Source organism: Oncorhynchus nerka, linkage group LG20, assembly GCF_034236695.1.
Source record: "Oncorhynchus nerka isolate Pitt River linkage group LG20, Oner_Uvic_2.0, whole genome shotgun sequence".
Taxonomy (NCBI): domain Eukaryota; kingdom Metazoa; phylum Chordata; class Actinopteri; order Salmoniformes; family Salmonidae; genus Oncorhynchus; species Oncorhynchus nerka.
The window spans coordinates 32,789,249-32,861,185 of NC_088415.1; the positions used below are offsets into that span (position 1 = coordinate 32,789,249).

Here is a 71,937-nt window from a genome sequence, read left to right on the forward strand (position 1 = left end):
CAGGCTACAACTAGTTTTCCTGTGCCCACAAAACAGTTCCATCATCAATTTCCTCAGCATGATTTAGGCTTCCAGCTGCATGCGCGTGAGTCATTATGCCAGAGCCTTGTTTGCCAGGTAGATCTGTGACGTCAGAGGCATCAGGAAGAGAGAACCAATAAACAGACAGACTTGTCTAGACCGACTAGCCTAGCCAGCACTGACTGTTGCTGTGGAAACCGCTATCCGTATTGACAGACAATTCCATGGCAGGAGAATACGGCCATCATTCATCAGAGCTTTAGGATCCCCTGTCTCCTGTCTCAGAGAGATGATGTGACAACAGCCAAACAGCAGAGAGAGAGGATCCATCAGCTCTGCTTTACACTAATCCCTGATTCCCTGAGCGCTCTACTATCACCTCTGTCTATGGTCAGGTTACGACAGCCAGGAGAGATGACTGAGGTCAGGATACAGAATATCACATCTGCTCCTCAGTTCGTCCCCATTTAAGACACTGTAATAGCTTTGAAGTACTTCAATGGGGTGACAACCTGTGTCTGCCTTACGTCGGTGTTTGTTCTATTCCCCATGTTAACCTCTGTGAGTCTCTGATTCTACTTGTAGTTCACCTTAAATTAGTACAAGGTGATTGTGGCAGCAGAGGCCTATGCACCAAACCCAGTACATCTGGGTAGACAGCCTACATAGTGGAATACAGGGTTGCACTCTCTGCAGTAAAATGCACAGTTTATATTTGCATTGCTAAATAACCTTAATAAAATCATAAGTTAATAGCCTTTAAAGTTCAGTCAGACAGTCCTTTGGTGCTTTAATATGCAGTGACCTTTAAAAGACATACAAGATTAAGCACAGATGGTCAATTTACATTTCTCACTTCATTTAGTCATATAAAGAGAATCATGTAATTTTGATGAGCAGAGCATATACCAGTGTGTACTAAATAATTCTACACCCTGAGCTCAGTTGGGAAGCACTGATGCTTTCAAATCTCTGGCCTAGCCTGTATGCCATTGGTCTGTTCTGTAGCTCTCCCTGGTGGTTAGTTGGAAAACCGTGCGGACATGGTGATGTGGGTTACAGGAGAAGATCAGTTATGGTCCCCTTCATCTGCTGGTAGAGGGCAACTCCTCTGTCTTTTGCAGTGCAGTTTGGTTTAGCTATATCAATAACATTGCTGTAGAAGTGCTGTGTGACAATGTATTTTTAGTTAGTGCTTCACAACAGTACTTAAAAGATCTAAGGACACATTGGAAATACTTGATGAGCTCCAACTCTGTGTTCATTTGCTTACAGTGCCTTCAGAAGGTATTCACACTCCTAGACTTTTTCCACATTTTGTTGTGTTACAAGGTAGAATTAAGATGGATTTAACTGTTGTTGTTTTTTTGTCACCGATCTACACAAAAACTCTGTACTGTGAAAGTGGAAGAAATATTCTAACATTTGTAAAAAATATATTGAAAAATAAAGCACTAATATATCTTTATTAGATAAGTATTCATTCCCCTGAGTCAATACCAGTAGCGGTCGGTGCCAGATGAGGGAGGACAAGAAAATGTTTTAATAGCATGGCCTTATTTCCATTACAGGATATTGGATGACTGTCATTCATATTCCATTCACCCAGCTCAATGTAACAATGGTTTAGGCTACTTACTACATGATACTCAAAATTTCCCTATACCCAACATGAGGTTGCTGCAACCTAGCCTCTGAATGAAAGTTTACAACGTAGGTGCACAGGTCGAGATACATTTCAGTAATCAAGGTGACAGACATTGACACGTTCAATACCACCTTGCACAATCTTGCCTGCATCTAGCTCATCTAGGGTGTAATCATTAGTCCAACAGTTGCAAAGGAGAGTTTCTATTGGACAAATTCAGGCATGTTTATGTTTTTCAACAGAATCAGCGGAATGAATACACCCCTATCACATGCAAACAGTTCACTTTCATAGCAGCCAGATCGTTGTATAATTCCTTCTTGCATCTACGTGCATCTTACCTTTTTCCCTTCGCTTGTGGACTTCAGTGCACAACACATCAGCAGTCAGTGACCAGGCGAAATAACCTTTCCAAGCCAAACCTTCATATCATTACACACAGCCTACATCATTGTCACCATATTAGCTAATGTCAAGTCAACAACATAGATAATAGAACTAACGCGTTAGTAAACCCACTACAATCATGCAGTACAGTTAGCAAGCAGTTTAGCAGTTACGGTGGCAATAAATTAATCAAATCAAATGCTTACCTTGACTTGGAAGAGTTCCAGTGTTGAATAGCCATAGCCAGCTAGGTAACATAGCATCCCTCTCTGTTTGAGCCGGGTGTTTGAGTAATCTAAACTAGCTAGCTAGCTGCATTTGCTAGCTAAGTAAGTGAAACAAACCATTTTTTAAAACTAAATATAGCTAGCATTCTCTCTCTCGCGTCTCCTTCATTTTTGAAGAAATTAATTTGTTCAAAACGGTTCAACTATTGTCTCTCTCTCTTTGAGTTAACTACACACCTCATTTTATGCACTGCAGTGCTAGCTAGCTGTAGCTTATGCTTTCAGTACTAGATTCATTTTCTTATCCTTTGATTGGGTGGACAACATATTAGTTCATGCTGCAATAGCTCTGATTGGTTGGAGGATGTTCTCCAGAACTTGCCATAATTACTATGTAAGTCTATGGAAGGGAGTGAGATCCACGAGTCAATGTGCCCAGAGGAAGATGTAAACAAGCTGCTGATGCTACTGTAGACCTTCATTGCAAAACAACGTGTTTTAATCAATTATTTGGTGACGTGAATATATTTAATATAGTTTTATCTAAAAATAGACACAATTAATGTTTCACTATTTTTATGAAATTCACCAAGGAGGATGGTCCTCGCCTGCCTCCTCTGGGGAACCTCCACTGGTCAATACAAGTTAGAATCACCTTCGGCAGCGATTACAGCTGTGAGTATTGCCACACCTGGAGCTTTCCACACCTGGATTGTGCAACATTTGCCCATTATTCTTTTCAGAATTCTTAAAGCTTTGTCAAATTGGTTGTTGATCACTGCTTGACAACCATTTTGGGGTTTTTCCATATATTTTAAAGCAGATTTAAGTCAAAATTGTAACTCGGCCACTCAGGAACATTCACTGTCTTCTTGGTAACCAACTCCAGTGTAGATTTGGCCGTGTGTTATTGTTTGGTGAAAAGCAGACTGAACCCGTTTTTCTTACCTTATAGATAATTGTATTTTATGGAGGTACAGAGATGAGGTAGTCATTTAAAAATCATGTTAAACACTATTATTGCACACAGACTGAGTCCATGCAACATATGTGACTTGTTAAGCACAGTTCTACTCCTGAGGCTTGCCATAAAAACGGGGTTGAATACTTATTGACTTAACACATTTCAACTTTTCATTTTGTATTAATTTGTAAATAAAAAATAAAAAATACATAATTCCACTTTGACATTATGGGGGTTTTGTGTGTAGGCCAGTGACAAAACATCTCAATTTAATCAATTTTAAAGAGAAGCAATAAAACTCTTATAAAACTCTTATCAGACTCTTACGTTAACTATCGCCTCCTCTTTCTCATACTGTATATTCTAAAAGATATCATATTCTCTGTTCCAGGATGAGCCCTCCAGGGCTGTAGACGCGCCCTAGCTGGAGACATGTTCTAAGGGCAGCAGGAGACCTGCGCTGTGACAACCATGAAAGGGTTAGGAGTCAATCGCAGCCGTCACCTGTCGGACTCCTGTGAGCCATCGGGGGCCCCAAAGAAGCCCCTGTACCCCTTGACCTCTGACGCCCACGGCCCCTTCCTTCTGAGCCCCACCATGAACCACTACGGCACCCTGGACCCCCACCAACTCTACCAGGGCCCCAACCCCCAATCCCTGCCTTCGGAGTGCCTGCTGCCCCTCAACCAGATGTCCAACAGCAGCACATTCCCCCGCCTCCACTTCACCTCCCAACAAGAGCAGGCTGACTACTCCCCGGACTACTCCCAGGGCTACATGGTCCCTGCTGGGGGTGGGCCTGTGGGCAGCCGGGCGGGCACCCTGTCCACCTCCATGTCCATGGGCCTGGGTCTTAGAGGGGCTCCCATGATCACCAGTGGATCAGTTACCATCTCCTCTGCAGCAGCAGCCAAGATGAACCGGCTGCCATCTAACCTGTTGGACCAGCTGGAGAAGCACCTACCTCTGCAAAGGGATGGCTTCAGTACCCTCCAGTTCCACCAGGGCAGGGTGGCCAAGCAGCGCAGCGAGAGTCCCGGACGCATCCGTCACATCATGCACTCTGTCCAGAAGCTCTTCAACAAGTCCCAGTCGCTGGAGGGCTCGGTGGTCAAGGGCAACATGAACAGCACTACAGGGGGAGGTGAGGAGGGGACCAGGCAGACCCGCAGGAGTAAGAGTAAAGACAGGGCTAAGACTGAAACACTGAAGCAGCAACCTAGCAGGCAGAATGCACTGGGGCTCTGGCGCTCAGACAATGCCCTGGACAGTGACACAACCGCCAAAGCTGGCACTATCGCTGTGGGCTACCGTAACCCACTTAGCATGATGACGCTGGGCAGGGCGGTGTCGGACAGCCAGGCTCCTCCCAGGCACCTCCCACAGGGCTACAACACCATCTCTGCTCACACACTCAAGGCCTCCAAGAGCAGCAGCGACCTCAAGTACCTGGCCTGCCCGCAAGCGCTGTTAGGGACCAGGGGAGGGGAGCTGGTGGGAGGAGGAGGCAGGGAGAGCACCCTGGTGAAGAGAGGCTCCTGGTCCACACTGACCCTCAGCCAGGCCAGGCAGGTGCTCCAGAAGGGCTCAGCCACAGTCAACAGGAAGCTGCTCAAAACCAAGTCGTGTCACCAGGACCTGACCTGTCAGTACCTCCAGGTAGGAGGCCCAGTGAGTATTATTCAGGCACTAGCATCCACTGCACCCCCTAATTCCCCTCACAGCTTTACTGTTCCCTGAAATGAGGAGATTTGTTTTCAAACCTAATTCATTTGAATCATTTTTTAATTCACATTTACAGTCTATAATCCCATCATTTCAAATACACACAGTACATTCACATGAAATGACCCATTCAAGGTCTCTCTCATTAAGCTAGTTAAAAGATTGTCTGATTTAGTGGAGTTGAAGGTTTGGTGACTCATTGTGGCCCAATGCTGTCTGTAGATTCCCCTAGGGGACTGGAGCGCTACGCTGGGGGGCCGGGGCCGGCCCGGGGGTCTGGAGATCCCCTGCCGGAGGATGCGTAGTGGCAGCTACGTCAAGGCCATGGGGGACGTGGATCAGGACAGCGAGGAGTCGGAGGGAAGCCCCAAACCCTCACCCAAAACAGCTGCCCGCCGCCAGAGCTACCTGAAGGCCACCCATCAGTCCCTGAGCGAGCAGCAGCCTCCACCACCACTGCACAAGTGAGTGAAACAGCCTCAAGAGGAAATATGCATGTAGATCATACTGTAGTTAATACTGTTTAGATATGTCTCAGAAGAGGGGCATGTTTCTCATTATCAATCTATGTCATGACAGAACAGATAACATGGGATGTCCGAGGGAACATATTATTTTATAGAGAAGTAGCTACAGACACCCTGCATGGAAACCTGCCTGCTCTAAAAGAGAGTTGTATATAGCAATGCAATTCAATTAAAGTGGCCACCACAAATGGACAGCAGGGGGCAGAATCCTGACACTGATGTGGAACAGTTTCTACAGTATATGCAAGGTAAAACCTGCAGGCTGCAACAGACCCTTGTTCATTAGGAGTACATATCAGCTTAACATGTTCTTAGGGGATGTTCATTTATAGGAAAAGGAAATCACCTACCAGCAACAGGTAACCAAAAGTTTCCATTTGAAGTCAAAAAGGTGAAATGTTTTGTCATGTTCCCCACCACCCAAACCGGCAGGCCTCGCTGCTACTCTCTCATGCTGAAGGATAATGGGGTACTGTGGTCTCCGCTACAGAGTGCATGCTCAATGCAGCATTTGGCCAGGTCAGTGTCTTATGGAGGGGGGCAGCACGGCCCTCCATTCACACATGCCCACCACTGCTGCCGCTTCTCTCTAACCACCCCAGTGCTTTGTGCCGTGCTCCTTCCCACACCTCATCTATTACCAAGTGCTCCGAGTGGTGTGTTAGTATCCCAGCTACAGCCAATCCAGTCATGTCTCTCATTATACACCACTGATTCCCCATACAAACCCCTTCCACCCTCACCCCGGCACACACATTCCCACTAACAGGTGCCTTCTTGACAGACAAGTCAGAACAGAGGAAACAATCTATCCGTCTCAGCAGATTCCATTAATGATTACAAAGCAAAAAAATAACTCAAATTTCCTCCCTTTTGTTTTGATGTTTACTGATGACTCAATGTTTCCTCTGTGCTGTCATTTTGATACCCAGCTACACCCCAATATCCTCTCATGTCACTGGTATTTAATCTCACAAAATCACAAGAGGTTTGGGGAAGGTTCAAGCATCCACTGAAAATGGATGCTCCAGCACCAGCGGTTCTCATCAACCCAAGACGTCACGTTTCCTCCCCACCCTTCATCCAAGTATTTTCCTTACTGTTGAGGGGTAATTCCAGCAGCTAATTCTCCCCCCTTTCCCTGTAGCTGTCTCCCCTCCCTGAGAGAGCTTTCCACCAATCGGAGCCTGGACAACCTGGACTGCTTGGTGAGCCCAGGAGAGCCCCCGATGGCCATGCGGCACTGGAATGATGGCAAAGACTTCCACCAGAGCTACTCTACCCTGGGCAGGGGCATGATGAGCAGTGGGCAGGTATGGAAGTCCACTCTCTCTATTACTCAGGACACTCTTCATCAGGGTCTAAAACAGGCCTATCAGTTTGTGTGGGAATAATACCCCCATACAACAAATACAACAGAAGTGTGACAGATGTAGGTACTACTGAATAAAATGAATTATTCATAAGGAATGCCCTCAGTCAGTGCAAAGACCTTCAGTGTGGACAAGCCTCAAGCCTGAAACAACAACCAGAAATTAATAGGATGTTGACAGCATGGTCAGCTTGCGTGCTACAAATATAGACTGTAAAGATGGTTTCAAGATGGTAATAATCATTCCAAAACCATGGCTAAAAGTATTGCAAGATTCTAATGGATCAAATAACAGATAAGCAGCAACCAAGGAAAAAGCTCTTATTTGTAAATATCATGAAATGGTGTGAAGTTTCATCATTTGATTTGAATGAAGTTTTAAAATGTATTTTGAATACTGAGCATCCCTGTTACATCTCCTTTCTTTCTTGGGGGATACAATGATGACCATGAGCCAACTCTGGCACCAGCATCCTCCTCACACTGAAATGAAAAGCAGGACGAACAAGCAGAGACTCCACCTGCTACCAACATCATTAAAACCTTGAACATCACAGCAGCCTGGTATAGAAGACTGGGCGTAATAGGCTATCATTGTTCCTCCTCCTCTACTCTGGCACTGTTTGAACAGTAAAACGAGCCCTTATCGCAGGGTGGACAGATGAAGTTGACTCAGCTGGCCGGTCTCTCTACAATACCTACTTCCTGTCCATCCTATACAGTTGTATTATGATATATTTCTGCTGGTGAATCTGCTGTTGTGGAAAAGTGTCATGTTGTCAACACCAGAGCCTGTAAATGTGCTACACCAATAAAAAAGTCCTGTAGATCAATAGAGTCGCTGAGCTGAGCAAAATCAGACACCACCACAACCACTACGACTATGATGTGGAGAGAGTGGACAGCTTGTAGTGGGAGGCTGTTGATGCGTCAGTCACACTGATTGCATTAGCTCCAGGGATGAGGAAAGGGAAATCTGACACCACCACAACCACTATGACTATGATGTGGAGTGAGTGGACAGCTTATAGTGGGAGGCTGTTGATGCCTCAGTCACAGTGATTGCATTAGCTCCAGGGATGAGGAAAGGGAAATCTGACACCACTGGCTTGTCATCACTGATTAAACATTCTATGTGGTATTTCACAGATAGAATCTGTGTACAAACTGTATTGTATCAGTGAACACAAAGCTCAAACAGAATATTGATATAATGAGATATCTTCAACATGGTTATTGAAGTAGCTTACTTTTAATCAATCCGTTTCATTAAGTACAATTTGAACTGTGCATGATAACTCCTGTACCTATTTCCTCAGTGCATGAGATTCTTTGGTAAATCTAACAGTCCTTTTGATTGGGCTCTTGTGAGCTGAGGGAAACAGGATCCTTCCCACACTCTCACCATACACCACTACCTTACTCCAGAAGCATGCCCTGCCACCCGAGACTTGCACTGCTTTCGCCTCACAGGCGATGGCGGGCTAGCTGTCACCTAAGTCCCCGCCCCCAACGTGTCAACCTGCACGTGTCCTTTCAGGTGTGTGGGCAGGGCTGCGGGCGCTCGCTGTACTGCGAGGGGGAGTCCCAGGCAGTGGAGGCTCTGAACCTGCCCACACCGACGTGCTTTCGCTCCCGCAGCCACAGCTACCTGCGGGCCATCCAGGCCGGCTGCTCCCAGGATGAGGACACCGCCTCAGTGGACTCTGATTCACCTCCACCCACCACCACCGGCTGCACCTACACCTCCAGCCCCAGTGAGTGTACTGTAATGCTTATAGGATGGAGGGGGGGGGGGGCTGGGCCCTGGGCTCAGGAAAGAGGTGGGCTGGGCCCTGGGCGTATGGGCCCTGGGCTCAATTCATTAATAATTGAGTATCTGCAAGATAAGGACTATTATGTAAGATTCCCACATGCATTGATGTATATTTTCAAATCCAGCAGAAGGGAAATTAATATGAAGGGTGTGAGGGACTGTACTTCTTCCGTTGTAAAGTGTAGTGACGCATGCACTTACACACAAACAGGGTGAGACAGATTCGGTCTCTGGCTGGTGGCACTGAATGGCCTACCAGCACAGTGTGGAACTAGACGGGGGGGGGTGCAGCAAGACTGAACTGGTGCCAACTAACTCATCCATACCCATTACACAACAGTGAGCAGGGGAGATATGATGTCTGGTGATCATGGTGGGTTTGATGACCTGGGTCACATACACATATAGTACACACGACACACGCACTGGCGCTGCTGCTGTCTTCCATGCATGAGCACAACATTTCTCCTCTCTAGCCATCCTTATCAGATGATCACTCCATATCAAGCCATTTCAAAGTTTTAGAGGAATTACTTACATGACATGAAGCAATTCATCCATTGCAGCTGTGGATGGTCTCAGATAGGGGTCTGTCGACTGCTGGAGCCTGTGAACATAAGAACAGATCAAAACATTATTTGATCCCTCAAAAACATGAAGCCCAAAGCACGACAATCATGTGTTGAGTATGAATAAAAACACATCAAGGTCTACTTTTCATTGCAATTGTTTCCTCCAAACAATTTCTGTTTACATTCCTGAATCTGATGTATTTCTGCAGCTCAGCTCAGGGCCTTTGATGTCTGTTACCACATCAAGGCCTATGAAAAGGGCACTCAGACAGAGCTTACAGGGGGTGAAAAGTTTATCGGGGTAGAGTCTGAGCAGCATGGAAATCAATGTGCCATGTGAATGCAGTCTCTTTGCAGCACAACAGCGATGCTTGCCCAGATGAACTTTGCCTCAGGGCAGACTGTAGTGGGCTTAGAGCAGGGACAGTAAAGTCGGTCTAGCTAGGCCTGCTTTGTGCTCTCTTGCTGAATCATCTTGGGTATTTGAAACAGATGCTGAAGCAAGGCCTTTACAAGGGCAAGGCACCCCATAAATTGACATGTTAGAGACTATTGCTGTTTCCGTTACATTTTTTGGGTAGACTTAGCTATAGCCCAATATGAAAATTCAAAAGTGTCAATCTGAACATTAGACCATAGTGTATAATTTGACTCATAGTTTTCAGCCAATCGAAGTAACATGTTCCATCAAACATACTGTATCTTGCACTCTTGACACATTTGTATTTTCTTACAAGCACTGATTTGACTGATTTATTGAGGAAAGTTTTACTTGCAATGACTGTGTGAAATGTGGTTGTCTTACCTAAATTGAATGCAACACTGAGGCTGCATTCACACACCCAATTCTGATCTTTTTTCCACTAGTTGGTCTTTTGACCAGTCACATCTTTTTCACAGAGACAATTGGTCAAAAGACCAATTAGTGAAAAAAAGATCAGAATTGGTCTACCTGTCTATGGCTGCACAGGCAGACAAATTCTGATATTTTTACACAGGCAGCCAAAATATCTGATGTGATTATTCAAAAGACCAATTAGTGGGGAAAAGATCAGAGTTGTGCAGCCTAAATGGAGCCTGACTGCCCTGGATATTGCTGCATTCATAACCAAGTGTGAAGGTGGCAATTATCAGTTGTGAAGTTGTAAATATCAGTTGAATGCATGCATTCATTCACATGCTTTGAACTCATTGAGAAACCCCGATTGGCCAATGGCCCACAATCTGCTTCAACCATAAGCTAAAAGTACAGATATTCTGCCTGTAAACAAATTATAGTAATAAAAAAACATATTAATATATAGATTGCTTTTAATAAATAATGTTTTGTTACATTTAACTGCTTAAAATGCTGTTGTTGAGGTCATTTCCTTAGTAGGTGACATCAGAGGTCAGCATGTGGGAGAAGTCAGAGCTCAGGGATTATAGATGAGTTGAGTTTTCCACTACTAATTACCAGTTGCAAATACCATTTCCGTAAATAACAAGTGTAGACTAAGAGTGAAATGCTTACTTAGAGTTTTTCCCCCCCAACAAAGCAATGTCAAGGATAAAGATAAAAAATAAACATACAAAAAATAAACATAGAAATAGTGACACAAGGAATAAATACACAAAGAATAACGAATAACAATAAAGAGTAAAAAATCATATGGCTACATACTGGGAGTACTAGTATGTGTGTATGGACGTATTGTGTACGTGTGTTTGGGTGACTGTGAATGTGTGGGTAGAGTCCAGTGTGTGTGCATAGGGACTTTCAAGTCGATTTTTCCCAGTCATATGTGGTAAATATAACATCTTCCCAATTGGTTATGAATGCAGGGCAGTTTTTCATTCACCTGATGATAAGACAAGAAAATTCGTTTTTTGTTGTTGTTAAAGAATGATTGGGGTCCATGGGAGGGGGTCCATGGGCAAGAAAAGCTTGCCTATGCGAAAAAATGATAAAAATGTACATTTTAGAGGCGGGAACCTACGCTACCAGGGCGGAGAAAAAACGTACCCACAAAAATAGACAGAGATATTATCTAATGGGCGTTTAGAAATAATCTGTCGTATACCAAAACGTTGGAAAAACGTGACGCACTTACTGAACCAATCCTGTTCGTCTACGCTAAGATTGATGACCATCGACATCCAATGGTGTTGTATAGTGTGTTTGTCTTAAAAAGTGGACTCCAAACCCCATCTTCAAGGGCGTGTCCTATTCGATTCCCTTCTTTAAGGAAAGTACGTTGTGAACAATCAAATGCTACCGTAGCGTATGCCTCTCTCACTATTAAAACAACTATGAATGAATGAACAGAAAATACGGATTTATTGACTCACCTTTATCAAAGTAAGAATCAGTATTTTATAACGTACTCCTGCATGCACAGAGTTTTGAACCGATTGGTAATAAACGTCGTTAGCTAGTTTTAAGCCTAGCTAGCTAACGTTACCTTGCTGGTTAACGTGGATGAATCGCCCTGATTCTGGTAACCACGTAGCTAGCTAGTAATGGTAGCTAGGCAGCTACATCGCACGAGTCGTACAGATGCTTGTTTCATTCCACTGCTAACGTAACTGGCAGTCATTTGTCACGCTAATACTCGAGCTGTTATTATTAACATGTGACAGTTTGTGGCGAATATTGTCTAGCTAGCAGCAATGCATTTGTATTGTTCTTTAGCTCGTGTAGCTAGCCAATGTTAGCGATGCCTGCGAAAGCAACCGTATTGTTAACCAGCTAGCTGCCAGCACGCCATCGTGATAGAGCGGGTAACTAGCTAACGTTAGCTACCAAAGCTGACAACCACTGGTTGAATTATCAAATTAGCAAACCAGTTAACTAGATTCCTATTTTGGTGAGTTTGAAGTGAGACTGGTAAAATTCAATGACTAGTTCCATGTCATACATTTTCCCACCATGACATTGACCATATGATCCAGCTAACGTTAGATCCCGTTGCTAGATCAGCCAAGTTAGCTAAAAAGCTTGTTTGACATTCTTGTGTTAGTGTATTCTGCTTAGTCTTAGTTGCACATTAAAAGGTGTGAGTGTGGTAAGTAGTAAGGCTACTTCCTTGCCAAATGCTTTAATAATGCATTCATTTGTTGGGTTTTACTGCTATGATTGCTGACTATACTTTACTATTTCAAAACATACTGCTATGAATGTATCACTCCGGTCAACTGATGTTCGTAGGAGTTTATCTTGCTTAGAAGTCAGTTGAAGGCCAATAACTATTTCAGTAGCAATCCCCTGTCGCTTGCCTTTTTATTGCCTTATAGCCAAAGGCCTTTAATAGTCTGATTCGAGAGTACTGCATATACAATCAATAATTGAGCAGCTTCTGGCACCGTGCTCACTGAAGTGCTTTGCAGTTAGACAGCTGGGCCTTTTCAGAGGGGATTTGATCAGTGCTCTGTGTACCGGGGACCAGCGTAGAATCCTTGACTCAAAGTTTTAGCCTGAAAGTTGTTGTAGGGCTGGGATCAGATGGCCATTCATTCATAGGCTTCGGATAACACGAATACACAGACATTGAGTTGCATGCTCTTGGCTATACACCCACACGGACTACAGACATACTCATTGGTGAGTCAGTGGGTGGTGTGAGGAGTCACTTTTGTTGCCTGAAATATGGTACATTTCAGATCAACCCAATGGGTAGAGTAGTAAAATTACTCATTGGTGGGTTGTGCTAGAGAAATGACTCAAAGTAGCACAATGATGCAATCCCGGCCAGGGAGTCTGCAAGCCTCTCCTATTAGGTTTGTCTGAATCCCTGTCCAATTGAAGTGACCAATCTGTCAGAATTGGGTCACAAGGAGGATTTCCTGCATCCATGGTGTCATTCAATCTCAAAGGCTCAGTCTGAGGAAGTGGGACGGTGTACTGCTTGTGTAGCTGGTCACTACACACACTGCTCTAAAAAGAGGGTCGCCCAATCCTACGTCCCTGTCCAACTTGTCTGCCGTTTTCTCTCATCAGCCCTTTCTGTCCCCTCTGGGTTTGGGCAACCAGCCTAGTTCTCCAGCAGACAGCCAGTCTGCATGTCCCCCTGCCACTATAATGCCGTTAATCTGGGGCTAATCCAACCTCCGGCCGTGTCTTGTGCAGATAGGGAACACTCACAGGAGCACCAATTAAAGGTTTCCCAGGCAGCACTAGTCCAGCACACAGTGGGGGGCATGGATGTTTAGTGTTGCAGACAGGAAGGAATGCAGGGATCCGCTCTGGAGTCACCAGACCACCAAGGTCCCATTCAATGAGTTGCAATGGCAGACATGTTGTAGAATGTTCAGAGAGAACATAAATGCTGCTTTTTCTATCTGCAGCGTTTAGAACCGTGTTCCCTCAAGGTTGGGAAAACAACTAAATCAGCACTGTCTCATCTCTCCCAGCTGAGGCTAGTTTGAGTAATTAACACACATCTCAATTGGCAGGATGAGGAGTGCACAAAAATAAGCCCAACAGTAATTAAACCGTCAAAATCCCACAGCAATCTCCAGACACTTGACACCCTAAGAGAGCAGAGAACTAGGGCTGTCCCCGACAATAATTATTGGTTGACTAGGAGTCAGTCGTCCTTAGTTCTTTCGACTAATCTATTGGTATAAATGTTCAATGTGTATTTTTCCATATAGACATGCTATGCGTCCCACCTCGCCAACAGCCAGTGAAAGTGCAGGGCGCCAAATTTATAACAGAAATCTCATAATTCAAATTCCTCAACCATAGAAGTATTTTACACCATTTTAAAGATGCACTTCTAGTTAATCCAACCACAGTGTCCGATTTCAAAAAGGCTTTTCGGCGAAAGCAGAACATATTATGTTAGGTCAGCAACTAGTCACACAAAGCATTCAGCCATTTTCCAACCAAAGAGAGGTGTCACAAAAAGCAGAAATATAGATCAATTAATCACTAACCTTTGACTATCTTCATCAGATGACACTCCCAGGACTCAATGTTACACAATACATGTAGGTTTTGTTCGATCAAGTTCATATTTATATCCAAAAACCTCAGTTTACATTGGCGCCATGTTCAGAAATGCCTCCAAAACATCCAGAGAAATTGCAGAGAGCCACATCAAATAACAGAAATAACTCATAAACTTTGATGTAAGATACATGTTTTACATAGAATTAAAGATAAACTTGTTCTTAATGCAACCACTGTGTCAGATAGCGTATTCATTACAGAGGAAAAAGAAGGCAAGGCGTGACCACGCAGTAAACAACTGATTGGCCACAGCCAAGTCCACTTGTTGAAACAGCTCTTATTCGATCCCCTTCCACAATAGAGCCTCAAACAACTTTCTAAAGACTGTTGACATCTGCTGGAAGCCTTGGGAAGTGCAATCTGGCCCCATAGACACAGCATATTGGATAGGCAATCACTTAAATGAAATACACACAGACATCATTCAAACTGTTTTAGAAACTTCAGAGTGTTTTCTATCCAATACTACTAATAATATGCAAATATTAGCATCTGGGACATAGTAGTAGGCAATTTACTCTGGTGACATGAATAAATGATTGACTGACACAGTAGCCTTTATAAGTATTGAAATATAGTTATGGTATTAAGAGTAAACAGCATGCGCTCTTAGGCCTACACGGCTGCTATACGAAGCCTACTACTGATAAAGACATTACTTATTAATGAGATCAAGAAAAAAGAGGGGTTATGATTTTTTGGACAATTTGGAACAGTGTAAACAACAGTAAATTAATAATATATAATACGAGAGACCTAATTAAGTTGGTTTCCTCTCACTTTTCTTAGACAAGGCAAGGGCTGTTTTTTCATCTCATTCTGCTGCTGCCTCCGCCGCATTGTTCTCAACACCATTATGCTGATTAACTTTGCTATTATGCACATAGCAACATGGTCTAGGGAAAGGCGCCAATTCAACACCGCACTGATGTGTTTCAGAACTGCGGATAGCGACCACTATCCAATGAGGAAGAAAGTACATTTTTATTAATGTTGCATCATTGTTCTTACATTATAGAATTTCAGTAGCACGTCTCAGAGTGATGGACTGTGCCATTCCCACGGCTTCCACAATGGATTAGTCCACTCAGACAGGCGTGAATCAGACAGTTGTCTTATGGTGTCTTGCTACTGCTCGACTAAAGAAATCTTGGTCGACCAAAAGCCTATCGACCAACAATCGATCGGTCGACTAAATGGGGTCAGCCCTACAGAGAACAGAACGGATTTTAAATCTACGATGAGTACAGAGGGCGAAATGACTGGGTCATGTCAGTGTCATTTATCTGGTCTTATTTGAACTGTCTGCCGGTCCGTTACTGGATATCAGATACGTCTCTCACACGTGCTGGTAGAGAGAGTATTTCCTGGAGCCTTAACTGCAGTGCTTTTAACAAGCAATCCAATTTCGGTTAACTAAAATCACCAACTTGTGATGATCACCAACATGTTGACAGTGCTGTTATGGATGTTAAGTGCTTTCCGAGCAGGAGAAACCCCATGAGCCCCACAGAGAAACAGCCTTTTGCCTACTCTCCTAACACCTTTCCTTTTGATCAGTGCATGATAGACCGCTCCCCATCAGATCAAATTCCAGTTCTGTAATCAACTCATGCCTTGTGTATGAACATACAGTAGCTTGGGCAAGACAGGTTTAGCCTTGAATGCAAAGTAAAGGTGTGATTCGCCGACACATTCGCTACTCATGTTATCAGATATCTAAGTGCTCCGTGTTTTTGGAGGTGAACAGGGTACATGTTTTTCCCTACTAGTATCAGATACTTAGGGCTGGCATTATCTGTGGAACCAGTGGTTGAGTAGTAGCTTAGCTGGTTGGCACTGCCCCCACAGGAGCAGAGGTTCAAGGCAGCTTAGTTTATCTACCCCATAATCACCTCTGGGCGGACAGCCCATGATCATGGAGTAGAAGAGGGCAGGGCAAGTGTTGTACAAATCACAGCAGGACTGGACAGAGAGCATTTCTGTCATCAGTAATATGTTGTACTACAGCTTTAGTGAGTGCTTATTTCTGTCATTAGTGTTACTGATGTCATAGGAAAAAAGTAATATTCCTTTTGTTTGAGGGTGTAGGTTCTCTGTCAGTCTGGACATTGTACTGTGTATGGTCCACACTAGCCTCATAGACATGGGTATCAAGAGGCTTGTGGTACTTAGAATGTGACAACACGGAACACGTTACATTAATTCACCCGTTTAGTCTTGTGGGTCTATGCTGGGCATTTGAGGAATGTGTCTCGTTCTCAGGGAGTAAATGTCCCTTTGTCCTCGGCTGGCGCTGGGCCCAGAGCCGAGGCTGTTGCTGCTATTACAGCAATGTGTGAGACAGCGTTTCTCTCTGTGGCCACTGGATTCCACAGCCCTGTTTGTGTGCATTGGTGACATTTTAATGAGGGATTAAATGGAGCAGGCTGGCGTTTGTTGATGACAGATCTCATGTCTACAGGATATTGAAGGAAGTTTGGTCACACCAACATTAGCCTATATAGGACAGGCGTTTCCCTTTGTAACAGTGAATCGACTGTGAAACAGGCCTAGGCAAACCCATGTAATTACCCTGCCCTTGTTTAATTATTTTTTTAACCTTTATTTAACTAGGCAAGTCAGTTCAGTACCCCGGCCAACCCCTAATCCGGACAACACTGGGCGCCTCCCTATGGCACTCCCAATCACGACTGGTTGTGATACAGCCTGGAATCGAACCTGGGTCTGTAGTGATGCCTCTAGCACTGAGATGCAGTGCCTTAGACCGCTGTACCACTCGGGAGCCCTTGTAGTAGTCAAGTATGTATGTTATTCCCTACAGTTACCGGTAATAGTGCTACCAACTTTGTTTTCATTCAGCCTGCGACTGTGTATGTGTAGTCATGTGTGGGAGTATGACTTGGTGAATGTGGTAATTGGACTAGAGGTCAACCGATTACGATTTTTCAACACCGATAGCGATTTATTGCAGGACCAATTTGACTCAATTGGAGGTGTACCTGTGGATGTATTTCAAGGCCTACCTTCAAACTCAGTGCCTCTTTGCTTAACATCAAAGGAAATCTGACAAGACCTCTGAAAATAAATTGTAGGCTTCCACAAGTCTGGTTCATCCAATTTCCAAACGCCTGAAGGTTCCACGTTCATCTGTACAAACAATAGTACGCAAGTATAACACCATGGGACCATGCATCTGTCATACCGCTCAGGAAGGAGACGTGTTCTGTCTCATAGAGATGAACGTACTTTGGTGCAAAAGTGCAAATCAATCCCAGAACAACAGCAAAGGACCTTGTGAAGATGTTGCACGAAACAGGTACAAAAGTATCTATATCCACAGTAAAACGAGTCCTATATCGACATAACCTGAAAGGCCGCTCAGCAAGGAAGAAGTCACTGCTCCAAAACCGCCATAATAAGCCAGACTACTGTTTGCAACTGCACATGGGGACAAAGATCGTACTTTTTGGAGAAATGTCCTCTGGTCTCATGAAACAAATATATAACTGTTTGGCCATAATGACCATCGTTATGTTTGGAGGAAAAAGGGGGATGTTTGCAAGCCGAAGAACACCATCCCAACCGTGAAGCACGGGGGTGACAGCATCATGTTGTGGAGGTGCTTTGCTGCAGGAGGGACTGGTGCATTTCACAAAATAGATTGCATCATGAAGGAGGAAAATGATGTGGATATATTGAAGCAACATCTCAAGACATCAGTCATGAATTTAAAGCTTGGTTGCAAATGGGTCTTCCAAATGGACAATGACCCCAAGCATACTTCCAAAGTTGTGGCAAAGTGGCTTAAGGACAACAAAGTCAAGGTATTGAAGTGGCCATCACAAAGTCCTGACATCAAGCCTATAGAACATTTGTGGGCAGAACTGAAAAGGCGTGTGTGAGCAAGGAGGCCTACAAACCTGACTCGGGAACACCAACTCTGTCAGGATGAATGGGCCAAAATTCACCCAACTTATCGCGGGAAGCTTGTGGAAGGCTACCCGACGCGTTTGACCCAAGTTAAACAATTTTAAGACAATGCTACCAAATACTAATTGAGTGTATGTGAACTTCTGACCCACTAGGAATGAATGAAATAATTCTCTCTACTATTATTCTGACATTTCACATTCTTAAAATAAAGTGGTGATCCTAACTGACCTAAAACAGGGAGTTTTTACTCGGATTAAATGTCAGGAATTGTGAAACTAAGTTTAAATGTCTTTTGCCAAGGTGTATGTAAACTTCTGACTTCAAATGTATATTTATTTGTAATAATGACAATTAACACAATACTGAATGAACACTTATTTTAACTTAATATAATATCTATTTAGTCTCAAATAAATAATGAAATGTGCTCAATTTGGTTTAAATAATGCGAAACACAGTGTTGGAGAAAAAAGTTCAAGTGCAATATGTGCCATGTTAAAAAGCTAACGTTTAATTTCCTTGCTCAGAACATATGAAAGCTGGTGGTTCAATATTCCCAGTTAAGATGTTCTTGTTTGTAGTTATTTTAGGAATTATGACATGTCTCTATACCATTTGTATTTCATATACCTTTGACGATTGGCTGTTCTAATAGGCACTTTAGTATTGCCAGCTTAATCTCAGGAGTTGATAGGCTTGAAGTCAAAAACAGCGTTGTGATCAAGCATTGCTAAGAGCTGCTGGCAAACGCAGGAAAGTACTGTTTGAATGAATGCTTATGAGCCTGCTGCTGCCTACCACCGCTCAGTCTGCTTTATCAAATATCAAATCATAGACTTAATTATAATATAATAAACACAGAAATACGAGCCTTTGGTCGTTAATATGGTCAAATCCGGAAACTAATTTAGAAAATAAAATGTTTAGTCTTTCAGTGAAATACGGAAACGTTCCGTATTTTATCGAATGGGTGGCATCCCTAAGTCTAAATATTGCTGTTACATTGCACATCCTGTTATGTCATAAATATGTAAAAATTTGGCAAATTATTTCGCAACGAGCCAGGCAGCCCAAACTGTTGCATATACCCTGACTCTGCTTGCACTGAACGCAAGAGAAGTGACACAATTTTCCTAGTTAAGGAGAAGTGTATCTAAAGTTCCATGTATAACACTTGTATCTTCATCGACATTTATGATGAGTATTTCTGTAAATTGACGTGGCTCTCTGCAAAATCACCGGATGTTTTTGGAACTAGTGAACGTAACGCGCCAATGTATACTGAGATTATTTTATATAAATATGAACTTTATCGAACAAAACACATGTATTGTGTAACATGAAGTCCTATGAGTGTCATCTGATGAAGATCAAAGGTTAGTGATAAATTCTCTCTCTTTCTGATTTTTGTGACTCCACTCTTTGGCTGGAAACATGGCTGTGTTTTTCTGTGACTTGGCTCAGACCTAACATAATCGTTTGTGGTGCTTTCGCCGTAAAGCCTATTTGAAATCTAACACTGTGGTGGGATTAACAAGAAGTGTATCTTTAAAATGGTGTGAAATACTTGTATGTTTGAGGAATTTTAATTATGGGATTTCCTGTTGTTTTGAATTTGGCGCACTGCACTTTCACTGGTTGTTGTCATATCGATCCCGTTAGCGGGATCTCAGCCCTAAGAATTTAATGCAACCGCTGTGTCAGATTTCAAAAAAGCTTTATGGAAAAAGCATACCATGCAATAATCTGAGTATGGCGCTCAGAGCCCAAACAAGCCAAAAAGATATCCTCCATATTGTGCAGTCAACAGAAGTCAGAAATGACATTAAATATTCACTTATCTTTGATGATATTCATCAGAATGGAGAATCCCAGTTCCACAATCAATGTTTGTTTAGTTAGCGCATTTGGTAAACAAATCCAAACTCAAGAAGCGCGTTCACTAGGAGCAGATGAAATGTCAAAAAGTTCCGCTACAGTCCGTAGAAACATGTCAAACGAAGTATACAATCAATCTTTAGGATGTTTTTAACATAAATCAAACATAAATCTTCAATAATGTTCCAACCGGAGAATTCCTTTGTCTGTAGAAAAGCAATGGAACAGAGCTCGCTCTCACGTGAACGAGCGTCACGAGCTCAAGGCATTCTGCCAGACCTCTTGACTCATTCCCCTCTCATTCACCCCCACTTCACAGTAGAAGCATCAAACAAGGATCTAAAGACTGTTGACATCTAGTGGAAGTCGTAGGAAGTGCAACATGACCGATTTCCCACTTCCTGGTTGGATTTTTTTCTCAGGTTTTTGCCTGCCATATGAGTTCTGTTATACACAGACATCATTCAAACAGTTTTAGAAACGTCAGTGTTTTCTATCCGAATATACTAATCATGTGCATATATTAGCAACTGGGACTAAGTAGCAGGCAGTTTACTCTGGGCACCTTATTCATCCAACTACTCAATACTGCCCCCAGCCATAAGAAGTTAATATTGCCTGCTAACATGAATTTCTTAACTAAATATGCAGGTTTAAAAAATATATACTTCTGTGTATGGATTTTAAGAAAGGCATTGATGTTTATGGTTAGGTACATTTGTGCAAAGATTGTGCTTTTTTTCAGCAATGTGCTTTTGTTAAATCATCACCCATCTGGCGAAGTTGACGTAGGCTGTGATTCGATGATAAATTAACAGCCACCGCATTGATTATATGTAATGCAGGACAAGCTAGTTAAATTAACCTAGTAATATCATAAACCATGTGTAGTTAACTAGTGATTATGTGAAGATTGCTTTTTTATAAGATACGTTTAATGCTAGCTAGCAACTTACCTTGGCTCCTTGCTGCACTCGCGTAACAGGTGGTCAGCCTGCCACGCAGTTTCCTCGTGGATTGCAATGTACTCGGCCATAATCGGTGTCCAAAAATACTGATTATGAAAACTTGAAATCGGCCCTATTTAATCAGATCCCACTCAAACAGCTGTTTAAATAGCTGTTGGTGAACATTTTATTATGATTTTTTTAACAGCATGATCATTACACAGGTGCACCTTTTGCTGGGGACAACAAAAGGCCACTCTAAAATGTGCAGGTTTGTCACGCAACACGATGCCATAGATGTCTCAGTTTTTTGAGGGAGTGTGCAATTGGCATGCTGACTGTAGGAATACCAACCAGCACTGTTTCCAGATAATCAAATGTTCAATTCAGTACCAAAAGCCACCTCCAATGTCATTTTAGAGAATTTGGCTTTTTGTCCAACTGGCTTCACAACAGCAGACCACGTGTAACCATGTCATCCCAGGACCTCCACATCCAGCTTCTTCACCTGTGGGATCATCAGAAGGGGGAGGGTGGGGTGGGGTGCTAAGAAGTATGTCTGTAATAAAGGCCTTTTGTGGGGAAAAACTCATTCTGATTGGCTGGGCCTGGCTCCCCAGTGGGTGGGCTTTGCTCCCAAGTGAATGGGCCTATGCCCTCAAAGACCCATCTATGGCTGCGCTCCTGCACAGTAATGTGAAATCCATATATTTAGGGCCAACTGAATTTATTTCGATTGACTGATTTTTCAGTAAAATCTTAGAAATTGTTACATGTTGCGTTCTACTTTTTGTTCAGTGTAGTAAAATACAGTTTTACCGCCTAGCCCTAAATGCTCATTGTTCATATGTATTTATTTTCAAAAAACATTTTGATAAAAAAAATATGGTTTACATGTAAGCCAACCCCGTCTGTTTTTTCCTATAGTTGCGCACGTGTCGGTTTTGTTGCTAAACAACCACCCCGTCTATAGTCCCATGAGAATTAACATTATTTGGTAACTAGGCAGGTAAGGGACTCCCATAGGTATAGACTGACGTCAATGGAACTGAACCCGCAGGATGACCGGAAACATGGGTGTGTGTTAGGCATAGGAAAATATGTTTAGGAAAATTGGGAATGTTTTGTTTTTTAAAAACTTTTGAGCGTGCTGCTCTTTTTGCAGTGGTTTGATTTCAGTGATAATCCTCTACTCAGGATGTCTTTTCTTTTTCAGCTCCATTTAGCTGGTGTGGTGGCTCAGTTGGCGCTACTGGAATTTCCTGCTTTGTCCTGGTTCAGGTTTCACAGAATGGTCCTTCTGTCCCTTCTCTTCCCAGCACTGCCGACGTGTGTAAACAGCTCCTGTAAGAAGGCTCCCCCGCCGGTCCCTCCGCGCACTACCTCCACGCCCTACATCTCTGTGACGGTGCAGAGCAGCACTGAGTCGGCCCAGGACACATACCTGGACCAACAGGACCACCGTGGCGAGGCCAACAGCCAATCAGGACACAGCAGCAACTCTTCCGACAGCCTCTGCAACCTGCGTACAGGCAGCCTGGCCAAGGGCTCAAAGCCCCCAGTCCCCGTCGCTGCCCCTGTCCCTGCCCCGAGGGACTCCCACCCACCACCCTCCTCCACCACCACCCAGTCTTCGCCCCAGATCCAGCCCCAGAATGATACCCTAAACCCAGGCCCCAGCCTCACCCCAGACCAGGCCCTGACCCTACCAGAGCCTGTTCCCACCAAAAGGAAGCTCTCGTCTATCGGCATCCAGGTGAGCCCAGGAATCAATTTTCTAAATTGGCAAGACCGGGGTGTTCGAGTTGAATGTCTGACTTACTGTAATGTGCTGCTACACAGAGGGTGTGTAGAATGACTCATTCATTGTAGTGGTTGACCTGTAGGTGGATTGCGTTCAGCCAATCCAGAGAGAGGATCAACCGCCTCCCTCGACCAAGTTCCAGTCTATTGGAGTGCAGGTGGAGAACGGCAGGCCGTAAGTCAAATCCTTTTATCAACACAAGATTGTTGCTGTTTAGCTATTATCTCAATCTGCTGTTCAGAGCCACTTGTGTAATAGTCATCTTAATCTTCTCACATGCTCTGCGTTTACTGGAAAGGCAAAGAGACTGGCAATGTGCTTTCAGCTCCTCTCATTTTTATTTAGTTTATTTAACTAGGCAAGTCAGTTAAGAACAAATTCATATTTACAATGACAACCCACTGTTCCCCGGTAGGCCAACTGCCTTGTTCAGGGGCAGAACAACAGATTTTGACCTTGTCAGCTCGGGGATTCGATCCAGCAACCTTTCGGCCCAACTGGCCAAACGCTCTAACCACTAGACTACCTGCTGCCCCTCATGTCCTATACCTGTCAGTCAAACTCCCCTTCATAATGATGGCTTACTGTGTATGCCTGTCATTGGGAGAGGAAGTCTGACCTAGGTATTGGCTTCATAACTGCCCTTGGTCTATTTATTTGGGATACAGAGTAGAGGTCGACCGAATATGATTTTTCAACGCCGATACCGATTATTGGAGGACCATAAAAGCCAATGTCGATTAATCGGCCGATTTTTATTTATTTATTTATTTGTATTAATGACAATTACAACAATACTGAATGAACACTTATTTTAACTTAATATAATACATCAATAAAATCAATTTAGCCTCAAGTAAATAATGAAACATGTTTAATTTGGTTTAAATCATGCAAAAACAAAGTGTTGGAGAAGAAAGTAAGTGCAATATGTTCCATGTAAAATATGTGCCATGTAAGAAAGCTAACGTTTCAGTTCCTTGCTCAGAACATGAGAACATATGAAAGCTGGTGGTTCCTTTTAACATTTAACATCTTCAATATTCCCAGGTAAGAAGTTTTAGGTTGTGGTTATTATAGGAATTATAGGACTATTTCCCTCTATACCATTTGTATTTCATTAACCTTTGACTATTGGATGTTCTTATAGGCACTTTAGTATTGCCAGTGTAACAGTATAGCTTCCATCCCTCTCCTCGCTCCTCCCTGGGCTCGAACCAGGAACACATCGACAATTAGCGCGCACTAACTAGCTAGCCATTTCACTTCGGTTACACGAGCCTCATCTCGGGAGTTGATAGGCTTGAAGTCCTAAACAGCGCAATGCTTGACGCACAACGAAGAGCTGCTGGCAAAACGCACAAAAGTGCTGTTTGAATGAATGTTTACGCGCCTGCTTCTGCCTACCACCGTTCAGTCAGATACTTGTATGTTCAGTCAGATTATATGCAACGCAGAACACGCTAGATAATATCTAGTAATATCATCAACCATGTGATTATGATTGTTTTTTATAAGATAAGTTTAATGCTAGCTAGCAACTTACCTTGGCTTACTGTATTCGCGTAACTCCTTGTGGAGTGCAACGAGAGAGAGGCAGGTCGTTATTGCGTTGGACTAGTTAAGGTTGCAAGATTGGATCCCCCGAGCTGACAAGGTGAAAATATGTTGTTCTGCCCCTGAACAAGGCAGTTAACCCACTGTTCCTAAGCCGTCATTGAAAATAAGAATGTGTTAACTGACTTGCCTAGTTAAATAAAGGTGTAAAAATAAAACGGCAAATCGGCGCCCAAAAATACCGATTTCCGATTGTTATGAAAACTTGAAATCGGCCCTAATTAATCGGCCATTCCGATTAATCGGTCGACCTCTAATACAGAGGAACAGCCTGTTAAATTGTGTGCGTGTGTGACTGAGACCTAGATTCAATGACATCAAGCATTAACAGGCGATAGCCGGCAACCGCATGGCTGATGTTTTGGTGTTGTCGGAGGTGTAACTGCATTGGAGCTGTCAAATTGACGAGCAAGCTGCTCTTGTGATCATTGTCACGACGCCACGCCCAGTAAGAAGTTCAGAAGCAGAAAGTGTAGGCTACATAGAAATATAGTTCCACCTCAGACACCGGCAAAACAACCACTATGCCAATGTCTGCTAGTGCGGATCTAGTAGAATCAAGCCCTCCGTGCTCCTGTATTCTCTGGAACACCGTGTGGTCAGAGGTGCCGCAGTGATGTGTTGGTCGTCAGTCCCCAAGGTGGACCTTTTCTACATCCACAGTAAATGATCTCCGACCTGCACCAATACTAATCCGTGTGTGTCCGTCCAGACTCAGCCGGGCCAGCAGCATGGCCTCCAGACAGGAGACAGAGACAGAGCCTCAAGACTCTAAAGATGTCCCTACCTCAGAAAACAACAGTACAGTCCACTGCAACAGCCAGCCACTAGACTCCGACCCCACTGCTTCCAACGGTAAGGAGTGCGCGGTGGTGCGGCAGCCCCCTAAACATCCCTCTTTCCCGGCTAGAGCATCCGCCTCCCTCCCAGAGAGCCTGGACCCGACCTTGGATCCCTCCTTCCTGCCTCCTCCGGACCCCAGCTTGGTGGGTGGAAACGGCAGTGCCCAGGGAGATGCAGCTGCACCCAGCACCTGCCTCCGGGACGGCAACTGGTTTCTCAAACTTCTACAGGCTGAGACGGCACGCATGGAAGGCTGGTGTCAACAGATGGAGCAGGAGACCAAAGACAAGGACATCTCAGAGGAGGGTACGAGACACACAGTACACCATACTCTTAACTAGCTAAATGTATAAGACACATACGATACTCACTCTGATAGGAATACAGGGGCTTTCAGAGAGTAAGAGACAGTCAATCATACACACTGTATACAGTAGACCAAATCAGTTCAATAGTAGTATTTGACTAAACAAAATTAGAGAATCTATCAGTTCTCTAACATGGATTTGGCATTGAAAATATGTCCTCCTCGTCTCTGAAACCCTAAGACAACAGACTGTCCTTATCAGCTCCTGTCTGCTGTTAGCGATTGGAGATGGCAGGGCATGCTAATGGTTAGCAGCTAACGCTGCTCATTATCTAGTGGATCGGAGCTTCCCTTCAGTCTTCTAGAGCTACTGTAGACATTAATTGAATCTGTTTGATCTTCCTATGATCTGTCTCAGGCAGGCAGATAATATTCCTCCACCTGTATTGCGGGTATTTAATGATTGTGTAATGAACACGATTGACTCCCACATCAGATTGTTCATCAGCTATTTTCTCACTGGACCTGTACTGTATAGTCGTGGCCAAAAGTTTTGAGAATGACGCATATTAATTTTCACAAAGTCTGCTGCCTCAGTGTCTTTAGATATTTTTGTCAGATGTTACAATGGAATACTGAAGTATAATTACAAGCATTTCATAAGTGTCAAAGGCTTTTATTGACAATTATGTGAAGTTGATGCAGAGTCAATATTTGCAGTGTTGACCCTTCTTTTTCAAGATCTCTGCAATCCGCCCTGGCATGCTGTCAATTAACTTCTGGGCCACATCCTGACTTATGGCAGCCCATTCTTGCATAATCAATGCTTGGAGTTTGTCAGAATTTGTGGGTTTTTGTTTGTCCACACGCCTCTTGAGGATTGACCACGAGTTCTCAATGGGATTAAGGTCTGGGGAGTTTCCTGACCATGTACCAAAAATATTTATGTTTTGTTTCCCGAGCCACTTAGTTATCACTTTTGCCTCATGGCAAGGTGCTCCATCATGCTGGAAAAGGCATTGTTCGTCACCAAACTGTTCCTGGATGGTTGGGAGAAGTTGCTCTCAGAGGATGTGTTGGTACCATTCTTTATTCATGGCTGTGTTCTTAGGCAACATTGTGAGTGAGCCCACTCCCTTGGCTGAGAAGCAACCCCACACATGAATGGTCTCAGGACGCTTTACTGTTGGCATGACACAGGACTGATGGTAGCGCTCACCTTGTCTTCTCCGGACAAGCTTTTTTCCGGATGCCCCAAACAATCGGAAAGGGGATTCATCAGAGAAAATTACTTTACCCCAGTCCTCAGCAGTCCAATCCCTGTACCTTTTGCAGAATATCATTCTGTCCCTGATGTTTTTCCTGGAGAGAAGTGGCTTCTTTGCTGCCCTTCTTGACACCAGGCTATCCTCCAAAAGTCTTCTCACTGTGCGTGCAGCTGCACTCACACCTGCCTGCTGCCGTTCCTGAGCAAGCTCTGTACTGGTGGTGCCCCGACCCCGCAGCTGAATCAATTTTAGGAGACGGTCCTGGCGCTTGCTGGACTTTATTGGGCGTCCTAAAGCATTTTCCACAACAATTGAACCGCTCTCCTTGAAGTTCTTGATGATCCGATAAATGGTTGATTTCGGTGCTATCCTACTGGCAGCAATATCTGTGCCTTTTTGTGCAAAGCAATGATGACGGCACGTGTTTCCTTGCAGGTAACCATGATTGACAGAGGAAGAACAATGATTCCAAGCACCACCCTCCTCTTCAAGCTTCCAGTTTGTTATTTGAACTCAATCAGCTTAACAGAGTGATCTCCAGCCTTGTCCTCGTCAACACTCACACCTGTGTTAACGAGAGAATCACTGACATGATGTCAGCTGGTCCTTTTGTGGCAGGGCTGAAATGCAGTGGAAATGTTTTTGGGGGATTCAGTTCATTTGCATGGCAAACAGGGACTTTGCAATTTAATTGCAATTCATCTAATCACTCTTCATAACATTCTGGAGTATATGCAAATTGCCATCATACAAACTGAGGCAGCAGACTTTGTGAAAATTAATATTTGTGTCATTCTCAAAACTTTTGGCCACGACTGTATAGACTTACTTTATTATGCAAATGTTAAGACTGAAGTTTAACAGTGTATAAGGTCCTTTAAAAAAGGATAATGTCCCCAGCAATGTAAATTCCACACTGAATTGAAAACGGTAGCTGAGGACCAGTATTCATGTTAAATGAAGGTCACATAACCATACCATTTTCCTTATCCTCATAAACTAGATGAATTCACTAAATATTGGTGTCTGTGCCCATTTGAATAATGTTTAACTACCTGCATGTTGTTGAGGTTGTGATTGCTGACTGGCTGTTATCTGTGTAGTGATGGGCACGGTCCGCAGTGCAGTGGGCAGTGCCCAACTCCTCATAGCCCAGAAGTTCCAGCAGTTCAGAGGACTCTGTGACGAGAACCTTGTGAGTGGCACTAACCCTTTCAAAATCCCTGTTAATCTGGTATATTTCAATATGCTGTTTTGAGTCTCGGCATGCAGAGGTTGAGTTTAATAGCTCCCCCTGGCAATGAGGCAACACACCCATCTCTGTAACAAATTACTCATTGGTGCTAAATCTTCCAGAAAGTGAATAATGTTATAATTCATTTTATATGATTTATTTAAGTGTCATACACCTACTGGTGCCGAGCCCACATGTGCTTGCAAGACACTACTAAACACCATACCATTTTCCTTGTACTCAAAATATATATTTTTGCAAATGATAAGCACATACAATAATTATGGAAAGTACAGGTACCATCTAGCCACACTACACCAGCTGTACATTTCTCCTGTTATGTAATGTTATGTAATGTCACTGTGTCTAGACAAGCCAATCAGCCCCACATTTTAAACCTGTGCTGTTCTTCTTCCTGTCGGTTAGAATGTGAATGCCAACCCTCAGCCCACAGCTCAGGACCTGGCAGGGTTCTGGGACCTCCTGCAGCTCTCTGTAGAGGACATTAGTGTCAAGTTTGATGAGCTCTGGCAACTCAAGGCCAACAACTGGCAGCTGCCGGAGAAGGTATTGGAATCACACAACATATCACCTCAATAGATACTGTTTACATCCTAACAGATATTCTTAATGGGTTTGCTTTGCAACATCTCTTCATCCTAATCTCTCTCTCGTCGTCAGGAAGAGAAGAAGCCTGCACCCCCCGTTGTGCCAAAGAAGACATCCAAGCCCAAGCTGAGCCCTGGGAAGGACCGGAGCATAGATTCGGCAGTGGACAAGCAGCGGCATGAGGCCAGGAAACGCCTGATGGCGGCCAAACGTGCGGCGTCCGTACGACAGAACTCTGCCACGGAAAGCTCAGACAGCATTGAGATCTACGTCCCCGAGGCCCAGACACGCCTCTGAGAACGGACCACCATTGGCACCCTGCTCCCCCCACATTTAAGGAACAGCCACAAACACACACACACTAGTGAACACACACACACCATGCTCCCCATGAAGGAACAGCCTCAAACACAGTAGAGAAACACCCAGAGGCGCAGAGGTTGGTCCCCTAATTGCAGCGCAGCGTCTGATAGGACGAGAGCACAGGACCGCAAAAAATGCAGAACAATGCAAAACTTTTTCCTTCCTGGCTGCCATGGAGACAGAGACCTGAACAGACATTTAGTACTATTGTTATTAATATTATATTAAATATTGTTTTCTCCTAAACTATATCAAGAAGAATCTTGGATAAAAGGACATTCTTATTCCTTGTGAGCTTAAGAATCTTGGTATCCCAGAAGTTTACTCTCTTCTCACCCCCTCACTGCTTCTGAGTCTGCGAGCTGGGCTGGGCTCTCTCGTTTACGAGCTACGGACCACCACACTCAGGATACACACAGGTGTACTCACTCACGGTCCACACACACAGTCTTCCTCTTCTCACTTTGTATTAGGCTGCCACTGCATTGGTTGTGGACGGCAAGCTTTACTGTGTATGGAATCAAATCTATATGAGATGATGGGGTTGTCGTGTACAGAGGTAGGACACAGTCAGAAGACCAGAGGAAGACCGTAGCATTAGATCTATCTCACACTCTGGCTATTAGTAGGATGGGTCTTTTTTTAAATGTTCTTTACCAGATTGTTTGTTAGACAAGGTCCAGTGTTCAGTACTAAGTTATTTTTTTTATAGAACAGGTACATGTACTGTCATGATGATATTTGCACATGATGCAATCATTAACTCTCGCTCATAAACACACACTGTGCTGTCTGTCAGCGTCTGTGCAGACTCATGTTTTGTCTTATATGCCCTTTTTAGGGAAGAAGAGAGATTACTATGGCCAGTTGATGTGTGCTACAGTAGGAATGTAAAATGCATTGAAAATAACTTGTTGACTGCACCTTCCACTCCAACTGTTTACCCCAGATCAAGTCAGCGCCCTTCTGTTTCCCTGTTTATTCTGGCTACTTATTTGGTGCAGGGGACCATGTGTATCTCTATTTATTACATTCCCAGTTTCACACTCAACCTCCTTTACAGGGACTCCCAAGCAGCATTGCTTCAATTTGAATCAGAAAGGGGAATTGACTATAAGCTCCCTGTCTTCCCTGATTACAAAGACTGATTTATTTTCACCTACATAGGCCAGAGCTCTGCAAGTGGTTTCGGGAGACAACTAGTATAAGTAAAATTGAACATTTGAGATGGCAACGTAAAAATGATTCTGATGTCCAGTCCAAAAAAACAACCCCTAGCCTCTAAACGTTCCATTTATTTCCACATCTGAAGCGATAGGTAATAGCCAAACGATATGTAATGAGTGTACCTAGTCATGCAATCCACGATACTGCTTCCTCCAGTCTAATTCTTAGACTAGGGGTTGTTTTCTGACTGGGCTGAGTTTTCTCAGGGTGAGCACTCAGTCACTTAACACACCAACAGTCAAACCAACAGCACTTTGGTCATACCCCATTAATAACCACCACTTGATTGGTCAAAGCCTTAACTCAAACTGTCTGAAATGAATAATGATCCAAAAGAATGAATACATACCATACATTATAAAGAAATCTATTTGCGTAAGTATCACCCATCTGTGCATTCAAAAGGTCCGAATCAAAGTATTGGTGTCTGGTCAAGTACTATTCCTGTTTTGTAGACGTGTTTCAGACTATGCTCCAGCTGAATTATTGTAGTCATATTGGTGTCTGGCAGCTTGACCTTTCATTCCTTTATACAGAAAAATGCACATTGAGGAGATTCAGGGACTAGGGTACATTATTTTTAAGCATTTTATTTTGTATGAGACATTTCATGTGACCTGTTTTGAATTTGTTTGACCTGTGCTACAATGGTTATTGGTATTTTTCTGGGTTTGTAGAGTTGATGGTGCTGCACAGGATTGACCATTGTACTGAGATGGTGTGGAATTAAATGCCTTTTCAAGAGAAACATTTCACCATCACTGAAACAGGCTTATTCCCACTATCGCAGGACTATAACATGCATGTAAATGAGCTTTCAGCTTTGCATTTCTCGTAACATGAAAGTTAATTTTCGCAAATGAATCTTAACGTTCCACTCATTCTCTGAATTCCAAATCAAACCCCTAGCCAAGGCACTTCTGTAGATCTGAAACTATAGGACAGGTTGTAGGCCGTCATTGTAAATAAGAATTTGTTCTTAGCTGACTTGCCTAGTTAAATAAAGCACTATGGTGCAAGAAATTCCACCCAGTCTAACCGAAGCAAATAACCTCTGATCAAAGGTAATGTGATGTTATGCATACACCTATGTGAGGGATTGATTTGGAATTTAGAAATGGATCATCTGCAATTTCAGGATCTCAGTGCTACTTGTCCCCTTGAAGAGCTGGCTCTCCCCCCCTAAATGGTCAACACCTTTGTCACATGGCTGCTCCCAATGTGCTGATCTGATCCACAGTCAGTTTTGTATTTTTATCTCATAATGTCAAAAAATAGAGAGAATTAGAAGAACTGGGAAAGCAGCTGATGCAGTACCAGGATGTTAGTTATTTTGTTTATTTGTAATACATCAACTACAGACATGTACATTTCATTGTCCAAAGAAATCATTAAACATCCCTTTGTTACAGTACATTTCCTTGTCACCATCATTATACTGTTCTATTATACTAATTTATATATGTAATATTAGCTCAGATGCTAATATTACAGATGATCGCTGTCGTCAACAATAGTTAGCTATATGTTATACCCTAAACGCATGAACCATATCTCTTTGAATGGCCATCCTCATAGCTCAGAGTCATGTAAACCTATTGAGATCATTTTACCAATCACAAGCTGTTTTCTGTCAGGGGATGGAGATGGCTATATTATGTCTCGTGTCATTCAGGGTTGGTGAATTGGTCTTAGTCAATTGCAAAGATCCTTTTAACACATTTCACTATATTGATTGAAGATATAAGTGGAAGGGAAATCAGACTTAAGATTTCATTTTATCATCTATCTTTAATCATTACAGTGAAATGTGTTAAAGACAAATCTTTGCAATGCACTGGCACAGCATAGGCTCCAGAATTTAGATCTTGTTTCTAGATTAGATTCCTTCAGAATCAGGAGCCTGGAAGGATCGAACCCTTTAGTCCCACACTACTTCAAGAGAACATGGCCTGATTAGGGATCGTCAGGCAGTTTGTATACTACTTGAGATAAAGGGCTATAATGGACACAGGAAGGGCCAACCCCTGATGGCATATATCCTGTTGAGAATGGATGATGCAAAACTCTTCAGTCATCTGGCTTGGATTGTTAGAACTGATGATCTTGATTGTATCCTTAACGTCAATAACATTTTCCCTTGAATCTCTTTCAGGGTAATGTGGGACACTAACAAAATCCCCTACTATACCATCTATTCTACATAGATGAACTTTTCTATGGACAGATGCACTTTATAATCTCATTTACCTGACTGTAGCTATACCTCCTTAGACTTGTCACTGGTGATTACACTATTCCCATTAACCAACTCCTCTTTGAGAGATGCAAATAGTGAAACATACATAAATAAATTAGACAAAGAGGACCATTTAGATACTACTGGTCATTATTTACAAATCAAGCACATTCTATTCTATTGATAAGGGATTGTTCATATGGTATACTAGTTAGACACTGTGAGGTTTGTTTCTTTTGAAAGAATAAAGAATTGTGATTACTATTCAAATATGTGGATATTTATTTTCAGTGTGTAAATGCAGAGTAGCAAAATGTATCATAGAGCACCCCCTACTGGCATCTAGATGGTAGGCCTATTGACCTCAGACAAACAAACCAATGCTGCGTTCAAGTCATGTCGGAAATTCAGGACCTCCAAGATAAAGTGAGAATATAAATTGCATTCTCCAGGAGTCCTTTCTCCTTGCTACCTTCTCAAAACCCATTGGATGCGAAAGCCAGAGGTATCTCCCTGCTGACCTTCTCCGATAGGTGTTGAGAAGGAGACAAGGAGAGAGGACGCGAGCAGTGTGCTAATTGTGATTCTCCCAAAATGAACGTAAGTTATTTGGTAGAGCTTCCTATTGGTTGATTCTGATACGGATTCACATACTCGTGGGAAATAGGAAACTGGGAAGTGGTAAGTCCCACATGATTGTGTTCAAGTGCTTTTGAAGTAGGAACAATTCTTCAACCAATAAACCTGAAGAATATGGTCGGAATAGCTACATTATCCATATTGTTAAGGGTGTAATTATTTAAAAAACTATTTGTTGAAAAGGCAAATGGTCAGTGTTGAAATGACAACTAGGGTAACAACATTTTCTTTGAGTTTGTCATTTGTAATTCTAATTTGAAGGGTCAATCAAATTAAATTTCCCCCTGGGAACTAGGGGCTTCCATTAACTCAGATAGCACTTGAAGGTGGCATCATCTTTCTACAACAAGTAAGTAAGTAGAACATTTTCCAACATGACGTTAGCGCACAACACCAATTTTAGATACACGAATAAATGAATGTGTGACATAAAACAGGGCGTTAAGCCTCATTTCGAAATAGAGACCATAACTCTCTCTCTCCCTCTCTCCATTATTGTGATCCTCATCTCTCGCCCGCTCTCTCTCACACAGAACACATATACACATTCACACACACAGCTAGCATGACAACGTTGACATGACAATGTTTTCTAAAGTTATTGTGATCATATCTCTCTCTCACACACACACACACACTTATTGTCATTAACTAAATAGATATCAAAATGTTAGCAGATAGCTACAACTAACGGCTACAACAGGTAAAAATTAGGATTAGCCAGAGAGCTAACATTAGCTATCTTAAATTAGCCAGCTAAGTTTGCTAACGTTAGCTAGCAAGCAAATCTTTTCTTGAAGTTCTTCTCCCCAACAAACACCGTTTTACTTACAAAAGTAGAACAAGAATGCAAAGGAACAGGGACTACCACTAAAACGGTAGTGGTTTTCCAGCTGTGTTGTTGTGTAGCCTACTGGGCACTCTGTCCCAACTGCCATATGGAATGTTGATCGATGTGCTTCAGCAAGCAGGCTGCCTGCTGGCAGAGACATATTGCTACGCATGAAGCACAGATTCAAATCAAAGTTTTAGCTGTAACTGATATGCCTACCTCCTTATTTAGCTACTGAAATTAAAATACAATTACTGCATGCATTATGTGAATTGCTTTAAAGTGGCAATCAGCAGTAGAAACAATAACAAAGCGGTCGGTAAAAAGCTGAGGAATGGGGCTGGAGAAATGTAACCTCTTTCAAATTCATAGACAGAGCTATGAATTAAATATTTACAGTTTTACCCACGTTTTGAGGCTATATAGTGTTTGTTTACATTTTATGTTTACGAACATTAGAGTAAAACAAGCTTATATTTTGTGTTCTGATGTGGAAAGACATTTATAAGTTATATTTTTCAAGAATCAATGGGTACATATTCATTTATAAGTCCAAAAATGGATGTAGCAACTGCTGATTGCCACTTTTTAAGGGAAAATATAATTTTGTACAAATTATTGATGGAAATAAAACAGATGAAAAATAGGGTTTTGTAAATCCTGGTGGATTGTAGTAGGAGATTGAAATAAAACAGATGAAAAATAGGGTTTTGTAAATCCTGGTGGATTGTAGTAGGAGATTGAAATAAAACGGATGAAAAGTAGGGTTTTGTAAATCCTGGTGGATTGTAGTAGGAGATTGAAATAAAACAGATTGACATATGCGTTATTTGCTCAATTGTGAAAACAAAATGAGTTAGTCATAAAAGAACACCAAAACATCATTCAGTGCAACAGAAAAACAATCTGCAGCACAATAAACCGTGCAATTAACTAACACAAAAGATTACCATTATAAGCCAACACACACAGCAAGCTACCGGATACCATTAATTAAACAACCATTATTTCACTGTACTGCAGTTTTACTGCATTTAACTGCAGTGAATTGTTGTAAGGGTATCCTGTATTATTGTGTATGTTTATCTAACATGCTGGTAGCCTAGAAAAAAAATGTTATGGAAGTGAATGTGCACTTTTAAATTGGATGGACCACAATTACGAAAAACACTGCCTTTGGTAAACGCAAAAGCATTTATAGCATCAGAGATTCTCTAAATTAGGGACCATCTATGACAGCTATATGACCACAGAGACGGTCACAAATTAGAGCTTTTAATGACCTAGCAAATTTGATGACGTGGAGGTGAAATACAGGGCCATCAGAAAGTATTCACCCCCCTTGACTTTTTCCACATTTTGTTGTGTGACAGCCTGAATATAAAATGTATCAAAATGTAGATTGTGTCACTGATCTACACATACAGTTGAAGTCGGAAGTTTACATACACCTTAGCCAAATACATTTAAACTCAGTTTTCACAATTCCTGACATTTAATCCTAGTAAACATTTGCTGTCTTAGGTCAGTTAGGATCACCACTTTATTTTAAGAATGTGAAATGTCAGAGTAATAGTAGAGAGAATGATTTATTTCAGCTTTTATTTCTTTCATCACATTTCCAGTGGGTCAGAAGTTTACATACACTCAATTAGTATTTGGTAGCATTGCTTTTAAATTGTTTAACTTGGGTCAAACATTTCGAGTAGCCTTCCACAAGCTTCCCACAATAAGTTGGGTGAATTTTGGCCCATTCCTTCTTCCAGAGCTGGTGTAACTGAATCAGGTTTTTTAGGCCTCCTTGCTTGCACACGCGTTTTCAGTTCTGCCCACAAATTTTCTATGGGATTGAAGTCAGGGCTTTGTGATGGCCACGCCAATACCTTGACTTTGTTGTCCTTAAGCCATTTTGCCACAACTTTGGAAGTATGCTGGAGGTCATTGTCCATTTGGAAGACCCATTTGCGACCAAGCTTTAACTTCATGACTGATGTCTTGAGATGTTGCTTCAATATATCCACATAATTTTCCACCTCATGATGTCATCTATTTTGTGAAGTGCACCAGTCTTTCCTGCTTCAAATCACCTCCACAACATGATGCTGCCACCCCCATGCTTCACGGCTGGGATGGTGTTCTTCTGCTTGCAAGCCTCCCCCTTTTTCCTCCAAACAACAATGATCATTATGGCCCCATGTGCAGTTGCAAACCGTAGTCTGGCTTTTTTATGGCGGTTTTGGAGCAGTGTCTTCTTCCTTGCTGAGCGGCCTTTCAGGTTATGTCAATATAGGACTCGTTTTACAGTGGATATATAGATACTTTTGTACCCGTTTCCTCCAGAATCTTCACAAGGTCCTTTGCTGTTGTTCTGGGATTGATTTGCACTTTTCGCACTAAAGTATGTTCATCTCTAGGAGACAGAACGCGTCTCCTTCGTGGTCCCATGGTGTTTATACTTGCGTACTATTGTTTATACAGATGAACGTGGCCCTTCAGGTGTTTGGAAATTACTCCCAAGGATGAACCAGATTTGTGGAGGTCTACAATTTTTTCCGAGGTCTTGGCTGATTTCTTTTGATTTTCCCATGATGTCAAGCAAAGAGGCACTGAGTTTGAAGGTAGACCTTGAAATACATCCACAGGTACAGCTTCTAAATCAGTGACATCATTTTCTGGAATTTTCCAAGCTGTTTAAAGGCACAGTCAACTTAGTGTAGGTAAACTTCTGACCCACTGGAATTGTGATACAGTGAAATAATCTGTCTGTTAACAATTGTTGGAAAAATTACTTGTTTCATGCATAAAGTAGATGTCCTAACCGACTTGCCAAAACTATAGTTTGTTAACAGGAAATTTGTGGAGTGGTTGAAAAACAAGTTTTAATGATTACAACCTAAATGTATTTAAACTTCCAACTTCAACTGTATTTAAGATTATGGAACGTATGATTTCTGAGAAGTTAACTTACTTCCTGGAGAGCAGTGTGCTAGTATCATCACATCAGAGTGGGTTCATGAAGGGGATGGGAACTATGGACCCAGTGTTCTGCTTGGAAGGAAGTCTCAGGTGTACAAGGAGACTGTTGTAGCTGTGTTTTTTATGTGTGGAAGGTGTATGATATGATGTGGAAGGAGGGGTTGTTAATCAAACTTAATATTATGGGGGTTGGAGGAAGAATGTACAACTAAATAAAGGATTTCCTGTTTGGAAAGTCTATTCAGGTGAGGGTGGTGAAAATCTGTATCAGGCAGCTACCTGGTGGATAACGATACACCGCAGGGGAGCGTGATTAGTCCTCTGTTGTTCTCAATTATGATCAATGATGTTTACTCTCAGGTGCGGCCGGATATTGGGAGGTCGTTATTTGCAGATGATGGGGCCTTATGGAAGAAATGTGCCATACGTAGTCAGGAAGGAACAGGAAGCAACTGATGAGAGAGAGCGATTGGCATTAATGTGGGGATTCAGACAGTGTTCTTTACCAGGAGGAAGGTGGGAGATGAGGTACACTTGAAGTTATATGGGAGTAACTTGGAGAGGGTGGGGGCCTTCAGGTTCCTTTGGGTGTACTTTGACACTAGGCTGACCTGGGCAGAACACATTGAGAGAGTGGTGGGAAAGTGTAAGAAGTGTCACACCCTGATCTGTTTCACCTGTCTTGTGATTGTCTCCACACCCTCTGGGTGTCGCTTATTTCCCTGGGGTAAATATCCTTGTGTTTCCTGTCTCTCTGTGCCAGTTCATCTTGTATGCCTTTCAAGTCAACCAGCGGTTTTCCCGTACTCCTGCTTCTATTCTCTTTTACTAGTCCTCCCGGTTTTTGACCCTTGCCTGTTTTCTGGACTCCGTACCCGCCTGCCTGACCATTCTGCCTGCCCTGACCTCAAGCCCACCTGCCACTCTGTACCTCCTGGACTCTGAACTGGTTTTGACCTTTTGCCTGTCCACAACCATTCTATTGCCTACCCCTTTTGGATTGTTAAATAAATATCAAGACTCAAACCATCTGCCTCCCATGTCTGCATCTGGGTCTCGCTTGTGCCCTTATAAAAAGGTGATGTGGAAGGAGTGGGGGGCTGGCCGTTCCTCATTGAGGACCATGTATATTGCATTAATCTGATCTTTAATAAACTATGACAGTACTGCATATGGTTTGGCAGCCCAGACCTCATTAGAAGGCTAGATGTCATAAAGGGGCAAGGACTCAGAATATTGGGGCGTTTCAGACCTCCCTAGTGTCTGCACTACAGGTGGAGATGGGGGATATTTTTTATTTATTTCACCTTTATTTAACCAGGTAGGCAAGTTGAGAACAAGTTCTCATTTACAATTGCGACCTGGCCAAGATAAAGTAAAACAGTTCGACACATACAACAACACAAAGTTACACATGGAGTAAAACAAACATACAGTCAATAATACAGTAGAAAAATAAGTCTATATACAATGTGAGCAAATGAGGTGAGATAAGGGAGGTAAGGACACTTTTTTTATTTTTTTATTTAGATAAATAAAAATAAGGCCATGGTGGCGAAGTAAATACAATAAAGCAAGTAAAACACTGGAATGGTAGATTTGCAGTGGAAGACTTGTAGATGACCTGGAGCCAGTGGGTTTGGCGACGAGTATGAAGCGAGGGCCAGCCAACGAGAGAGTACAGGTCGCAGTGGTGGGTAGTATATGGGGCTTTGATGACAAAACGGATGGCACTGTGATAGACTGCATCCAATTTGTTGAGTAGAGTGTTGGAAGCTATTTTGTAAATGACATCGCCGATGTCGAGGATTGGTAGAATGGTCAGTTTTACGAGGGTATGTTTGGCAGCATGAGTGAAGGATGCTGTGTTACGAAATAGGATTCTAGATTTAATTTTGAATTGGAGATTCTTAATATGAGTCTGGAAGGAGAGTTTACAGTCTAGCCAAACACCTAGGTATGTGTAGTTGTCCACATATTCTAAGTCAGAACCGTCCAGAGTAGTGATACTGAACGGCAGGTGTGGGCGGGGGTCGGTTGAAGAGCATGCATTTAGTTTTATTTTCATTTAAGAGCAGTTGGAGGCTATGGAAGGAGAGTTGTATTGCATTGAAGCTGGTCTGGAGGTTAGTTAACGCAGTGTCCAACGAGGGGCCAGAGGTATACAGAATGGTGTCATCTGCGTAGAGGTGGATCAGAGAATCACCAGCAGCAAGAGCGACATCATTTATGTATACAGAGAAAAGAGTCGGCCTGAGAATTGAACCCTGTGGCTCCCCCATAGAGACGACCAGAGGTCCGGACAACATGCCCTCCGATTTGACACACTGCACTCGATCGGAAAAGTAGTTGGTGAACCAGGCGAGGCAATCATTTGAGAAACCAAGGCTGTTGAGTCTGCCGATAAGAATGTGGTGATTGACAGAGTCGAAAGCCTTGGCCAGGTCGATGAATACTGCTGCACAGTAATGTCTCTTATCGATGGCGGTTATGATATCGTTTAGGACCTTGAGTGTGGCTGAGGTGCACCCATGACCAGCTCTGAAACCAGATTGCATAGCGGAGAAGGTATGGTGGGATTCGAAATGGTCAGTAATCTGTTTGTTAACTTGGCTTTCGAAGACCTTAAGAAAGGCAGGGTAGGATAGATATAGGTCTGTAGCAGTTTGGGTCTAGAGTGTCTCCCCCTTTGAAGAGGGGGATGACCGCGGCAGCTTTCCATTCTTTGGGAATCTCAGACGATACGAAAGAGAGGTTGAACAAGCTAGTAATAGTGGTTGCAACAATTTTGGCAGATCATTTTAGAAAGAGAGGGTCCAGATTGTCTAGCCTGGCTGATTTGTAGGGGTCCAGAATTTGCAGCTCTTTCAGAACATCAGCTATCTGGATTTGGGTGAAAGGGAAATGGTTGAGGCTTGGGCGATTTGCTGTGGGGGGTGCAGGGCTGTTGACCGGGGTAGGGGTAGCCAGGTGGAAAGCATCGCCAGCCGTAGAAAAATGCTTATTGAAATTCTCAATTATAGTGGATTTATCGGTGGTGACAGTGTTTCCTAGCCTCAGTGCTTTCCTAACTGCCTGTGTATATTGGTTTCTAACTTCCCTGAAAAGTTGCATATCACGGGGGCTATTCGATGCTAATGCAGAACGCCACAGGATGTTTTTGTGCTGTTCAAGGGCAGTCAGGTCTGAACCAAGGGCTGTATCTGTTCCTGGTTCTAAATCTTTTGAATAATATAATCACTAACCAGGACGACTAATGGACAAGGCATATTAGGGAGAGGCATGCGTAGCCGAGTGATCATAGGGATCCAGTGAGTGGTTGGGCTGGCTGGAGACCGGGGCTAGCAAGCTATCAGAAGGGCCTTAGATGGACGTGGCAATGGAGGAAAGTCTGTTTTAGCCTCCGCGTGTGGTGACGTCGATAGACCAGTCGTGATGGATTAGTTGGGTTCCGAGTAGCAGAGGGGTCCAAGTCCAATTGGCAAAATAGGTATAGTGGCCCAAGAAATTGGCCGATGTACCTATTCAGCTAACAGTCCAATATGCTCTAGACAGCTAGTGGGCCGTGGCTAGCAGGCTAGCAGATGGGCATTCAGGGGACGTCGAGACGGAGGGGCTTGTTGGAAGAAAAAAAACCTCGGGCAGATTACGTCGGTAGTCCAGTCGTGATGGATAAGCAGGGCTTCGTTGAGTAAAAGGGGCTCAGGCCAATTGGAAAAATAGGTGCCATTGCCTTTGCAGATTAGGAGACAGCAGCTGGCAATTAAATATTGCGTGTTGATCCATCTGATTTGTTTAGTAGACGTCTGGATACTGTGTATCAGGATTTTGTGGCCATTTACACAGATTGTTCAAAAGATCCAAGGACAGGATATACTGGGTCAGCATTTGTAGTGCAGGAATGTGGGGTGGTAGTCAGGAAACATATTACAGGTCATCTGGCTGTATATACAACAGAGCTGATGGCCATACTGTTGGCCTTGCAGTGGGTGGAGGAAGTCAAACAGAGTAGTTATTTGCTCTGATTAATGTGCAGAGTTGATGAGTTTGCAGTTCTTTAGCTCACGTAGCAGACAAGATCTGCTTTATGATGTACTACAAACACATTGCAGGATTAGACATGAGTATACAGATAAGAGTTACTTGGGTCCCAGACCATGTGGGGGTGGAGGGGAATGAGGCAGTTGATGTACTGGCTAAACAAGCACTTGGTAGTGGGGATGTTAATGTTGTAGTTTCAATGAGCAAGGCAGTGGGAAAAAGCCTGATATGGATAGTGATGGTGCAGAGATGGCAGGAGCATTGTAATAGAGATACTAAGAGTAGGCATTTGTTTCAAGCACAGAGGAAATTCAGGGAGGACGGCAGAAAGGGACAAAGGAGAGGAGGCTCTTTTTACAAATTAAGGGTGGGACACAGCCGATTGAATAATACTTTCATGTTATAGGAAAGCATCCAATAGGAAAGTGTGATTATTGCCAGGAAACAGAAACAGCGGAGTGTGTATTGATACAGTGTGGGCAGCAGGAGAGGAAAAGAGAGGCTGAGATTTAGTATGAGGGAGAAGGGGATACAGGAAATTAGTTTAAAGAGTATATCGACTAGAAGGTCATTAGATACATTCTCACATATTTTCAATTTTTTAAGAGAAACGGGGCTCACAGGTAGGATTTCGTTTATCCTTCTCTGGCCCACACTCCAGTACAGCAGGTGGGGGTAATGCGGATGCCAACCGCAGACAAACCCCACCGAAGAAGATTACCAGCAAAGATGTTTATAACTAAACTAAGATGGACCACAGACTGTCGTTTCCAATGGGAACATGAGTCATAGTGGGCAGAACAAGCAGAGGTGGGCAGAGCCAAGCACGAGCTAGTGAGATTATATTAGCCCGTTCTAGCATAAATCTGCATATTTCCGCTAGAGAACGTCTACTCTTGGAAAGTGCGTGTGTGCAATAACTCAATTCGCCTTTGCACTCCCTCTAAACAACGCGATTTTTTTACAACTTTTTCAAAGGGTAATGTCTACAAAACCTAGTCCACTCTGTTCATAACATATTGTAGTTTTGGGAACAGAACATTTTGTTTACTTTTTTTTCATGCTTCACATTCATACATCCGATGAAATATCTGTCTCATTGTTCTATCTGTGTTACCGGTGTGTCCATCATTAGTCAGTGCGCAGGTTGATTTCCTTCCCGCAGTGTCCGGGGGGAGGAGCCAAACAATAGAATACCTCGGAGCTCGACAGCAGACAGATGAAATAGCTACTGTACTGAGTGGTTACTAAGTGACTCACCAAAGCGATACATTGTGTCTGTCGACTCACTTGTTGTCATTTTGGTAAGTGCTTCTGTAAACTATCCGTCGTGCTGAGGATAATCTGTTTTTGTTGCATAGTATGACGTTGCAGTAAAAATCTTGCTAAAGTTGTAGCTGAACCGGGTTTATGTCTTCACGTTGTTTTAGATAGAACAAGCGTGTCATATGAACGTGTGAAAAAATAAACCAACCGGTCACTTTCTTCAGATGTAAAGGGGATGTATTATGCTTAGCTAGCTAGACATATTTTGCACTGTAACAATAGATAGGCGTATTTATAGGCTAACTAGATAAAAAATATAGAAAAATATTTACTCAGCTAGCTTGCTATGGTTATTTGAAAGTAAACAATTTAAGCAATCTGGGAAGATGGACTAAACAACTATGTTATCTGCAGAATCCTCTGCAGAGATGACCTCACTTAGCTAGTGTCCTGACCTCTCAGTCCCAGAGAGAGTCCCCAGCCAGGCTACCCTGCCGTGAAAGGACCAGTCATTGGACAGTATAGTGACAGTGTGCTGTGTCTACTAGCATCATGGCTGCCAGCCAGCAGAAAGGCACTGCAGTTCTGGAAAGTTCAGCAGAGGGAAAGAGAACGGAACTCAGGGCTAATGAAGTACTGAAGAAATGCTGTAAGTACTAGTGTCTTGTCTGCTAGCCTCATATACTCCTGTCTATTCTGGTCCCTTTCCTCTATTAACCCAATTAGGTTAAATGTCAACCTGATCTTTGAGTATTCATTGCAAGCTGTTGCATAACCAATGTTCCTCCGACAATAGGCAATGACAATAGGCAATTACGTTGATTAAATTGAATTGAATTTGGCAGTGCAGAATCTAACATTTAGAAATTTAGATATTAACACAAAATGCCCTTTTTTGTAAGTAATCAGCCCTATTTTTTTTTGCCTCGCTGGCAAACTTTGCTTTCCTCTCATGCAAAGTGAAACTAGGCACATTTTGTCTCTCTACCTGCATACATCAGTGCATGCTTTTTTGCGATCACCCCCAGTTAAATAAGTCTAGCATTAAAGGCACAGTACAGTCAAAACTAGATTTTCGTGTGTCTTATATATATTTCCACACTATGAGGTTAGAATAATACTGTGAAATTATGGAAATTATGATAATGCTGTTTGAAAAGACCACCTAAAATCTCTGCCTGTTTTGGCGGGATGGAGTTTCGACCTTCCATGGTGACATCACCATGTGGAAAACGTGTTAAATACCAACAAGAAAGAGTTACATTTACATTTAAGTCATTTAGCAGACGCTCTTATCCAGAGCGACTTACAAATTGGTGCGTTCACCTTAAGACATCCAGTGGAACAGCCACTTTGCAATAGTGCATCTAAATCTTTAAGGGGGGGGTGAGAAGGATTACTTTATCCTATCCTAGGTATTCCTGAAAGAGGTGGGGTTTCAGGTGTCTCCGGAAGGTGGTGATTGACTCCGCTGTCCTGGCGTCGTGAGGGAGTTTGTTCCACCATTGGGGGGCCAGAGCAGCGAACAGTTTTGACTGGGCTGCGCGGGAACTGTACTTCCTCAGTGGTAGGGAGGCGAGCAGGCCAGAGGTGGATGAACGCAGTGCCCTTGTTTGGGTGTAGGGCCTGATCAGAGCCTGGAGGTACTGAGGTGCCGTTCCCCTCACAGCTCCGTAGGCAAGCACCATGGTCTTGTAGCGGATGCGAGCTTCAACTGGAAGCCAGTGGAGAGAGCGGAGGAGCGGGGTGACGTGAGAGAACTTGGGAAGGTTGAACACCAGACGGGCTGCGGCGTTCTGGATGAGTTGTAGGGTTTAATGGCACAGGCAGGGAGCCCAGCCAACAGCGAGTTGCAGTAATCCAGACGGGAGATGACAAGTGCCTGGATTAGGACCTGCGCTGCTTCCTGTGTGAGGCAGGGTCGTACTCTGCGGATGTTGTAGAGCATGAACCTACAAGAACGGGCCACCGCCTTGATGTTAGTTGAGAACGACAGGGTGTTGTCCAGGATCACGCCAAGGTTCTTAGCGCTCTGGGAGGAGGACACAATGGAGTTGTCAACCGTGATGGCGAGATCATGGAATGGGCAGTCCTTCCCCGGGAGGAAGAGCAGCTCCGTCTTGCCGAGGTTCAGCTTGAGGTGGTGATCCGTCATCCACACTGATATGTCTGCCAGACATGCAGAGATGCGATTCGCCACCTGGTCATCAGAAGGGGGAAAGGAGAAGATTAATTGTGTGTCGTCTGCATAGCAATGATAGGAGAGACCATGTGAGGTTATGACAGAGCCAAGTGACTTGGTGTATAGCGAGAATAGGAGAGGGCCTAGAACAGAGCCCTGGGGGACGCCAGTGGTGAGAGCGCGTGGTGAGGAGACAGATTCTCGCCACGCCACCTGGTAGGAGCGACCTGTCAGGTAGGACGCAATCCAAGCGTGGGCCGCGCCGGAGATGCCCAACTCGGAGAGGGTGTTCCAAACTCTCTGCCAATAAAGTAATTTTCAGTGTTCCCACTCAGATCACACAGACACTCCTAGTAAAATTCATGCTTGAGAGATCGCCCTTTTTCAAAGTATATTTGTTACGCATTTATTATTTGGTTCCTTTTGTTTATTTTTGACAATCACAGTAAGGTACTTAATTGTTACCAAGAAATGATTGAATTTTGAGATAAAAGTAGCTGCATTGGACCTTTAACGAGCCAGTCCAGTCCACTCTGAGGAATCTGTAATCAGGAACTGGAGATGGTTCCAAGATATCCCAAACACACTCATATCTCAAACTCACATTCACACACACAAATCTTTTGCGGGTGGCTGCTTGGTAACCACTGAATTTTTAAGCCACAGGGCTGGTTTAAGGAATGTGTAGCATGTAAATGTAATGCCTGGTCTTGTTAAGAATAGCAAGGGTTTGTGTGCAAAGGACTGAGGATGGGTGTTGGTGAATCTTCTATCTGCAGTAACAGACTAAAGAAGAGAGAGCGACAATAACAATAACCTTCAGAACACCAGACTTAATTTTACATTTCTGGGCATGGACTTAACAGTGTCTGTGGACAGTCAGTAGCTAAGCAGCTGCTGTTTGAAAAACCTTAACCACCATTAGTGAGAAGGTCTGGATGAAAAAATAAACCCAAAGGAATAATTGACATGTTATTATATTGGCCTTTTTTTAAAACAATTATAAAATATAATGGAGTTACTGTGTCATGGTAAAATACTTAGCCTACGTTCTATTGACATTTCAAAGTAAGTTGTTTGGTGATTGATGTTTCTCTGTGTGAACAGCATGGGCCTCTTACATGACCAACTCCCCCACTGTGATTGTGATGATTGGTCTTCCTGCCAGAGGGAAAACCTACATGTCCAAGAAGCTAACCCGCTACCTCAACTGGATAGGAGTGCCAACCAAGGGTTAGTTTAGAGGCCTCACTGTATGTACTATACTGTATTTCCATTAACAGAACTTACAGACCCACACTGCCGGAAGATAAACATTGAAGCCACACTTTCCTCATTATTCATGTTATTGTATTCACTCTATACGATGTGTAAATTCATTCCTTTGTGCAGACTAGCAATCATAGGGACCTTTTTGTATTGATATATTTACAATATAGAGAATTATGTAATTGAACTGCGACGCTGCAGAACCCATGACTTCCTTCCACAGTTCAGTAAGCTGTCACATGACATTCTACTGATTACAAGAACATGTTGTGCATTTCATCACCTGTATTGTGTTGCAGTATTCAACCTGGGGGTCTACAGGCGAGAGGCTGTGAAAGCCTACAAGTCCTATGACTTCTTCAGACACGACAACGAGGAGGCCATGGAAATCAGGAAGTGAGTGCTCCCTTCATAGTATTTTTGGACCTGTAGGAGAAGAATGAGGTTGTTTTGATGAGTTACACAGTATTACAGTAACCCTTTTATTTCTAGACTATGCCCTCCATGTTTTCCCAAGCAGGTGTTATCTGTGTTGAAAACCTTGCTGAGGTTTTTAAGGCCTCCTACTGGATTTAGACAAATCATGTCATTTGTTTTTTAGTGAGCAACTCAATGGTAGTGTGTCACCTGGCCACCCGCCCGCCATTTTCCTTTTTCTCGGTTTAATGCTAGCTGCTAGACCAACAGGTATAATACTTGTTATAAGCATTATATAAACCCTATAATCTATTATTATAAGGCTTGTAATATATTGTGTATTTCTATGCTATAATTCTTCAACAGATTGAACATAAATATTACTAAGACATAATGGGGTCGTCATACATGGTCGTACAATGCATTATAGCAACATAATGCATTATGTCTGTCAGATTTAAGTGAGTTGTCACTGATTTTTCATTTCAATTGTTATTGATTTGGGTCACTGTGTCCCTACAGGCAGTGTGCTCTGGTGGCTCTGCAGGACGTCAAAGCGTATCTGACTGAAGAGGGGGGTCAAATCGCTGTGAGTATCTACTCTCTGCTCTCTCTCTGCTGTTTTGAGTAATTGGAGACAAAATAGTGATATCAAAGTGAAAAGACCAGCTTAATTTTAGATTTTAGATTTTAAAATGAGACGTGATTATGTCTTTCAGGTCTTTGATGCCACAAACACCACCCGAGAGAGGAGAGAATTACTCCTTAGTTTTGCAAAGGAACATGCTTACAAGGTCAGTGTTATTATTTGTTTCTATACCTAACAATGTTTAGAAACTATTCTCAAATATTGGTGTTAAAATGGTTTGGTAAAGTATGTCTTCAAAGATTGGTCTCTTTCGCAGGTGTTTTTTGTGGAGTCATTGTGTGACGACCCTGATGTCATTGCTGCTAATATTATGGTAAATGAACTTACATGTTTAAAAACTTAACTACATTATGAGTTTTACTTCTCATTAAAACATTCTATGATTATCTTCTTAAGGATGTCCACACTTTAAGTCTTGTGCACCTCCCTCTCTCCTCCCCAGGATGTGAAGGTGTCCAGCCCAGACTACCCAGAAAGAGACAGAGAGAGTGTGATGGAGGACTTCCTGAAGAGAATAGAATGTTATAAAGTCATGTACCAACCATTAGACCCAGATGAACACGACAAGTAAGACATTCTCTATTTTAAATGGTTAATGCTGGATTATGTACATTTTTGTATTTGTTTTAATGTTCAAAAGCTCTGTGTCGCTAGTGGTCCCAAAGTGCTTCAACCGTAGCAATATTGCGCCTCCAGCCTGCCTGAAAACCACTGTATTCGATACCATTATCATTTACATTTACATTTAAGTCATTTAGCAGACGCTCTTATCCAGAGCGACTTACAAATTGGTGCATTCACCTTATGACATCCAGTGGAGCAGCCACTTTACAATAGTGCATCTAAATCTTTTAAGGGGGGGGGTGAGAAGGATTACTTTATCCTATCCTAGGTATTCCTTAAAGAGGTGGGGTTTCAGGTGTCTCCGGAAGGTGGTGATTGACTCCGCTGTCCTGGCGTCGTGAGGGAGTTTGTTCCACCATTGGGGGGCCAGAGCAGCGAACAGTTTTGACTGGGCTGAGCGGGAACTGTACTTCCTCAGTGGTAGGGAGGCGAGCAGGCCAGAGGTGGATGAACGCAGTGCCCTTGTTTGGGTGTAGGGCCTGATCAGAGCCTGGAGGTACAGAGGTGCCGTTCCCCTCACAGCTCCGTAGGCAAGCACCATGGTCTTGTAGCGGATGCGAGCTTCAACTGGAAGCCAGTGGAGAGAGCGGAGGAGCGGGGTGACGTGGAGAGAACTTGGGAAGGTTGAACACCAGACGGGCTGCGGCGTTCTGGATGAGTTGTAGGGTTTAATGGCACAGGCAGGGAGCCCAGCCAACAGCGAGTTGCAGTAATCCAGACGGGAGATGACAAGTGCCTGGATTAGGACCTGCGCTGCTTCCTGTGTGAGGCAGGGTCGTACTCTGCGGATGTTGTAGAGCATGAACCTACAAGAACGGGCCACCGCCTTGATGTTAGTTGAGAACGACAGGGTGTTGTCCAGGATCACGCCAAGGTTCTTAGCGCTCTGGGAGGAGGACACAATGGAGTTGTCAACCGTGATGGCGAGATCATGGAATGGGCAGTCCTTCCCCGGGAGGAAGAGCAGCTCCGTCTTGCCGAGGTTCAGCTTGAGGTGGTGATCCGTCATCCACACTGATATGTCTGCCAGACATGCAGAGATGCGATTCGCCACCTGGTCATCAGAAGGGGGAAAGGAGAAGATTAATTGTGTGTCGTCTGCATAGCAATGATAGGAGAGACCATGTGAGGTTATGACAGAGCCAAGTGACTTGGTGTATAGCGAGAATAGGAGAGGGCCTAGAACAGAGCCCTGGGGGACGCCAGTGGTGAGAGCGCGTGGTGAGGAGACAGATTCTCGCCACGCCACCTGGTAGGAGCGACCTGTCAGGTAGGACGCAATCCAAGCGTGGGCCGCGCCGGAGATGCCCAACTCGGAGAGGGTGTTCCAAACTCTCTGCCAATAAAGTAATTTTCAGTGTTCCCACTCAGATCACACAGACACTCCTAGTAAAATTCATGCTTGAGAGATCGCCCTTTTTCAAAGACGCCCTTTTTGTTTATTTTTGACAATCACAGTAAGGTACTTAATTGTTACCAAGAAATGATTGAATTTTGAGATAAAAGTAGCTGCATTGGACCTTTAACGAGCCAGTCCAGTCCACTCTGAGGAATCTGTAATCAGGAACTGGAGATGGTTCCAAGATATCCCAAACACACTCATATCTCATATATGGGCCGCGCCGGAGATGCCCAACTCGGAGAGGGTGGAGAGGAGGATCTGATGGTTCACAGTATCGAAGGCAGCCGATAGGTCTAGAAGGATGAGAGCAGAGGAGAGAGAGTTAGCTTTAGCAGTGCGGAGCGCCTCCGTGATACAGAGAAGAGCAGTCTCAGTTGAATGACTAGTCTTGAAACCTGACTGATTTGGATCAAGAAGGTCATTCTGAGAGATAGCGGGAGAGCTGGCCAAGGACGGCACGTTCAAGGGTTTTGGAGAGAAAAGAAAGAAGGGATACTGGTCTGTAGTTGTTGACATCGGAGGGATCGAGTGTAGGTTTTTTCAGAAGGGGTGCAACTCTCGCTCTCTTGAAGACGGAAGGGACGTAGCCAGCGGTCAGGGATGAGTTGATGAGCGAGGTGAGGTAAGGGAGAAGGTCTCCGGAAATGGTCTGGAGAAGAGAGGAGGGGATAGGGTCAAGCGGGCAGGTTGTTGGGCGGCCGGCCGTCACAAGACGCAAGATTTCATCTGGAGAGAGAGGGGAGAAAGAGGTCAGAGCACAGGGTAGGGCAGTGTGAGCAGAACCAGCGGTGTCGTTTGACTTAGCAAACGAGGATCGGATGTCGTCGACCTTCTTTTCAAAATGGTTGACGAAGTCATCTGCAGAGAGGGAGGAGGGGGGGGGGAGGAGGATTCAGGAGGGAGGAGAAGGTGGCAAAGAGCTTCCTAGGGTTAGAGGCAGATGCTTGGAATTTAGAGTGGTAGAAAGTGGCTTTAGCAGCAGCGACAGAAGAGGAAAATGTAGAGAGGAGGGAGTGAAAGGATGCCAGGTCCGCAGGGAGGCGAGTTTTCCTCCATTTCCGCTCGGCTGCCCGGAGCCCTGTTCTGTGAGCTCGCAATGAGTCGTCGAGCCACGGAGCGGGAGGGAGGGCCGAGCCGGCCTGGAGGATAGGGGACATAGAGAGTCAAAGGATGCAGAAAGGGAGGAGAGGAGGGTTGAGGAGGCAGAATCAGGAGATAGGTTGGAGAAGGTTTGAGCAGAGGGAAGAGATGATAGGATGGAAGAGGAGAGAGTAGCGGGGGAGAGAGAGCGAAGGTTGGGACGGCGCGATACCATCCGAGTAGGGGCAGTGTGGGAAGTGTTGGATGAGAGCGAGAGGGAAAAGGATACAAGGTAGTGGTCGGAGACTTGGAGGGGAGTTGCAATGAGGTTAGTGGAAGAACAGCATCTAGTAAAGATGAGGTCGAGCGTATTGCCTGCCTTGTGAGTAGGGGGGGAAGGTGAGAGTGAGAGGTCAAAAGAGGAGAGGAGTGGAAAGAAGGAGGCAGAGAGGAATGAGTCAAAGGTAGACGTGGGGAGGTTAAAGTCGCCCAGAACTGTGAGAGGTGAGCCGTCCTCAGGAAAGGAGCTTATCAAGGCATCAAGCTCATTGATGAACTCTCCGAGGGAACCTGGAGGGCGATAAATGATAAGGATGTTAAGCTTGAAAGGGCTGGTAACTGTGACAGCATGGAATTCGAAGGAGGCGATAGACAGATGGGTAAGGGGAGAAAGAGAGAATGACCACTTGGGAGAGATGAGGATCCCGGTGCCACCACCCCGCTGACCAGAAGCTCTCGGGGTGTGCGAGAACACGTGGGCGGACGAAGAGAGAGCAGTAGGAGTAGCAGTGTTATCTGTGGTGATCCATGTTTCCGTCAGTGCCAAGAAGTCGAGGGACTGGAGGGAGGCATAGGCTGAGATGAACTCTGCCTTGTTGGCCGCAGATCGGCAGTTCCAGAGGCTAGGACCACCAGATTAGGGTGGCCACGGCCACGCGGTGTGGAGCGTTTGTATGGTCTGTGCAGAGAGGAGAGAACAGGGATAGACAGACACATAGTTGACAGGCTACAGAAGAGGCTACGCTAATGCAAAGGAGATTGGAATGACAAGTGGACTACACGTCTCGAATGTTCAGAAAGTTGAGCTTACGTAGCAAGAATCTTATTGACTAAAATGATTAAAAATGATACAGTACTGCTGAAGTAGGCTAGCTGGCAGTGGCTGCGTTGTTGACTTTGTAGGCTAGCTGGCAGTGGCTGCGTTGTTGATTCGGGGGCTAGCTGGCTAGCTAGCAGTGTTGATTACGTTACGTTGCGTTAAAAGAACGACAATAGCTGGCTAGGTAACCTAGAAAATCGCTCTAGACTACACAATTATCTTTGATACAGAGACGGCTATGTAGCTAGCTATGTAGCTAGCTATGATCAAACAAATCAAACCGTTGTACTGTAATGAAATGAAATGAAAATGTGATACTACCTGTGGAGCGAGGCGGAATGCGACCGTGTTGTTGAGTTCTAATCGGTAGACGTTGGCTAGCTGTTGGCTAGCTAGCAGTGTCTCCTACGTTAAGGACGACAAATAGCTGGCTAGCTAACCTCGGTAAATTAAGATAATCACTCTAAAAACTACACACTCTAAACTATTCTTATTGACAATTATCTTGATAGCTGGCAACTTTGACAGCAAAGACAACTATGTAGCTAGCTAACACTACACTAATCAAGTCGTTCAGTTGAGGGTAATAGTTTCTACATTGCTGCTATTCTTATTGACTAAAATGATTAAAAATGATACAGTACTGCTGAAGTAGGCTAGCTGGCAGTGGCTGCGTTGTTGACTTTGTAGGCTAGCTGGCAGTGGCTGCGTTGTTGATTCAGGGGCTAGCTGGCTAGCTAGCAGTGTTGATTACGTTACGTTGCGTTAAAAGAACGAAAATAGCTGGCTAGGTAACCTAGAAAATCGCTCTAGACTACACAATTACACAATTATCTACACAATTATCTTTGACTGGTACTGTACATAGCTAACTTGGTAAAGACTTCTGAGTACTATCTTCAGATTGCCTGGTAAAATATTTGATCGCTGAGACATTCATGTTAGCCAAAACATTTTTACAATGTACCCATAACTGCAGGAAGTAGGGGTGTTGAAGGTGCTGCAACACCCCGTGATAAATCACCCATAAAAAAGTATTAATATATTTTAAAAGTCATTTTTGGGAAAATGTTGTTTTTCCACCAAATTACTGCGCTAGGCCTTTATGACTCATATGCGCTGAGAAAAATACTTGTCAACAGAGCATGGAGAAATCGGACTATACTCTGTATGGAGAGGATGTCATTCTAGCGACTACCGATGAGAGCGGGGTTTCTATGGAATTGTGTTGAACTCTTGACTTTTTTTTTTTCATTCTGGCCAGAGGGGTCTCCAAAAACACCAGTACATAAAAAGTTCCCCAATGTAGCTTTAATTGATACCATTTGTATTTACAAACCTTCATCAAGAGTTCCATAGTTTCTCCAGTAGTTGGAGACAACACACAAGATTGACAAAGTTATTTTTTCAGATAATAGCCTGCTTTGTCACCATGTTGACTCCTCATCATAACATCATTGGTCTGATTTCCAATTCTAAATCTCCTGACAGAAAAACGTTTTTGGTTCGTTGGTCATTATTCCTAATTCACCATAGTATTATTAGATGTAGTCCCTCATATGATAAGCCTTATAAAACAACACACTGATTTTACACTGTTTATCTTCAAGAAATGTACAAATTACAATCTTATTTCAAGCCTGAGCTCTCCTAAAACCTGGGCCTCCAAGTCATAACAGCAAATTCCTCTGGACATTGTCCCAGTTAGAGAAGAGGAACAGTTGCTTCCCCTCTTACTGACCCAGCCAGGGCCTTGCGAAAGCTTTTGTTTTCAACAGTTCGGGCCATTTAATACCTACAGAAAGCAGGGGCTGAATAGCTATTAAAAGTGTTATTTTATTATTAGAATTTCTTGTCAATTTCTTTGATTTCTCAAAACTATTGCACTGAGAATTAATTTAACTAATGAGTAGATCTTCATGATGTTCATTATTAGCGTCTTTAGCAATGAGTCTATAGGATCAAGACACTATCAGGTCACTGATAAATTCCATCTTGACCTCCATTCTAACCTCTGACCCCTAGGGACCTGTCCTTCATCCAGGTCATCAACGTGGGCCGGAGCTTCCTGGTAAACAAGGTGCAGGACTACATCCAGAGCAAGATCGTGTACTACCTGATGAACATCCACGTGCACTCTCACTCTATCTACCTGTGTCGGCACGGAGAGAGCGAACACAACGTGGAGGGACGCATCGGGGGCGATGGAATGCTGTCTGTTCAAGGGAAAAAGGTATACCTCGACTTCTCCTTTAGTAAAGTACAGAAACTACTGCGCCGCTTCATGCTATGTTGCTCTGTGTTCTATATATATTAATCTTGCACACACAATCACTGTATGACACCATCTTTCTTACATTCTGTATACAAATAAACCTACTATGCCTATTCTAATCCTCTTAGTTTGCTGGAGCGCTGAAGGGTTTTGTGGAGCAGCATGGTCTGACAGACCTCAAGGTGTGGACCAGCCAGCTGGGACGGACTATCCAGACTGCTGAAGAGCTCGGGGTGCCCTACGAGCAGTGGAAGATACTCAACGAGATCGATGCCGTTAGTACCATGGTTCAATAGTGACCCACAGACAACATGGTAGGGGTTAAATTTAATAATGATTGTCTATAAAAAAAAACATATTTATGATTCTCAGGGTGTGTGTGAGGAGATGACCTATGAGATGATTGAGGAAACCTTCCCTGCGGAGTTTGCCTTAAGAGATCAGGACAAGTACCACTACCGCTACCCAGGAGGAGAGGTACAGTTAATCTTTATCTCTCTACAGAGATCTGTCCCATTCATCTGAAGCACTGAGCTCAGTTTGTCCCTCTCCTCTCTTCGTAGTCCTACCAGGACCTGGTGCAGAGGTTAGAGCCGGTAATCATGGAGCTGGAAAGACAAGGCAACGTGCTGGTCATCTGTCACCAGGCTGTCATGCGCTGCCTGCTCGCTTACTTCCTGGATAAGAGTGCTGGTACAAACTCACTTAGTGTCTTTGGAAAGTATTCAGCCCCTTGACTTTTTCCACATTTTGTTACATTACAGCCTTATTCTAAAATTGGTTAAATAAGAACTTTTCCTCAGCAATCTATACACAATACCCCATAATAATGTTGCTAATTTATTAAAAATTAAAAACAGAAATACCTTACTTACATAAGTATTCAGACCCTTTGCTATGAGACTCGAAATTGAGCTCAGATGCATCCTGTTTCCATTGATCATCCTTGATATTTCTACAACTTGATTTGAGTCCACCTGTGGTAAATTCAATTGATTGGACATGATTTGGAAAGGCACACACCTGTCTATTTAAGGTCCCACAGTTGACAGTGGGAAAGGCCTTGGTCAGGGAGGTGACCAAGAACCCGATGGTCACTCTGACAGAGCTCTAGAGTTCCTTTGTGGAGATGGGAGAACCTTCCAGAAGGACGACCATCTCTGCAGCACTCTACCAATCAGGCCTTTATGGTAGAGTGGCCAGAGGGAAGCCACTCTTCAGTAAAAGGTACATGACAGCCCGCTTGGAGTTTGCCAAAAGGCACCAAAAGACTCTCAGACCATGAGAAACAAGATTCTCTGGTCTGATGAAACCAAGATTAAAATTTTTGGCCTGAATACCAAGCGTCACGTCTGGAGGACACCTGGCACATTGTGGTGGCAGCATCATGCTGTGGGGACTGCAAGACTAGTCAGGATCGAGAGAAAGATGAATGGAGCAAAGTACAGAGAGATCCTTGATGAAAACCTGCTCTGGACATTAGACTGGGGCGAAGGTTCACATTCCAACAGGACAACGACCCTAAGCAGACAGCCAAGACAACGCAGGAGTGGCTTCGGGACAAGTCTCTGAATGTCCTTGAGTGTCCCAGTCAGAGCCCGGACTTGAAACCGATCTAACATCTCTGGAGAGACCTGAAAACAGCTATACAACGATACTCCCCATCCAACCTGACGGAGCTTGAGAAGATCTGCAGAGAAGAATGGGAGAAACTCCCCAAATACAGGTGTGTCAAGCTTGTAGCGTCATACCCAAGAAGACTTGAGGCTGTAATCTCTGCCAAAGTTGCTTCAACAAAGTAAAGTACTGAGTAAAGGGTTTGAATACTTATGTAAATGTGATATTTCTTTCTAAAAATGTCTAGATGTGTAGATTCATGAGGGAGTAAAACAATTTAATCAATTTTAGAATAAGGCTGTAACGTAACAAATTGTGGAAAAAGTCTAGGGGTCTGAATACTTTCTCTATATACAGACAAGCACATTCCCAGATACACACAGCACCTCGTTAGGAAACTAAATTACTTTAGGCAGGATACAAGCACACAAACACACACATCTTGACCTCTGTTTGTTTTGAGTGAAAAATATGCCTTTGCTCATGTTCATCCTGGATGAAGGACAGAAATAGATGTTGAGGTTACAAAGAATGTCACATGGCCCTCTTAAGGTCTGCCAAGTCAGTTGCGAAAATAGTTTGTGCTTAAGGGGCATTTTAAACGCTAGTTAAGCCACCCACACTGTGACTGTGCAGTGGGCACCTCTGACTGTCACTGCCAGATGTCAGGAAAGAGAAGTGATGAAGTCTATTGACTAATTATATTGGCTAATCTAAATATAATCCCTAAAAATATATGTATGTATTGTGAACTCTATCACGTGTCATTAACTGCATGAGGTTGAGTCCTTTTGAGATGCCATGTTGATCTCACATGCAATGTTCTAAATAAAGTCATTGTGTCTTTGTTTCTGTTGACACAGATGACCTGCCCTACTTGAAGTGTCCCCTCCACACAGTTCTAAAGCTCACCCCTGTGGCTTATGGTAGGATATTTCATCCAAGACTACCCTGTGTCAGTCTCAGACACATCTTTCTCTCTCATTCCTCTCTCTCAGGTTAACATTGACTGTTATTTTTTTCTCGGCCAGGTTGTAAAGTGGACATGTTTGACCTCAAAGTGGAGGCTGTGAACACTCACCGGGACAGGCCATTAGTGAGTTGTTCTCCTTGACAAATCTCTGTTCAATCTACTGTTCTACTTAATTTCATTGGTTCGTATACTGTATCCCTCTTTTAACAGGTGTGGCCAGTTCTGACCACTGATCCAACAACTTTCTCCCAAGAGTCAGATGGATGATTAACTACAATAAATAGTCGAGTAATAACAAACTGGCTGATCAAGGAAGTTGCAGTTTGAAGAGTTCTAGGTAGTCGTGAGTCAATCCTCAGAATATGCAGTTATATAAAATAGTGTGAGAAATTGCAACAACGAAAAACAGACCAGCTGAGTCATAACAAACTGGCTGATCTGGGAAGTTGTAGTTTGAAGAGTTCTAGATAGTAGTGAGACAATCCTCAGAATATGCAGTTATCTGCAAAATAGTGTGAGAAATTGCACACACAAAAAGACCAGAGTACAGTTTCCACCCTCAACCATATAAAGGGCCTATTTTATGTAATTTCTCCTAATTTGGAGATCTGCTCTGCTTATACAGTACAGTATGTAGTTCTGGAATCAACAGGCCACACTGTCTCAGTGCTGTCCCCGGTACAGTGTGTTTACCAGATGTTCCATGTGGTGTGGGCGTTACACTCAAAAACATGACCAGTGGCCACACTGCCTTTTACTGAGCGTAGCCCTGCTAACATGTCTGGGAAAGGAACCGCAACACCTCTTCAATATTCTGTTGTTTGTTTCAGCTGTAATGTTTTCACAAGATGTGTAGCCATGCAAGACACGCGCGCACACACACAGTGAAATTTCTGATGCTCCAACCTCTCTCACCAGGATAAAGTCCGTAATGACGTCGTTCCCACCACATTCCTCCGGAGGAACAGTTTCACCCCGCTGTCCAGTCACGACCAGGTGAAGCGACCGCGCCTCTACAGCGCCGGCAACCCACCTCAATCTCGACGGCCCCTGGCCCCCTTTATACCCAGCATGCAGTCCTTCGAGGACCCTGAGGGAGCAGAGTTGACACGAAGCCAAGTTAGTTGTCTTTCTGCATGAATGATGTCTCTCTTTACGTGTTTTTATGATGTTACTGATGTCCTTAAACTACAGTAAACTTATTTTTAAAACTAGGGATGCACTATATATCGATGAGCATATCAGAATTGGACTATATTAGTTAAAAATGCCAACATTGGCATCAGCCCGATGTCTAGTTTAACGCCGACGTGCAAAATCGATGTCAAAGCTGTGGAATTCATTATGCTACTTGCTATGGGCGTCACGACCGACAAGTTGTGTCTTGTGATTGACCTTACCCTTCTCTTTCTGAGCTCAAGTGTAGCAGAGACCAGTCAAAACAAATTGTATGATGACGCCGCCCAGCCTTTGCACAGCTTAGCATGTGAGATAACACTGTCTCTCCCTCCTTCTGCCTCCTAAAGGAGTCTCTCAACTGCTTCAGCCCAGGGGACTCAGAAGATGCTGTTCGCAGTTGAAGAGGACAGAGACTGGGGTCTCCACTCCCCAACATCCTCTCTGCCATCAGACCTGGGTTCAAATACTATTTTAAATGTTTGTACATAGCTTGAATGTTTGCTTTAGCCTGCCAGGAGGGCCAGATGGGCAGTGTTTGCACTTTGGGGGCTTTTCTATTGATTTCATTTCAACATGCAAGCACAGCTGAAGTATTTGACATGATTTCAAATAGTATTTCAACACAGGTGCCCTCTGTATGTACCTACTGTAGTCCCTCCACTCCAGGAGGAACCATCACCTAACGCTCAGGCCTGCTACATACCATGCCAGCCTTACCAGTTTGATTGTCAAGCAGTGGTTCAAGCACAACACCTCGGCCACAAATGGTCACAGCGTGTGGTTGTTGTAGTGGCCAGAATTTGTTCTACAGCTGTTTAGTTTCTGTTGACATCTGTTAGATAGATATTGTGGTTGTGTGAGGGTGAAGAGCGAGATGATTTGAGAAAAACATGGCCTTGCTTGCACACACACTTATCAACATTCAAAGTTGAATTTACTCTAAACAGAACTTTGGGATGTTTAAATAGAGGATATCTTTGAGGAAATTTGTCTTAGTGTAAAATAAATTGTATAAATCTAAGTCCCTTATGGAAGGGGTTGCCACATGGTAACACTGAACATTTTATAAAAAAACAAAGCACTTACTACAAACACTGTCTTATCCTTTGTCTATAATGTACAATTACTTAAGCTCTTATGAATAATATATGTACCTCTTAAATTGGATTGTTGAATATCATTGTTTTTGAACAGCCTTGTGACCAACTTTGTTATTCCTCCGTTAGGCTGAAAGACCACCATACAGGATTTAACATTTCAGCTCAGGGATTCATGTTATTGGTTAGTCACATGTTACTGTCACAGGTTACATTTCTGTGTGTGTATAGTTCACATTTTACTCTGCAATTCGGTCACATATTTATCGTCATGTTATGAAATACCAATTTATTTGCATTATAGATGCATCCATTACACGTCTTCAGCTAAAATGGCAACTATTACTGTAGTTCCAGTTAATGCCAGCATTTATTCTTAAATTTGTTAAAAGGACATTATGTTTTTACTTTTCCTAACGTTATCTGCATGATTTTGAATTCTGGAAAAGCACAGCATAAGGAAAGATACTGTAGGTACGTTCATACTTAAACTTCACTGATCTTGCCCAGCTATGTGTATCTTATTGTTAATTACTGCTATAATTATATATGTTAAATGTGCTGCTGCTCTAAAGTGCCTCTGTGACTGTGTTTAGGAGCATTACTTTTGTGGCTCTTGCAAGGCTATGTTATTATATAAATAGGCAGAAGACCGTAGCCTGTAAGACTACAGTATACTGATCTGTATACTAGCACTATGCTGTAAAATGATTTAAATCACTGGAATATTAGTCATGAGTGTAAACGATTCAATAAATGAATGTATCTGTCAGAATGTCTTGCTCATGGCAGTTAGACTTGACCTCTGGTACACAGTGTGGGCATGGGCAGATTTAGTGAGCTCCATTGGGTGGTACCTATCTGTTTCGATGTTTACAGCAATTCTTCCTGTCTTATCTAAAGCCAGGACAAGCCTGTGGCAGAACCCTGGATATAGGGCAAGATTCTGAGGGATACTTCCTGGGAATAATAACCTACGGTGCATTTGGAAAGTATTCAGACCCCATTTTTATGCTTTGTCATTAAGGTGTATTGTGTGTGGATTGATGAGTAAAAAAAAAAAAGAATCTAGTCAATTTTAGAATAAAGCTGTAATTTAACCATTTGGAAAAAGGGAAGGGGTCTGAATACTTTCCGAATGCACTGTATGTCCAATAAATCACTCAACCTTCTTATATTAAACCTAGGTTATGACCTGTGACACATCTAGGACTACTATAAGTAGCGCCTGTCAAAGACGTAAAGGACAGGTGGTGGCAGGGCTTGGGACCTTTTAACTGATTGCAACCATAAACTTTTTTTTCGGACTGGCCTGTCATAGGGGAAATGGGTTGGGTCAATGGGGTGGGTATGACACCTACTGTTTACCGTCTGCCCTGGCCTGTCTCTCCCTGTTTGGTACAGATATCCCCACCTCTCTCCCAAGCTTTTGCTCGCCTCCAGCACACACACACTGTTGGGGAGAGTGACTCTGAACTTACAATGGCTAGCCCCAAGTCGTTATATTTTTCTCTTGTGCTTTATGCTATTTGCCTCTTGACTCCTGCGTTCTTTGTTCCTACACTCGGGACTCTGACTCTATTGGTTACACGGACTCTTGGCCTCCCATCCTATTCTAACCACCTCTTGCTGGTTGATGAGATTGCTGTACAATATGATATTGTTGCCATTTAATGCACATTCAAATGTTATAAATCAACACTGCAGAGCTCCCCATGTCCTATGCCGTGCCCTGATTGTTTTACTGCTGATTATATCTGGAAATGTGCATGTAATGTACAATCTGGCCCATCAACTGTTGCTAGCCCCAGTTCTGTTTTGTGCTCTGACATTTGCGTCACTGATTTCTGCTCTTGTAAAAGCCTGGGTTTTCTGCACGTTAACAATAGAAGCGTATTACCTAAAATGGATCAATTGAAAGAGTGGGTTCACAGCTCCAATCTATATGTGTTGGTCATTACTGAGACGTGGTTAAGAAAGTGTTTTGAACACTGATAACATATCTGGTTATAATCTTTTTCGGCAAGACCGATCTTCCAAAGGTGGTGGAGTGGCAATCTTTACCAAGGAACACCTTCAATGCTCGGTTGTCTCCACCAAGTCTGTCCCAAAACAATTTGATTTGCTGGTTTTATGCATTAAACTTTCAAATAAGTCATTGTTGACTGTTGCTGGGTGTTATCGGCCACCATCAGCACCGGACTGTATCCTACAAACCCGAAGCTCTCTCCTGGCCCCTTACACCAAGTCTGAATTTGTCTTGCTAGGTGAGCTAAACTGGGACATGATTAAACCACCTGACCAAGTCCTAAAGCAATGAGTCTCCCTAAATCTTTCTCAGATTATTACCAATCCTACAAAATATGACTCCAAACACCTAGAAAATTTTACTCTCCTTGATGTTATCCGTACAAATAATCCTCATAGGTAACCGTCTGGTGTTTTCTGTGTTTGATCTAAGTGATCAGTGTTTTAGAACCTGTGTTCATAATGGCTGCTCAGTGAAACGACCTGTCTTGATTTGTCATATACGCTTGCTAAAAAATAAATGAGCAAGCCCTCCTTCATGACCTGGCCTCTATAAATTGGTATATAGTCATGGCCAAAAGTTTTGAGAATGACACAAATATTAATTTTCACAAAGTTTGCTGCCTCAGTTTGTATGATGGCAATTTGCATATACTCCAGAATGTTATGAAGAGTGATCAGATAAATTGCAATTAATTGCAAAGTCCCTCTTTGCCATGCAAATGAACTGAATCCCCCAAAAAACATTTCCACAGAATTTCAGCCCTGGCACAAAAGGACCAGCTGACATCATGTCAGTGATTCTCTCATTAACACGGGTGTGAGTGTTGACGAGGACAAGGCTGGAGATCACTCTGAAATGCTGATTGAGTTTGAATAACAGACTGGAAGCTTCAAAAGGAGGGTGGTGCTTGGAATCATTGTTCTTCCTCTGTCAACCATGGCTACCTGCAAGGAAACACATGCCGTCTTCATTGCTTATCACAAAAAGGGCATCACAGGCAAGGAAAAGCTTGTCCAGAGAAGACAAGGTGAGCGCTACCATCAGTCCTGTGTCATGCCAACAGTAAAGCATCCTGAGACAATTCATGTGTGGGGTTGCTTCTCAGTCAAGGGAGTGGGCTCACTTACAATGTTGCCTAAGAACACAGCCATGAATAAAGAATGGTACCAACAAATCCTCCGAGAGCAACTTCTCCCAACCATCCAGGAACAGTTTGGTGATGAACAATGCCTTTTTCAGCATGATGGAGCACCTTGCCATAAGGCAAAAGCGATAACTAAGTGGATCGGGGAACAAAACATTGATATTTTTGGTCCATGGCCAGGAAACACCCCAGACCTTAATCCTATTGAGAAATTGTGGTCAATCCTCAAGAGGCGAGTGGACAAACAAAAACCCAGTATTCTCTCGGGTATGCAATCTGGTTTCTGCTCAGGTTATGGATGTGTCACTGCAACCTTAAAGGTCCTCAATTGCTCATTGCTCTTGATTCCAAACAATGTTGTGTTGCTATTTTTATTGACTTGGCCAAAGCTTTTGATACGGTAGACCATTCCATTCTTGTGGGCCGTCTAAGGAGTATTGGTGTCTCTGGGGGGTCTTTGGCCTGGTTTGCTAACTACCTCAAAGAGTGCAGTGTATAAAGTAGGGCTGGGCGATATGGCAAATAAATTATCACAATATCTATATATTCTTTTCATTTGGTAACGATAATTATCACGATATTAATCCAATAATGTTTAAAAGGTGCATATCTGCTTCAAACTCAAGAATGCCTTAACAAACCGTGGTTAGGGCGTTGGGCCAGTAACCGAAAGTTTGCTAGATTGAATCCCCGAGCTGACAAGGTAAAACTCTGTCGTTCTACCCCTGGCCTGGACAAGGCAGTTAACCCACTGTTCCCCGATAGGCAGTCATTGTAAATAAGAAGTAAAACTGACTTGCCTAGTTAAATAAAGGTAACATTTTTTTTATTATTATGTGAGCTACACACAATTATACTTGAATGAAAATTGTTTGCCGCCAGGGAGCACGTACCTGGGGGTCAATTAACTTGATAAGCCTCTTGAAACCTTCCTTTTCGACTGTGCTAATTGGTCCTTAGCAATGCATAATAGCATTTGTGATTGTCTTTTTGATGTTTGCTTGTAGGGCATAAACGCTGTCAGTGTTGACTGCTTCGGGCAAACATCACTAGATTGGCTGGTGCTTGAGGGGCGTTAATCAATACTGTGGCGCAAACTCAAACTTCCTGCATGTTCCAAAGAGTGATTTTGCTTCAGATGTTGAAAAAGGTTTGTGGTATTACCAGACTTCGTAGCCAGCTGTCTACGGCACAATTTGCACCAAACATTGCTCTGCTCTTTGTCGGACTTCAAAAAGCCAAACCACTTCCAAATTACTGAAACAGTTTAACCCTTTTTATCAATAATTTCTTTGTTGGAAGCTGCTCCTTCTCCATAGCTATCACTGCCACTGTTTTCGCCTACATCACTCATTTTTCGTGGTTAATAGTGTCTACTCCATCACTTGAGTTGCTAAGTGGTTTTTAGTGGGCGTATACTTGTCCACGTGCATATTGTCACTTCTCCGCACGTTCCTGCTGCGTCACAGAGGTGAAATGGACTGCTGTACCTAACTATTCTATATCGACATTATCAAAAATGAATCTAAATGTTTTTATATCGTTATTGAGGGAAGTAATTACCTCTAATTATTGATTTAGCCCTAGTATAAAGTCAGAACATCTGTTATCTCAGCCACTGCCTGTCACTAAGGGAGTACCCCAAGGCTTGATCCTAGGCCCCACACACTTCTCAACAACATGGCTCAAGCAGTAGGAAGCTCTCTCATCCATTTATATGCAGATGATAGTCTTATAGTCAACTGAACCCTCCCCGGATTTAGTGTTAAACGCTCAAACACAAAGCTTTCTTAGTGTCCAATAAGCGTTCTCTGCCCTTTACCTTGTTCTGAACACCTCCAAAACAAAGATCATGTGGTTTGGTAAGAAGAATGCCCCTCTCCCCACCGGTGTGATTACTACCTATGAAGGTTTAGAGCTTGAGGTAGTCGCCTCATACAAGTACGTGGGAGTATGGCTAAATGGTACACTGTCCTTCTCTCAGCACATATCACAGCTGCAGGCTAAGGTTAAATCTATGTTTTGTCTATTGTAATCGCTCCTCTTTCACCCCAGCTGCCAAACTAACCCTGATTCAGATGACCATCCTACCCATGCTAGCCTATGGAGATGTAATTTATGGATTGGCAGGTAAGGGTGCTCTTGAGTGGCTAGATGTGCTTAACCGTTTGGCCATCAGACTTGCCACCAATGCTCCTTGTAGGACAGATCACTGCACTCTATACTACTCTGTAGTATACTGGTTGATGCTTATTTATAAAACCCTCTTAGATCTCAATCTGAGATACCTACTGCAGCCCTCATCCTCCACCTGTTCTGCCAGTCACATTCTGTTAAAGGTCCCAGAAGCACACACATCCCTGGGTCGATGTTCTTTTCAGTTCGCTGCAGCTAGTGACTGGAACGAGCTGTAGAAAACACTCATCTCTTCATTCGAAGACTCAATCAGGAAACACTTTTACTGACAGTTGTGGCTGCTTCGAGTGATGTATTGTCTCTACCTTCTTGCCCTTTGCACTGTTTTCTGTGCCCAATAATGTTTTTACCATGTTGTGCTGCTGCCATCATGTTGTGTTGCTACCATGCTATGTTGTCTTAGGTCTCTCTTTGTGTAGCGTTTTGGTCTCTCTCTTGTTTTGATGTGTATTTTGTCCTATATTTGTTTTTTAATCTCTAATCCCAGCCCCTGCCCCCGCAGGAGGCATTTTGCCTTTTGGTAGGCCGTCATTGTAAATAAGAATTTGTTATTTACTGACTTGCCTATTTAAATAAAGGTTAAATAAATAAATATAGATATATTTTAAGTGCCCTTGTACAGTAAACAAAGTCATTCTTAGAAATATTTAATTGGTTCAGTCAGCTAGGGGTTTCTAACAATGCTTTGATATAATGTATTACTGATTCTCATTTGAATAGGTACAGCCAGTGAAGAGAGAACCACTAAAGGCTGACATTAAAGTCGCTGTTTTGTGGTGCACTGTAACATAGTTGTCATGCTATACCCACCCCTTTCACACCCTTGTTGTTGTTTGTGTATCAGTGTAGGAATCTTCCACAAGACTGTAAAATACTTAATTGTACAGGAGCTACCCTTTATCTAAAGTCCTAAACCAACAACACTTTAAGGTGTGGAGAAGGTGTTCTGCAATGTCATGAGTCGCATAGAAACTTGTATTACTCTATTTGTAATTGAGGAAAATTCTGATTCTCATTTTTGAATAGTGAAAGTACAAAATGTTGTGTTTTCTTAATAGTGATAGTGTAGTTAGTAGATGGACACTGAAATTGTGAGTTAAATACTGATCAAATGCTGATACGGGCATGGCTCCATGAGGGGGCTACAGAAGGCTTAGCCCCCTCAGTTCAAACTTTAGCCCCCTCAGTTTTAGTTGTATGTCCCTATATAAAAATAGCAAAAAAGTTAAAATAACTGAGTGACAGGTTGGTGCAAAACAAATCTGTATCTCCCCTGCGCACAATGGACAGGGCGTGCTGCTGTGTTTTTAAGGGGGCTATGGAAAGTCACTGGGCAGTTAGGTATGAGTCGTATGACTCCTTTGGGTTTCCATAAAAAGTGGGAAAAATCACTTCTCATCTCTGGTAGGCTACGTGAATAACATGAGCTGTAATATATTTGATTTTGAATTGTAAGGGCAGGGTCAAGTTTACAGTTGAAGCTGTTTCATTCTTAGCTATCTACAGTTGAAGTTGGAGGTTTACATACACCTTAGCCAAATATATTTAAACTCAGTTTTTCACAATTCCTGACATTTAATCCTAGTTAAAATGACCTGTCTTAGGTCAGTTAGAATCACCACTATATTTTAATAATGTGAAAATAATAGTTGAAAGAATTACTTATTTCAGCTTTTATTTCTTTCATCACATTCCCAGTGGGTCAGAAGTTTGCATACGCTCAATTAGTATTTGGTAGCATTTCCTTTAAATTGTTGGTTCAAACGTTTTGGGTTGCCTTCCACAAGCTTCCAGCAATAAGTTGGGTGAATTTTGGCCAATTCCTCCTGACAGAGCTGGTGTAACTGAGTCAGGTTTGTAGGCCTCCTTGCTCACACACACTTTTTCAGTTCTGCCCACAAATCTTCTCTATGATTGAGGTCAGGGCTTTGTGATGGCCACACCAATACCTTGACTTTGTTGTCCTTAAGCCATTTTGCCACAACTTTGGAAGTATGCTTGGGGTATTGTCCATTTGGAAGACCCATTTGCAACCAAGTTTTAACTTCCTGACTAATGTCTTGAGATGTTGCTTCAATATATCCACATAATTTTCCTTCCTCGTGATGCCATCCATTTTGTGAAGTGCGCCAGTCTCTTCTGCAGCACCTCCACAACACGATGCTGTCACCCACGTGCTTCACAGTTGGATGGTGTTCTTCGGCTTGCAAGTCTCCCCCTTTTTCCTCCAAACATAATGATGGTCATTATGGCCAAACAGTTCTACATTTCTCCAAAAAGTATGATCTTTGTCCCCATGTGCAGTTGCAAACCGTAGTCTGGCTTTTTTATGGGGTTTTGGAGCAATGGCTTCCTTGCTGAGCAGCCTTTCAGGTTACGTCGATGTAGGACTTGTTTTACTGTGGATATAGATACTTTTGTACCTGTTTCCTCTAGCATCTTCACAAGGTCCTTTGCTGTTTTTCTGGGATTGATTTACGCTTTTCTCACCAGAGTATGTTCATCTCTAGGAGACAGAACGCGACTCCTTCCTGAGCGGTATGATGGCTGCGTGGTCCCATGGTGTTTATACTGTGCCTTACGAAAGTATTCGGCCCCCTTGAACTTTGCGACCTTCTGCCACATTTCAGGCTTCAAACATAAAGATAAAAGTGTATTTTTTTGTGAAGAATCAACAACAAGTGGGACACAATCATGAAGTGGAACGACATTTATTGGATATTTCAAACTTTTTTAACAAATCAAAAACTGAAAAATTGGGCGTGCAAAATTATTCATCCCCTTTACTTTCAGTGCAGCAAACTCTCTCCAGAAGTTCAGTGAGGATCTCTGAATGATCCAATGTTGACCTAAATGACTAATGATGATAAATACAATCCACCTGTGTGTAATCAAGTCTCCGTATAAATGCACCTGCACTGTGATAGTCTCAGAGGTCCGTTAAAAGCGCAGAGAGCATCATGAAGAACAAGGAACACACCAGGCAGGTCCGATATACTGATGTGAAGAAGTTTAAAGCCGGATTTGGATACAAAAAGATTTCCCAAGCTTTAAACATCCCAAGGAGCACTGTGCAAGCGATAATATTGAAATGGAAGGAGTATCAGACCACTGCAAATCTACCAAGACCTGGCCGTCCCTCTAAACTTTCAGCTCATACAAGGAGAAGACTGATCAGAGATGCAGCCAAGAGGCCCATGATCACTCTGGATGAACTGCAGAGATCTACAGCTGAGGTGGGAGACTCTGTCCATTGGACAACAATCAGTCGTATATTGCACAAATCTGGCCTTTATGGAAGAGTGGCAAGAAGAAAGCCATTTCTTAAAGATATCCATAAAAAGTGTCGTTTAATGTTTGCCACAAGCCACCTGGGAGACACACCAAACATGTGGAAGAAGGTGCTCTGGTCAGATGAAACCAAAATGTAACTTTTTGGCAACAATGCAAAACGTTATGTTTGGCGTAAAAGCAACACAGCTCATCACCCTGAACACACCATCCCCACTGTCAAACATGGTGGTGGCAGCATCATGGTTTGGGCCTGCTTTTCTTCAACAGGGACAGGGCAGATGGTTAAAATTGATGGGAAGATGGATGGAGCCAAATACAGGACCATTCTGGAAGAAAACCCGATGGAGTCTGCAAAAGACCTGAGACTGGGACGGAGATTTGTCTTCCAACAAGACAATGATCCAAAACATAAAGCAAAATCTACAATGGAATGGTTCAAAAATAAACATATCCAGGTGTTAGAATGGCCAAGTCAAAGTCCAGACCTGAATCCAATCGAGAATCTGTGGAAAGAACTGAAAACTGCTGTTCACAAATGCTCTCCATCCAACCTCACTGAGCTCGAGCTGTTTTGCAAGGAGGAATGGGAAAACATTTCAGTCTCTCGATGTGCAAAACTGATAGAGACATACCCCAAGCGACTTACAGCTGTAATCGCAGCAAAAGGTGGCGCTACAAAGTATTAACTTAAGGAGGCTGAATAATTTTTCAGTTTTTGATTTGTTAAAGTTTGAATTATCCAATAAATGTCGTTCCACTTCATGATTGTGTCCCACTTGTTGTTGATTCTTCACAAAAAAATATAGTTTTATATCTTTATGTTTGAAGCCTGAAATGTGGCAAAAGGTCGTAAGTTCAAGGGGGCCGAATACTTTCGCAAGGCACTGTACTTGCATACTATTGTTTGTACAGATGAACGTGGTACCTTCAGGCATTTGAAATTTGCTCCCACGGATGAACCAGACTTATGGAGGTCAACAACTTGGCTGATTTCTTTTGATTTTCCCATGATGTCAATCAAGAGGCACTGAGTTTGAAGGTAGGCCTTGAAATACATTCATGGGTACACCTCCAATGGATTCAATGATGTCAATTAGCCTATCAGAAGCTTCTAAAGCCATTACATCCTTTTCTGGAATTGTCCAACTTAATCTGTAGCTGTAAAAAGCATTAGTGTTATTAGCCTTGGCATATTATCTGGTTCGAGCTAGCTAAATAGGCTAAGATTGGCTTCGCCAAAGTACCCAAACAAAGGAGAGCGATGAGCAGCAGGAGCATTAAACCACTGAGGCTGTCGCCAAGACAACAGCGATGATGCTGCTAAACTCGAGCAAGCTTGGTGTTCAGAGCCCCACCCTTCCACAAGCGCTGCCAGGATAATGGCTCCACAGCCGCCTCCACCTTCGACTGTTCCTGATGATCTTGGAACAGAAGACCCAGCCCAGTTTAGTCTAGATTCCTACCCTAAAATTGTTTTATTTAATAGCAACTGGTTCATAGGAAGAGAGTGGCTGGAATACTTGGTTACTGCAGATGCTGTTATGGGGTTGTAAAACATACAACCCACTCAGAACAGATGTAAATTCTATGTCTAGTTTTGATTTACATTTGAATTCAATGTGAAGTTAAAAAATAATTATCCACCATGTCATTTGATTTAGGTAAAACGTTGGGTGAAAAAAAATACAAAATGTCTTTCACGTTGATTACTTTTTGCAAATCCAATTAGTTTTCCACATTGATTCAACATCATCAAGTAGATTTTGGTGGTTGAAATGACTTGGAAATAATGTTGATTCAACCATTTTTTGACCAGTGGTGAAGAATGTTCACACTTGTCATGGTTGAGTAAAAGTAAAGATACCTTCAAATAAAATGACTCAAGTGAAAGTGAGTCACCCAGAAAATACAACTTGAGTCTAAAAGTATTTGGTTTTCAAAATACTTGACTATCAAAAGTAAATGTAATTGCTAAAATATACTTAAGTATCAAAAGTAAAAGTATAAGTCATTTCAAATTCCTTATATTAAGCAAACCAGACAGCACCATTTTTTTTACGGATAGCCAGGGGCACACTTCAACACTTAGGACATAATTTACAAACGATGCATTTGTGTTTAGTGAGTCCACCAGATCTCTTGATAACTGAATTGCACCATTTTCCTGTCCCGCTAATCGTTCAAAATGTAAATGAGTACTTTTTGTTTGTCAGGGAAAATGTATGGAGTAAAACTACATTATTTTCTTTAGAAATGTAGTGGAGTAAACGTAAAAGTTGTCAAATATAAATAGTAATGTATAGATACCACAAAAAAATACTTAAGTAGCACTTTAAAGTATTTTTACTTTATACCACTGTTTTTTGCCCCGTGGGAAACTTTGACCCACTTCTATGTTGGAGTGTTTCTTAAACCACTTATCATACATGGTTCCAAAACAGGAGTGAGTCTAAGTATTACCAATGGAAAAACTCAGATTACCTGACGTAAATAAATCTGAATAGCCTAGCTACGTAGGCCTACAAAGCTACTCGTCATTTTACGTTACCTCCCCTCCAACTACAAAATATAACCCAGTCGACATACTATTTCATTAAACTCAATAACGTTTAAACGGGTGAGTGTACAGAACCGAATGCACATGAAACGATGAATCTGGTGTATAATGTCGTGTTCTTCTTATCACTTGCCCTACATGACTCAGGTAAGATTGTTGTTTTCATCAAATTAACATTGCACTGTCCACTTTAACACTGACAATGTCATTTGTAGCATGTTTACATATTCATCGGATAAACGCAGTGATTTGAATTGCCACTGTTGCTGATGTGGCTCATTTGTTTCTAAACAGCTCAAGTTCCATCGAAATGTGGTGCGCCGCCGTCTTATCCACACACGCAAATCGAGGACATGAAACCGAAAAAGGGTATATCCAGCCATGTACAAAAAGTCCTCTACAGATGCGCCGAGGGCTACACTCAGAACAGTGGCATTCGCTCTATCAAGTGTCAAGCTGGAAAATGGACACAGTTAACCATGACGTGTGAAAGTAAGTAAATGCCTACAGCTAAGCATTTAGATCAGTATATGTTGTTGTTGTGCATAACACTGGTTCAATGAATGTCATACAATCATATCATTATGGTTATAACTGTCTCTGGGATAGGGTTGTTGTGGCAAGTAAATGTCATTTGACACTTACATTTACTGGGGCCCTCTGGTGGTTGCAAAGAGAACATTTGGGAATAACATTTATATTCAATTCAGTCCTTGAGGACTGCAGTGTGCCTGTTTTAGCGCTGTTTGTTACAAACAGTTCCCTGTGGTTATTTATGTTGAGTTTGGCACAGTATCTCACCCTGGATTCATTCCCTGACTGCCCTGCTGTTTTCTAATGTGTCCCATCCTCTCTTCAGAGAAGAACTGTGGATCTGCTGGGGAGTTATTCAATGGATACTTTCAATATATGGGGTCTTTTTACGGGGACAAAGCAAATGCAGTGTGCAATGAGGGGTAAGTGTCTTGAATGTAATGAAATAGGCCTATAGCCTGGGCCTTTTCTTAATCTCTGTGATATTTGCACAGGTTTACACTGAAGGGGATGGAATACAGAATATGTAAGGACTCTGGCTGGAGTGGAGAGATTCCCACGTGTGAAGGTATGCACCATTCAATGATCAATCGTAAAGTAATATGCAGCAATCAGGTCCGTTCCTTTCTAAGTAGGACATATAACATGCATCCTAATCAATTTAGTATGTTCTGCTGTATGAAATACCAGACTGGCATGCCCTGTACTTGTCTAGTTGATTGTTGGCATGACACACCAAGATCCTGTTGTTGAGACTTGACCATGTTGGCCTTGGACATTCAGTCCGTAATTGTCCCATTGTTACAAAAGCATTAGAATATCATGTAAACAAATGTTCCTTTAGGCTACCACAGCATGGGTAATAATGGCCTAGCTAATGTCCTGTAAGGATGATTCCTCGCCAGACTAGAACAACAAAAAAAATACCATGATTTTTTTTCCATTTTTTTTCTTCACAAAAGTGAATCCACTGAAGGTTCCTTTGGAGGAAAGATTGTTGACATATTTGCCATTTGTATCTTAAAGCATAATTGACAAATAATCAATTGAAGTTGGACTATTTGTGACATTTTGGCCTAACCCATGTCTCATTTAAAGGGGAAATCTGCTGCTACATACATTTTTTTGACTTACAAATTAATTATATATACCCAGTGATTCTTATAGAATATAACTTATAAATGCCGCATAGGCTTAGTTCAACTCTAGTGCCCCATCAGAACCCAAAATATAAGCTTGATTTACTCCAATGTTTGTAAACAAACACTATGTAGCCTTATTACATGGTTAAAACTATATATCTTGGATGGTCAGTCCATGCATCCATAGAACTGTCCATGAATTTGAGAGTGCTTCCATTTCTTCAGCCCCACCCTTCAGCTTTTTACCAAAACAGGGGCGGGAAAACCGCTTTGTTATTCCTTCAACTGCTTATTGCCGCTTTAAGACTCCACAATGTTTTATCTGTAGGTGCTACAAAGCAAACAATGGTGTCATATGAATATCTTAATATTGTTGAACATAATATACTCTATGGGCATATTGAAGTTTAAAGTGGGATCTCTGCTACTTATGTTATGATCAAGGGGCCAGGGCTCTTGTCTAGAAGTACGGTTTTGACTGCTCCTACAGTTTTGCTTCGGTACTGCAGTTTAACTGACACCTGGCCCAGAAAGAGAGTTTCTATAGACGGCCACATAGAGAAGTCAGTTTTGAGAATTCCTAATAAGACACTTTAGTCATCACCTTTGTGCACAAAAAAATCCATTTAATTATTCAAATAATTTTCACTAAAGCAGATTTTTATTTTATTTTTTATATTATTTGCATCACTCATAGATGTAGATATTAACATTTTATATTCATCCAACATCTGCTATGTTTTTGGATGATGTGATGATGTCGCCTGTGCTCACTAAGTGCTGGTGCGCATGTGATGTTGGTCTGTATAAACCGGATGTAACTCGGATATAGACGGTTCATGAATTGGAACTTGAGTAGATTTCCTTGAAAAAACGGTCGGAACATCAGTTCTT

General features: G+C 42.9%; 3 protein-coding genes across 7 annotated transcripts in view; all 3 read left to right on the forward strand.

Annotated features, from left to right (window-relative positions):
* Positions 1-3,700: 3,700 nt before the first annotated feature.
* On the forward strand, positions 3,701-31,702 carry LOC115101892 (disks large-associated protein 4-like). The gene is made up of 11 exons (XM_065005417.1): positions 3,701-4,906; positions 5,195-5,436; positions 5,932-6,018; positions 6,647-6,812; positions 8,412-8,628; positions 22,336-22,772; positions 22,903-22,994; positions 25,150-25,586; positions 27,959-28,050; positions 28,516-28,656; positions 28,771-31,702. The coding sequence occupies exons 1-11, from the start codon at positions 3,719-3,721 to the stop codon at positions 28,993-28,995; spliced, it is 3,324 nt and encodes a 1,107-aa protein (XP_064861489.1). The 5' UTR covers positions 3,701-3,718; the 3' UTR covers positions 28,996-31,702.
* A 1,464-nt stretch (positions 31,703-33,166) lies between these two features.
* Positions 33,167-58,919, forward strand: LOC115117797 (6-phosphofructo-2-kinase/fructose-2,6-bisphosphatase 2-like). 4 transcript variants are annotated; one of them, XM_065005418.1, is made up of 16 exons: positions 42,153-42,319; positions 42,696-42,930; positions 45,571-45,696; positions 46,032-46,128; positions 46,672-46,738; positions 46,869-46,943; positions 47,055-47,111; positions 47,241-47,365; positions 53,029-53,236; positions 53,407-53,553; positions 53,651-53,755; positions 53,842-53,971; positions 55,759-55,821; positions 55,927-55,991; positions 56,787-56,987; positions 57,395-58,919. In XM_065005418.1, the coding sequence occupies exons 2-16, from the start codon at positions 42,834-42,836 to the stop codon at positions 57,446-57,448; spliced, it is 1,617 nt and encodes a 538-aa protein (XP_064861490.1). In that variant the 5' UTR covers positions 42,153-42,319; positions 42,696-42,833; the 3' UTR covers positions 57,449-58,919. The 4 variants fall into 4 exon arrangements, with proteins under 4 accessions (XP_064861492.1, XP_064861490.1, XP_064861491.1 ...); XM_065005419.1 differs by having other exon boundaries at positions 42,830-42,930; XM_065005420.1 differs by lacking the exons at positions 42,153-42,319; positions 42,696-42,930 and adding an exon at positions 33,167-33,208.
* A 10,433-nt stretch (positions 58,920-69,352) lies between these two features.
* LOC115102298 (complement receptor type 2-like) overlaps positions 69,353-71,937 on the forward strand; it is an 8,405-nt gene continuing 5,820 nt past the window's right edge. The window contains exons 1-4 of one of the 2 annotated variants that reach the window (XM_065005422.1): positions 69,353-69,514; positions 69,662-69,859; positions 70,227-70,323; positions 70,396-70,469. In XM_065005422.1, coding sequence (XP_064861494.1) covers positions 69,460-69,514; positions 69,662-69,859; positions 70,227-70,323; positions 70,396-70,469 — 424 coding nt within the window. In that variant the 5' untranslated portion in view covers positions 69,353-69,459. The remainder of the gene's footprint in view (positions 69,515-69,661; positions 69,860-70,226; positions 70,324-70,395; positions 70,470-71,937) is intronic. The other variant, XM_029622104.2, reaches the window with a different exon arrangement.

What these genes read in the sequence shown, in the direction of transcription:
- LOC115101892 (XM_065005417.1), top strand. Translation starts at nt 3,719, where the DNA reads ATGAAAGGGTTAGGAGTCAATCGCAGCCGTCACCTGTCGGACTCCTGT. An exon ending in TCTCGTCTATCGGCATCCAG is followed by an intron (nt 22,773 to 22,902) that starts GTGAGCCCAGGA and finishes GTTGACCTGTAG; the next exon opens with GTGGATTGCGTTCAGCCAAT. An exon ending in CAGGTGGAGAACGGCAGGCC is followed by an intron (nt 22,995 to 25,149) that starts GTAAGTCAAATC and finishes GTGTCCGTCCAG; the next exon opens with ACTCAGCCGGGCCAGCAGCA.
- LOC115117797 (XM_065005418.1), top strand. Translation starts at nt 42,834, where the DNA reads ATGGCTGCCAGCCAGCAGAAAGGCACTGCAGTTCTGGAAAGTTCAGCA. An exon ending in TGTCTGTTCAAGGGAAAAAG is followed by an intron (nt 53,237 to 53,406) that starts GTATACCTCGAC and finishes TAATCCTCTTAG; the next exon opens with TTTGCTGGAGCGCTGAAGGG. An exon ending in CAGAGTTGACACGAAGCCAA is followed by an intron (nt 56,988 to 57,394) that starts GTTAGTTGTCTT and finishes TGCCTCCTAAAG; the next exon opens with GAGTCTCTCAACTGCTTCAG.